At 37.4% G+C, this 72,089-nt stretch overlaps 4 protein-coding genes and 1 pseudogene across 4 annotated transcripts; 1 reads left to right on the top strand and 4 right to left on the bottom strand.

Moving 5' to 3' along the window:
* Positions 1 to 2,178: 2,178 nt before the first annotated feature.
* Positions 2,179 to 3,150, bottom strand: LOC136172202 (olfactory receptor 4K5-like). The gene has a single exon (XM_065941381.1). It carries the CDS (start codon positions 3,148 to 3,150, stop codon positions 2,179 to 2,181), a length of 972 nt encoding a protein of 323 aa, XP_065797453.1.
* Positions 3,151 to 12,706: 9,556 nt separating this feature from the next.
* On the bottom strand, positions 12,707 to 13,657 carry LOC136172577 (olfactory receptor 4K15-like; annotated as a pseudogene).
* An 18,247-nt stretch (positions 13,658 to 31,904) lies between these two features.
* Positions 31,905 to 32,876, bottom strand: LOC136172576 (olfactory receptor 4K15-like). Its single transcript, XM_065942005.1, has one exon. The coding sequence runs from the start codon at positions 32,874 to 32,876 to the stop codon at positions 31,905 to 31,907; it is 972 nt and encodes a 323-aa protein (XP_065798077.1).
* Positions 32,877 to 47,174: 14,298 nt separating this feature from the next.
* On the bottom strand, positions 47,175 to 48,128 carry LOC136172313 (olfactory receptor 4K2). Its single transcript, XM_065941576.1, has one exon. It carries the CDS (start codon positions 48,126 to 48,128, stop codon positions 47,175 to 47,177), a length of 954 nt encoding a protein of 317 aa, XP_065797648.1.
* A 16,149-nt stretch (positions 48,129 to 64,277) lies between these two features.
* Positions 64,278 to 65,225, top strand: LOC136171919 (olfactory receptor 4K3). The gene has a single exon (XM_065940990.1). It carries the CDS (start codon positions 64,278 to 64,280, stop codon positions 65,223 to 65,225), a length of 948 nt encoding a protein of 315 aa, XP_065797062.1.
* Positions 65,226 to 72,089: the final 6,864 nt, after the last annotated feature.

Here is a 72,089-nt window from a genome sequence, read left to right as displayed (position 1 = left end):
TAGGGTTGCAAAGTCAGACACGACTGAAGTGACTTAGCACAACACACTATCACCTTGATAACTATAATATGAACTAGGTGCGTAGCAGGGAGGAACATAGCAGAGTCTGTTTGTTAAGATTCTTCTCAGTGTCCCATTGTCTCTGCACAGCTCAGCAAATATTCGTTTACCAAACATTTGCTTTTGTATTTCCATGTAAATTGCCTTCCTCTCACCATACCTCTATCCCCAACATCCTCTTTTCTCTTTAGCTGCAGGCAGTATTTAGGTGAAGGTTTTAGCCATTTTGGTGAGTTACCCAGTTTTCCAGTTCTCTCACATGTATGTATGTTACTAAATTTTGTTTGATTTTTCTCCTGTTAAACTGTTAACTGATAGAGCTTCTTTGTCAAGAAATGGACAAAGGAGGGACTTCCTGGCATTTTAAAAAACGTTAAAAATGGCTCACATCAAAAATACATATATTGTTGGGAAAAAAAAGGAAATGCGTTAAGGAAAAAATATGTGTGTGCTAAGTCGTTCCAGTAGGGTCCAACTCTTTGCAATTCCATGGACTGTAGCCTGCCAAGCTTCTCTGTCCATGGGATTCTCCAGGCAAGAATACTGGAGTGGGTTGCACTTGGTTTCCTTCAGGAAGGAAAAGTATACTTTTTATTAAAGGAATACCTATAAATTTCTTCTAACCTTTCTTATTACCTTTTTTGATGAAAGGAAACACCAGACATAATTGTGGCCAGTGCTCTTTTTCTTGACACACACTGGCTGGAAATTCTTCTAACTTATCTGAAATTGTATCTACTGCTAAGAAAGTTGTCAACTTCACCATTTAAAGGTAGGACTTTGAATATGCAGCTCATAAAGAGATTACATAAAGAATTAAGAAGAAAATGTGTTTTTCTCTACTACAGGAAAAATTGCTGGCTTTCCAGACATTATTTGAAAAAACTTGGTTGAGATATAGATAGCACTTTATATCTCTTTGAGAGAGACCCTCTCAAGGAGAGGGTAAAGATACTTTGTTCACTTGCATACAATGTAAGTGAGGCCATGTGGGAAAATTCATAATTTGGAGTCCTGTGACAGGAACATTTCTTCTTCTGTGAAATTAGCTCTGGGAATTCAGACTCCATTTCTTAATGTTTAGCACTTTATTTCAAGAAGTCCATTAAGATACAAATTTAAGATTAATTCAATATTATATATGGCATATAGATTTCAAAGTCAAAAATTACTCTACCAAATCAACTCACCCAAACTAAAAACCAGCTGCCTTCACATTACAAAGTATAGCTGAACAGTAAAGTGCAACAATAAATAAATAAGGCAAGCAATAAGGTGCAAAATTAGAGTTTCCATCCTTAGTATAAAAGAAAGACTAATATTTACATAATCTATTTGTCTTGTATGAATTGAGAGATTTGGGAAAGTAAACGTAGAAGGTCTAATCAACAGTAATAATTTCCCTAACTGTCCCCAGAGTCCAGGGTAGAGACCCGTTTGTGGGGTCCTGATTGCTAACCAGGATGTATGTTTAACATTGATCATTATAACAAAGAACTTTGTATTTGGTCCACATACAAGAAGTGCTGCACGGCTCCTTATAGAACAGACTGAAAAGTGAGTGTTGAATTGGTCAGCTTTAAAGACTCCTCTCTTCTACAACTCGTAATTTCAGAGGAAACTGGCATTTCCTTAACTGATCAGAGAAAGCCCGCTAAATATTTGAAAAGTAAACTTCCAATTATATTTAGTTCCATATTTTAAAGCATGTTAATTATTGGAAAATAATATGGGATAGGCATAATTGATATTGGAGGAGAAGTCTCATAACCGAAGAATCTTCTCTTAATTTTATGCACTTATCTTAAATCAGTGAAGCTGCTGTCCTCTGGTTGGGAGAATTCAGTTTCAGATTCTTTAAACACTATTTGCCTATATTGATTTTTAGGCATGTAAATTGGGAAACTTATAATATTTGTTAAAATGTCTAAAGTTATCCCCACCAAAGAATCAGCTACTCTTTCTTTTTTTCCATCCTCTGGGGAAAATTTAATATCCACTGAATATTCTCTAAATCATCTTCTTCATTACTTTCACCACAGTTAAGATATACCATGCAAGCATGTTGAAAATATTTATAAACAGACTATTGATTTGTGGAATTTCAATGAATTTGTTCTAATAAAGGAAATTCTTCACTATTACTGGCATTTCAGAAATTTTCTTGGGCCTCAGATAATGGGTCATAATTTTCCTCAAGGTAGACTTCATATCTCTGTTCCTTAATGTATAAATAATGGGGTTTAAAATGGGAGTGAAAATGGTATAAAAGATGGCAAGAACTTTATCCACAGGGTAGGTGGTAAAGGGCCACACGTAGATGAATATGCAAGGTCCAAAGAATAACATGACTACAGTAATGTGGGCAGCCAGAGTAGAAAATGCTTTGGCCATTGCAGCAGAAGACTTAAACCAGACAGTGATGAAAATAATGATATAAGAGCTGACCAAGAGTGAGAAAGTGCTTAAGGAGAGGATTCCACTGTTGACTACAATTAGTATTTCAATGATGTAAGAGTCCAGGCAGGCAAGTTTGGTCACTCGAGGGAGGTCACAAAGAAAGCTGTCCACTACACTGGGCCCCCAAAGAGGCAGATTCACAGTGAATGACATCTGGCTTAGTGTGTGCGCCAAGCCCACCGCCCAGGAGATCATTGCCAGAACAGTGCGGGTCCTGCGGCTCATGATGACGACATGGTGCAGGGGTTTGCATATGGCTACGTGTCTGTCATAGGCCATGGAGACAAGTAGCATCATCTCCCCGCCAGTGAAAAGGTGAATGAAGAAAATCTGAGCTATGCAGCCACTGAAGGAGATGGTCTTGTGTTCACTCAGGAAATCAGCAATCATCTTAGGAGTAGCAAAGGAAGCCTGACAGATGTCCACAAAGGAAAGGTTTCCCAAGAGAAAGTACATGGGAGAGCGCAGGCTGTTGTCAGAAGTGACTGTGAGGATAATGAGAAGGTTTCCCAGCACGGTGACCACATATAACACAGAGAAGAAAACAAAAAAGAAACTCTGGAGCTCCTGAGATCTAGAGAGTCCCAGCAATACAAACTCAGACACCACCGACGAATTGACCTTATCCATGGATCCAGGCTGCAGACTTGCTCTGAAACAATCCTGAAGAAGGGGAATCGGAGGAATCAGAATTACAAACTATAACACTTTTAATGCAAAGGATTCTGAGATACCAGATATAATGCATATTTGCTGAATGAAAAATGTTGAAGAGACCATGATAATATATCTCAAGAGTCAGAAGGAGCTTATGAGAATGTCCAGATAATTTTACCAGTCTCATTAGAGCCCCTTGAGTTTTGGGATAGTCTTAATAATCTTTCACACAGTAGTAAACAAGCTCATTCATGACCTAACTTATCGTGATCACAATGTAAATAAAACTTTACTGCTATTGCAGGAATAATAACAATTTAAACAGTTCCTCCTAAGGAGATATTGTTGAATATATATTTTCCAGGTCTATAGTTGCAACCTAGACTGTCAATTACTCTTTGTATAATTTCTTAAAATGCATATTATAACTTTATCTTAATTATCTAAAACTCATCTTTGCTTAATAATTTGAAAACAGAACCTAAATTTTCCATTATGTTCGCCTATCAAAATTAGAATAATTTATGATCCCCTTGCTTAGTGTTCTCCATGAGATTATTTTTTTCCATGACATTATTAAGACATCTTCATAATTAAAGTCTAGTTGTTTCAGCATAGAGAAAAAAAATTGAATTATAAATGTCCCATGCTCCTTTAAATATATTTTATTTGGAATCAGAATAATCCTGAGAATTATTTCCAACTTCCGTCTTATTTCACCCCTGTAATAATATAACCCTGCTATATAAATCCAATTTCATTGAACTGAAAAAAAAAATCTTTCAGAAAGCTCTATTTATAACTGTATTTGTTCTCATAATTAACCATTGATCACAGTTATAGTGACGAGCCATAGAGTGAAAAGTGATCTTACCCCCATGTAAGAGCATATATGTGTTCAACTGCCTATTTCATACAAGAAGCTAAAATCTCACTCTGTCCCTGGGATACCGTCCTAGACTCTCAATCCCACCATCCCCAGCTCAATAGAGTAATAACTGATGAGTAAAACATATTTAAGGTATACAGTGTGATATTTTGGTACGTGTATACACTGTGAAATTATTGCCACAATCAAACTAATATTAACATATCCATTATCCCACAGTTATCTTTTCAGTTGTAAAACAATTAAAATCTAGTCTCTCAGCAAATTTTAAATATATAATACATTACTACTAACTATAGTCACCATGCTGTACATTAAGCCTCCTGAATTTATTCATCCTGCATATCTGAAACTCTATACTTTTTGATCAATGCTCATTTAGATCCAGATGCAATCTCAATCCACACAGGGAAGCCCTCAAGTATAAAATAATTTCCTATATTTTTATTGGAAGAATGTTCAGAGAAACATTTCAACTTTTTGGAATCTAACTATTAAGAGAATCCATCTAAAAAATTAAAAATTAAATGCATGTATTAGTGACAACAGTGTTTATAACAGTATGTAATTGACAGTATTCTGAAATATACCATATGTTATTTTATTATCTTTTCCATGTGGAATCACTTTCTTTCTGTTTCCCCATCTCTAAAGTTGTTCTTGCTCAAGTTTATGAACTTATTACATAAAATGATGAACTCTGCCTAGTGAAAATGTTTATTGTATGAATACAATGTGTATAAAGGGGTTCCCAGGTGGTGCTAGTGGTAAAGAACCTGCCTGCCAATACATGAGACATGAGACATGGGTTTGATCCCTGGGTCAGGAAGATCCCCTGGACAACTGAGTAATATTCCATTATATGTGCTTCCCTGGTGGCTACTGGTAAGGAACCCGCCTGCCAATGCAGGAGATGTAGCCTCAATCCCTGGGTTGGGAAGATACCCTGGAGAAGGAAATCACAACCCAGTCCAATATGCTTGCCTGGGAAATCCCATGGACAGAGGAGCCTGGCGGCCTATGATCCATAGGGTCACAGAGTTGGACTTGACTGAGCAAGAGCACACAGCACAAGGTGTATAAATTAAGAGAATGAGGTAATTTCTGGCTCACAACTTTCCTCCTCAATTCAACTCTTTTTCCCTTTCAGGATTTTTCACTGTGTAACTATCACTTTTATTCTTCCAGGTCGTAAACTTTACTTTTTCCTCACTCTTCCACTTGTAACATCTCATTACTCCTTAAAGTGAAAAATAAATAAATTCTAAATTCTTTACCTTGACAACCAAGTATACATGGTTGATCTGGTTTTATCTACCCTGCTCTCTAAAAGACACACTCAATCATTTATGTAGCTGGTAAACACTACCTAGTCATTTTTTCCTATCTTTCACAAATAGATGGTCTATTCCAGAGCAAGTGTCATCTTCTCAAAAAGCCTTCACAGAGCTTAAGCTGAAATTTCTCACCTCCTAATTTTGTTGAGGTGCTTTACTTGCATGTATATTATGTGCTCTTTTAAGGTAAGAGTTTGTGGGTAGCTAACATTTCCCTACCACATGGAGAGATGCTTGAATATTTGTGCATCTTATGTGCAACTCACAGGATATAGTACAGATATTTTGCCTGGGATAGATTTTCCATAAATGCACTTAGTGCTAACTGAAATATATTTCACCTCATATCTATCATATTACTTAGTATTTCTATCTTTTAATCTTCCTGTGCACAGAAGCCTTCCCAGTAAATTGTCTACAAACCATAAACTGCCTACATAAACTTCATCTCCACATGGAACAGAAATATTTCATCTCATTAATAATGCAAGCTCACACTTGAGTCATTAAAGCCAGTGCCTGTAATCAAACCAACGAATTCAAAGGGAATAAAGTAATCCATTTGAATTGCAGCATAAAGAAAATTACTTATTTTTTGTATTGTAAATAAACAACAGTCTGTTTACCAAGCTTTTAAAAAGTGATAAAAAACAATGAGAATCTTAACAGGAAATTTGCACTGTATTTCTATAGGTTTAAATAAATCTTGTCTGATCCACTTTTACAGAGTGTAAAGTAAATCATTGATGCAAAGATACACAACTACAAAACTATAAGCTGAATTTGGTATTAACATTTCCATGATTTTTGTATAATTTTACTTCATAAGCCTGCATCCACAAAGAAATATATAGCCTTGGTTTTCATGTTTATTTTTTCAGGTGCTAGGTAAGCATAGCATAATGGATTTTTTTAAGTACAATTGGAGTTTGTCATAATTTGCCCAAGAATACTTCACCTTCTTACATAATTTCTCACAAATTCTTCCAAACCTGCTAAAACACACAAACATTCTCATCTTGACTCATTTTCTTTTACTTCTAATACATTTTCTTCCCTTCTGTGGATTCTTTTTGAGGCACAATGTAATAATGCAAAATGTACCTGGACACAATCTATTTTTAATATACATTTTTGTTAGATATAACCTACCTGATATAAGACATATCAGAGATGTAAATTGAACTCTTCAGTTCTCTACTGTGGGATTAACTTTTTCCACCTAGTTATACTTATAGATGCCTTTTTCTCCTGTCAAATTGGAATGGTGCATGGTTTTCTCTAAGTGACCAACTGAAGCTTTGGAGATTTAGCAATAGATAGCAAAGGTTCCTCTTCCAATGGGTATTATTAATACTTTCCACTACATATTCCCTTTGGAACAAAGTAAATAGCATCCCACATTGTTGACAATTACAGTGAGGGCCATAGAATCATAGGAGGAAAAGGGAGGGTCTTTCAGCCCTTGGGCAGTATACAGAGGAAAGGACAAAGAATAAGAACTTAAAGGAGGTAGATTCTTGTTCCCAACTCTATTAATAACTAAGAATAAGTTATTAGGTAAATCATTTAACCCTAAGCCTCAGTTTACCCTGCTGTAAAACTACTTTAACATTTCAAGTATACTCAAAGAGAACTGTTAAATGTCTCTGTATAGTGTTCAATTTTGCCATATTTTAATGTTTTGCTATATTTCCTTCATCTTTATTAGTAATAAAGCACTGTGAAAGGTAGCAAAATATGCCACCTTGAAATATGCCACTTTGGCTTAAGAATCATTTTAATTTCAGGACAATTGAGAAGAAACAGATTTAAGCAAAGCTCTCTATCCTCCCTAACTGCCTAAAACCAGGACATAGATTTGTATGGGTGTTCCCTTCTCCTTTCTACCAAGAAGGTCAGAAGTTAATCAGAGACAACTCAAGATCCTTACCAGCTGAGATGACACCAAGGAATCTACATAACAAACCTCACTAACCTTATTTAAACCGGTCTGTTTAGCTCATTCTTTATAAATTGCTTTGACAGGTACCTGTTATATTTTCCATTTGAGCAAAGACTTGAAGGAATTGGAATCATAAATATGTATATTCCTTGTCTGATGGGTTTCCACATATTTTCCACAAGTTTAGCCTCTGTTTATCCTTAGCTTAAAGGGAGACCAGTCTTCTCTTTATTTTGCACCATCGCTGTACTTGGCTTTTTTACCTCTTCAGAGAACCCAAGCTCACTAGTTGCCTACGTGCCTGGAGAGAGATTTGAACTTAGGGGCTAACCAGCCATATTCTTTTAGGTAAAACACAGTTCCAGAATCTCAGTTTCTCCATTTGTATGTGGGATGATGGTGAATCACTGGGCCTCATTCTTTACCTGAAAGCTAGTACCCATTTCTTTAAAATCATGTGATGAGCATGACATCTTTGATGATAAGAGACATAACCCACATTTTTTTTTGGCAGGGAGAAAAAAAAAAAAATGAACACAGGGGAACAATGTCTTCTCAGGTCCAATGGGGGTACAAGTCCAGTTTCTCAGCACCCAAGGATAGTGAGGAGCTTCTAGTCATTGCTGGGTGGGAGAGAGTTCTGGCTCCTCCCGAGGCCTCCCTCAATACTACCTGGCTGGGAGGGATTGGAGGCTGATGCTGCTACCCACTTACACCAAGGGAGGGGGAACTGATAATAGTCTGACAAAGATGAGAGCTCTGGCTCCCTACATGCCCTCCTCTGACACCATCTCAGGACGTGGGGGAATTTGGGTACATTTTTACACTTTGGCCGGGAATAGGAGTCTAAGCTATCCATTGGCCTTTGCTAGTGTGAAGTGGGATGAAAGATTTTTTGGTATGGTATTTGGCTGAAGTAGATAAATTATTGTAGAAGTTTTCTGTCTTACCAGCTGCCCCCTTCTTGGTTCTTCAGCTTGAGAGAACAAGACTTTGTTAGGATTTTTTTTTTTCTTTTCTCATTAGAGTGTCTGAGTTGTCGGCTTTTTAAGTTATATCATGTCATTCCCTGGATCCCTATCCAGTCTCCCTTCTTATCATGTTTCTTTTATAGATTATGTCCACTATTATAATATTATTTAGCAGGAGGAATATGGAAAATTATGTCTACTCTTTTTACCCTAAGCAGAAGTCACCTGCTTTTACTTTATGATGGTAATATTTTCTCCTTTTTATTTGCTATATATATTTAGTCATTTCGAACATATTTCTTATATATCTAAGATTTACTACTGATTTGAGAGGGAAGCAGGAGGTTAATATATTTTGTCTGTTGACTCTTGTTCACTGGGGATAGGTTCCTCATGTTTTGTGAGTTTGACTGTGAACTCAAACTCAACAGGACTTCAATTCAGTTCAGTCGCTCAGTCATGTCCGACTCTTTGCAACCCCATGAACCACAGCACGCCAGGCCTCCATGTCCATCACCAACTCCTGGAATCCACCGAAACCATGTCCATTGAGTCAGTGATGCCATCCAACCATCTCATCTTCTCTCGTCCTTTTCTCCTCCTGCCCTCAACCTTTCCCAGCATCAGGGTCTTTTCCAATGAGTCAGCTCTTCACATCAGGTGGCCAAACTGTTGGAATTTCAGCTTCAACATCAGTCCTTCCAACAAACACCCAGGACTGATCTCCCTAAGGATGGACTGGTTGGATCTCCTTGCAGTCCAAGGGACTCTCAAGAGTCTTCTCCAACACCACAGTTCAAAAGCATCAATTCTTCTGTGCTCAGCAGCAGGACTTCATGTGTCTAAATCCATGTGATCCTTCAGAGGTGTTTTTGATTTTGCTTTTCCAAAGGCCACCCAAACTTCATTGTCCCTTTGAGTTCTCAGTACTAAGTACTGTATTGTGCTCAGTTGTGTCCGACTCTTTGCCACCCCGTGAACAGTAGCCCACCAGGCTCCTCTGTCCACAGGATTCTTCAGGAAGAATACTGGAGGAGGTTGCCACTTCCTCCTCCAGGGGATTTTCCTGACCCAGGGATCGAACTCATGTCTCCTGCATGTCCTGCGTTAGCAGGTAGATTCTTCACCACTGCCCACCATGGAAGCCCCTGAGTTCTCAATATCATATGTGATTTTTTCAGGTAATTGTGTTCAAAATATACACAGTATATAAATTTAAACTCTAAACTTATATGTGAATAATCCCACTATTGTAATTTCCAAGAGGAAACATTTTTATATCCATAAGTTCAGAGTGAAGACAGATATTTTGGTCTTTTCCTTGTGCTGCTTAGTTTTCTCTGCTGGTCCACACTTTCACTGAAGTTCCCAGACCCAAACAGTCCTGCACAAACAAAATTTACCCCTGAGAGCCAAGCACTGCCCATCATTTTCATGACCTACCATCACTTTCCATCAACATTCCCCTCTCAAAACTTCCACTATTTCAGATACCATGATGTCCTTCATTTCTGTTAAATAATACCAAAAGCTCATAAGTATTTTTATTATTTTTTAAGTTTCAATAGTGTTGCCAATATAGATATAATCTTTTTTCTAATCCATAGATATTTTGCAAGGATGGAATGAGATGATATATAAAAATACAATTTATAAACTTTATGTGATCATTGAATATATGCTTTGTTTTATCATTCCCATGGTTGTATTACACAGTCCTATGTTAGGTTATTATATTTTGTCTATGTTTCACAGAAGAATCATGTACCACAGAATGGTAAAGTTATAGAGGAAAAATGAGTCTAAAACTGTTTAAAATATAATTGGCATTAAATCCTATTCCATACAACTATTTCTTCTATATATGGTATATCAAAAGCATAATTTGTCTTCTGGTCATGGACTTTCTTTCAAAGGCCAGAAGTCACAAGTTAAAGTTACTGGAATCATTTCTTCTTCTTGCCAATTATGAGTGTGTTCAACTAAATTAGTTTGTATGACACTCACTCTTGGTTTTCTAACTGGTGAAAGAAGGTTACACTATGAGTAAGAATTGAATATTAAATTTAAGTTTGAAAATGTAGCCTTCTTTTGAAAATTCAAAATAATGTTTTCATACCTTTAAAGAGCCTTAAAATATGTATTCTCAAGTATGTTTTATTGGTCAACATAAATTAAGAGGGCATGACATGGAGATAGGGAGGACAATACATATAGCAAAGTCACACATTTAACACTGTTAGAAAAAAATCCTCTATATATGGAGAGATGTCTATTTTTGTATGTACTCTTTGAATCGCCAACTTTAAGTGTCAATTCTAAACTTCGATTTAATACACTGAAATACGTAAACATTACCTGTGGAGTCACATTTTAGTATTTGTAACATCGTTAAAGTAAATATGCAACCTATTTGGTTTCTGAGTTTAGATGAGTTCTGCAACATAACCTATGTGCGCTTTGATCTCTAAGTTTGGTTAGTTTGCAATTAGAATTTAGATTGCAAGAAATAATCTGCCAAAAAATTTATCTCAATGTAATTAGTTCCTTAGTTCAGATAAAAATAGCTTGAATAGCAAGGAATATAGTTGTTTGTGTTTGTATACATATATGAAGAAAGAAGAGACAGGGAATGAAGTTTAAAATCAGGACTTATTCTGTCAAATAAAAATGGTGAGAACTGTGTCAAGTTTTCCTCATCTGTAAAATTTATGACAATAATGATACCAGATAAAATGATAACTGGAAAATAACTGTAAATTAATTACCATCCTAAAACTTAAAAATATGATTTACATATTATACATAATTTTAGTATTTTGTACATCTCCATATTTATCAAGTAGATTGGAAGAAGCTTGAATTTGATCACTTTTTTTTTAGGAAAAGAAGACTTTTATTGGCGTATAGTTGATTTACAATATTATATTAGCTTCAGGAGTACAGCATACTGATTCAGTATTTTTACAGTTTACATTTCAGTAGAATTTATTACAGGATAATGGCTATCATACTCTGTGCTATGCGATGTATCCCTGCTGCATCTCTATTTTATTCACAGTCATTTGTGTGTTTTTGGCTTCCCTGGTGGCTCAGACAGCCTGCAATGCTGGAGACCTGGGTTGGATCCCTGGGTTGGGAAGATCCCCTGGAGAAGGAAATGGCAACCCACTCCAGTACTCTTGTATGGAAAATTCCATGGATGGAGAAGCCTGGTAGGCTACAGTCCATGGGATCGCAAAAAGTCGGACACAACTGAAAGAATTCACTTTCACTTTCACACAGTCATTTGTATCTAATTCCAGACCCCTAACAGGTCCCTCTCCCATTTCTTCTCCCCACTGGTAATCACTAGTTTGCTTTCTATATCTGTGAGTGTGTTTCTGTTTTACCGTATGCCTTCATTTGTATTATTTTTAAAATAATGCACATAAGAGATATCATAGTGTATTTGTTTTTCTGTGTCTAACTTACATTACTAACTGTAATATTCTTTAGGTCCATCCATATATTTTTAGTTTTTTTTTAATACTGCTTTTTACTGCACCAATTTGCATTTCCATCAATAATCTACAAGGGTTCCCTTAGAAAAAGAAGACTTTTAATATTATTATTGGCGTCCATGGTGGGTTGCCTCAAAATGTGCCTCAATGACATTCTGATTATTAAAGTTACTATATTGATTCTTAAAGTTACTTAAGAAATGACCAATGCAAGAAGGACATTCTGACTGACCCACATTTTTGTCTGCTAAGATTAGGAAATCTCTTATATGAGGGGTTGTACCCTCTGTGTCTGGAGGTAGAAGGACACATTTATCACCAAAGACAGGGAATTGGACCAAGAAGCCTACAGAAGCAAACCTTGTTACTTCCTTACTTTAGTATCGCAAGTGCAAACTCTGCTTAGATTCTTCACTAACTGGGCACCCAAATGCTAAGTTTCTTTGTCCTGTCAATTCCTCACAAATTTGTTGTTTTTTGTTTGTTTTTTGTCTAAAATGTATAAAAGCTGCCTGCTTTGGCCTCTTATTAGGTTTCATTTCTATGAGAGTTTCATGTGGATGAATTAAAATGTTTCTTTTTCTCCTGTTAATCTGCTTTGTGTCAATTTTTTTACTAGTTTATACACAAGACCTCACAAGGGGTAATAGGAAAAAAACAGCCCTTCCCAACACTATGAGAATAATTTTGCCATGAAATTAAAAAAATCATTTCACAAGCAACAGACAGGGTGCCCTATTCTTCTGTTATCTAAGGTCGCTAGTTTACTGTTCCATAAGCAAAAAATATGAAAAGGAAGAAAATGTGTCCTGTGGTATTTGAGACAAAACAGTAATTCACAGAAGAAGGTACACGAACCCGGCTATTATTATGGGCTGTGGTGGTCACAAAGGAGCACTGGGAGACCGTTAGGATCTCACCTGTCGGTGCCTTAGTTTTTGCATTGCTGATATTACTTCCTTATTTCTCAAGGTGTAGATCAAGGGATTTAAAAGAGGAGTAAAAACTGTATAAAATATTGAGAGAAACTTATCCACTGGGAGACTGCTAAAAGGCCAGGCATAAATGAAGATGCAGGGCCCAAAGAAGAGGGTCACTGCGGCGATGTGGGCGCTCAGGGTGGCCCTTGCCTTGGCCATGCCCGCTGAGGAATGCCGCCGCACAGTGAGCAGGATGACCGTGTAGGAGGCCAGCAAGAGCACGAAGGAGCACGTGGCCATTAGACCGCCGTCTGAGAGCATCAGGACCTCAAGAGTGAAGGGGTCTGTGCAGGCAAGTTTGATAACCAGGGGAAGGTCACAGAAAAAACTGTCCACTCTGTTGGGGCCACAGAATGGGAGGTTCACTGTGAAGACCAACTGACTTACCGAGTGCAGAACCCCAATGAGCCAGGAGCCCACCACGAGGCTTATGCACTTGCGCACATTCATGATGGTGGCATAATGCAGGGGGCGACATATGGCCACGTATCTATCATATGCCATGGCCACAAGGAGCATCATCTCACCACCGGCAAAGACGTGCAGGAAGAATATCTGGTCCATACAGCCTTCAAAGGAGACGGTCTTGTGCTCCACGAGGAAGTCAGCAATCATTTTGGGAGTAGCAAAGGTGGACAGACACACATCAGTGAAGGAGAGGTTACTGAGTAGAAAGTACATGGGTGTGTGTAGGGAAGGTTCAGAGAAGACTGTGAGCACTATGAGGAGGTTCCCCAGCACAATAGATAAATAGAAGAGTGTAAAAAATGCAAAATAGAAAAGTTGTAGCTCTCGAGAACCTGAAAGACTGTGCAATACAAATTCAGTCACTCCTGAATTATTTTCTTGGTCCATGGTTTCAAATTTCTGAGATTGGATCAGAAATGTTCCTGTAAAGTGAAATAGATATACATCATAAGATTGGGAGAGAAAATGAGCAAGGCCAAACTTGGTGTCAAATCCCTTTCAACATATTTACATTCCTTATTAGCACATTAAATACATGTTGTATACAATCATTTATTTTTTAATGACTGGATAACTTGGCTTTCATCTCTGCATTGGAGCATGAGAGTTTTATTCTAAAAATAGAAGTTTACCAGTCATCACAATTCCTGAAACAGGAAAGAAACTATAGACTCATACTGACAGCTTTCAAATACTATGTCTTGTAATTTCTAGCAATATGACCTTGGATATATTAATTAAGCTCTCCAGGCTTCACTTTTTGCAACTGTGAACTGGAGAAAATAATAATATATGACTCATAGAATTTTTTTTAAAGATTAAAAGAATTACAAGTGTCCCTTGCTTATTGAAAGTTTGCTTTACAGAAAAAGACATATTAGTGTCTGTTTTGCTAACTTAAATTCAAAGAAGACTTTTGCTTTTGTAAAAAAAGGAGAAAAGCAAAAATAGTGTTTGGCATTTGTTTTACAGTGAGTTGTTATAGAGGCTTCAGGATCCTTGAATAACAAGAAGTGGCACTGCCACGCTTCTTCCCAGGACTACACTTAGGTTCTTAGCATATGGCCACCATACCTGTGAACTGTATCTGTGAGCATCTGTGTTTTATCTCAGATCATTTGTGCATCCATTAGCAAGTTATGTCCTAAGGTAATTATTGATTCACTTTATGCCATTTTTGCTTGCAAACATTTCACTGCTATGCCCTATTTTTGGATTGTAGGGAATATCTATATAATATTAATAGATAAAACACTTAATGTTAGACCAAGTTCATGCGCCTGACACACAGAGAGGTCAAACAAACCAAAATATCAGAGTTTGTAGCAGAGAAAGCTTTATAGAAGGGCCATGAAAGGAGACCGGTGACTCGAGAACAAAAATATAGGCATTTTTAAAAGCCAGATGAGGGAGAAGGGTGACAAGGTTTGTGATTATCCATCCCATGCACAATCCTCTGAATGGCTGATGGCAAGGTAACAGAGCAGTGTCATAGGGGTTAACAGTATCTGTCCGGGGTCAGGAGCCAAGATGGCGGAGGAGTAGGATGGGGAGACCACTTTCTCTCCTAGAAATTCATCAAAAGAATAACTGAACGCAGAGCAAACGTCACAAAACAACTTCTGATCACTAGCTGAGGTCATCAGGTGACCATAAAAGCAGCCCATCGTCTTCGAAAGGAGGTAGGACAAAACATAAAAGATAAAAAGTGAGACAAAAGAGCTAAGGACGGAGATCCGTCCTGGGAAGGGTCTTAATAGAGGACGTTCCCAGACTCCGGGAAACCCTCGCACTGGCGGGCCTGGGGGAAGTGTTTGACTCTCAGAGGGCAACCTGACTGGGAGAGAAACAATAAATAAAACCCACAGATTACGAGCCTAAAAGCAACTCCCAGCAGAAAAGTACCCCAGACGCCTGCATCCGCAACCAGCAAATGGGGGCGGAACGGAGAGGAGCCGGCGGCATTGCTTGGGGCAGGGTCTGGGCCTGAGTGCCCTGAGGACAATCGGAGGGAGCTTTTGTGAGTTCCCAGCTTGAACTGTGGGAGAGCAAAAGAGAGAGAAAATTAACCGGCCCGAACACACTGCCGGCTGTTCGCAGAACAAAGGGACCGAGATTTTGGATGGTCGACATCCGCTGGGAGGGTCCCGGTGAGACACAGGGCGCAGGCACCTGACCGGCGCAGGCAGGGACTGGGGCTGGGGACGCGGAGGGCAGAAGGCGCACGCACCGGACTGGCGCCGGCGTAATCTGAGACTGGGACCGCGGAAGGGAGTGGGCGCTCACACCCGGGGAGAGTGCGCCCGTCAAGCCCCTGGCTGCCTGGACCGCTCTGACGGGGAAGGCACAAAGACCAGGATAAGCTTTCTGTTCCGACTTTTTGCGGAACACCCAAGGGCTGGAACCACGCGCAGCGCGGGCGCACTCCATATAGAGCAGCCGGAGCCTGAACAGCGCCTGCCTCGCCCCGCAGCGCCAGCCCCGCCCTGCAGCGCGACGGAACTAGCTACCAGAATAAGAGTCCACCTCCGCCTGCCTATGTCAGGGCGGAAATGAGGCCCTGAAGAGACCAGCAAACAGAAGCCAAATAAACAAAGGGAACCGCTTCAGAAGGAACTGGTGCAACAGATTAAAATCCCTGTAGGAAACACTGACCACACCACAAGGGGCCTGTAGATATTGAGAAGTGTAAGCTGGAATGAGGAGCTGTCTGAAACTGAGCCGAACCCACACTGACCGCAACAGCTCCAGAGAAATTCCTAGATATATTTTTACTTTTTATCTTTTTTTTTAAGTAAGAAAAAAAAAATTATTTTATTTTATTTTTTCTTTTTTATTTTTTCTCTTTTATTTTCCTTTAAAATTCCCTATTACTCCCCCATTACTCCTTAACTTTCATTTTCATAAATTCTTACGATTTTTTTAGTTAGGGAAAATTTTTTTTTCCTCTTTTTTTCTCTTTTTTTTTTTCTTTTCCCTTCTTCTCTTCTATTTTCTATTTTTCTTTTTCTCTTATTTCTTTTAAAGTCATCTAGTACTCCTCTATTCCTCCTTAATTATTCATTTTCAATACACTATAACCTTACAAAGAAGAAAGGAAATAAAAGAAGAGAAGCCCTATTTTGAAACTGAACCTCATATATATTTCTAAAAATTTTATGGGGGGTGTTTTTGTTTTTGTTTTTGTTTTTAATATAGTATTTTTAAGAGTCTAACCTCTACTCTAGATTTTTAATTTTTGTTCTTCAGTATATGATATAAACTGTGAACATTTAAGAATCCAATATTCAGTTTCCATTTTTATTCAGGAGTGAGAGATTATTCTCTCCCAATCTTGACTCTCTGTTTTCTACCTCAGAACACCTCTATTTCCTCCTTTCCTCCTGTTTCTGTTTTTGTTTTTAATATAGTATTTTTAAGAGTCTAACCTCTACTCTAGATTTTTAATTTCTGTTCTTCAGTATATGATATAAACTGTGAACATTTAAGAATCCAATATTCAGTTTCCATTTTTATTCAGGAGGAGAGATTATTCTCTCCCAATCTTGACTCTCTGTTTTCTACCTCAGAACACCTCTATTTCCTCCTTTCCCCTTCTCTTCCCAATCCAATTCTGTGAATCTTTGTGGGTGTCTGGGCTACAGAGAACACTCTAGGAACAGACGACTGTGTAGATCTGTCTCTCTCCTCTAGAGTCCCCCTTTTTCTCCTCCTGCTCATCTCTATTTCCCTCCTCCCTGTCCTCTTCTTCATGTAACTCTGTGAACCTCTCTGGGAGTCCCTAACGGGGGAGAATCTTTTTGCCATTAACCTAGAAGTTTTATTATCAGTGCTGTATAGTTGGAGAAGTCCTGAGACTACAGGAAGAATAAAACTGAAATCCAGAGGCAGGACATTTAAGCCCAAAACCTGAGAACACCAGAAAACTCCTGACTACATGGAACTTTAAGTAATAAGAGACTGTCCAAAAGCCTCCATACCTACACTGAAACCAACCACCACACAAGAGCCAACAAGTTTTAGAGCAAGACATACCACACAAATTCCCCAGCAACGCAGGAACATAGCCCTGAAAGTCAACATACAGACTGCCCAAAGTCACACCTATCACATAGACCCATCTCAAAACTCATTACTGGGCACTCCATTGCTCTTCAAAGAGAAGAAATCAAGTTCCACGCTCCAGAACACTGACACAAGCTTCCTTAACCAGGAAACCTTGACAAGCCAACCGTCCAACCCCACCCACCGGGTAAAAACTCCACAATAAAAAGGAACCACAGACCTCCAGAATACAGAAAGCCCATTCCAGACACAGCAATCTAAACAAGATGAAAAGGCAGAGAAATACCCAACAGGTAAAGGAACATGACAAGTGCCCACCAAGTCAAACAAAAGAGGAGGAGATAGGGAATCTATCTGAAAAAGAATTTAGAATAATGATAATAAAAATGATCCAAAATCTTGAAAACAAAATGGAGTTACAGGTAAATAGCCTGGAGACAAATATTGAAAAGATGCAAGAAATGTTTAATAAAGACCTAGAAGAAATAAAAGAGAGTCAATTAAAAATGAATAATGCAATGAATGAGATCAAAAACACTCTGGAGGGAACCAAGAGTAGAATAACGGAGACAGAAGATAGGATAAGTGAGGTAGAAGATAAAATGGTGGAAATAAATGAAGCAGAGAGGAAAAAAGAAAAAGGATCAAAAGAAATGAGGACAAACTGAGGGACCTCTGGGACAATGCGAAACGCCCCAACATTCGAATCATAGGAATCCCAGAAGAAGAAGACAAAAAGAAAGGCCATGAGAAAATACTCGAGGAGATAATAGCTGAAAACTTCCCTAAAATGGGGAAGGAAATAGCCATCCAAGTCTAAGAAACCCAGAGAGTCCCAAACAGGATAAACCCAAGGCGAAACACCCCAAGACACATATTAATCAAATTAACAAAGATCAAACACAAAGAACAAATACTAAAAGCAGCAAGGGAGAAACAACAAATAACACACAAAGGGATTCCCATAAGGATAACAGCTGATCTATCAATAGAAACCCTCCAGGCCAGAAGGGAATGGCAGGACATAATGAAAGTAATGAAAGAGAATAATCTACAACCTAGATTACTGTACCCAGCAAGGATCTCATTCAGATATGAAGGAGAATTCAAAAGCTTTACAGACAAGCAAAAGCTGAGAGAATTCAGCACCACCAAACCAGCTCTTCAACAAATGCTAAAGGATATTCTCTAGACAGGAAATGCAGAAAGGTTGTATAAACGTGAACCCAAAACAACAAAGTAAATGGCAACAGGACCACACCTATCAATTATTACCTTAAATGTAAATGAGTTGAATGCCCCAACCAAAAGACAAAGATTGGCTGAATGGATACAAAAACAAGACCCCTATATATGCTGTCTACAAGAGACCCACTTCAAAACCAGAGACATATACAGACTAAAAGTGAAGGGCTGGAAAAAAATATTTCACGCAAATGGAGACCAACACAAAGCAGGAGTCGCAATACTCATATCAGATAAAATAGACTTTCAAATAAAGGATGTGAAAAGAGACAAAGAAGGACACTACATAATGATCAAAGGATCAATCCAAGAAGAAGATATAACAATTATAAATATATATGCACCAACCCTAAGAGCATCGCAATATGTACGGCAAATGCTAATGAGTATGAAAGAGGAAATTAATAGTAACACAATAATAGTGGGAGATTTTAATACCCCACTCACAACTATGGATAGATCAACTAAACAGAAAATCAACAAGAAAACACAAACCTTAAATGATACAATGGACCAGCTAGACTTAATTGATATCTATAGGACATTTCACCCCAAAACAATCAACTTCACCTTTTTCTCAAGTGCACACGGAAACTTCTCCAGAATAGATCACATCCTGGGCCATAAATCTGGTCTTGGAAAATTCAGAAAAATTGAAATCATTCCAGTCATCTTTTCTGACCACTGTGCAGTAAGATTAGATCTCAATTACAGGAAAAAAAAATTGTTAAAAATTCAAACATATGGAGCCTAAATAACACGCTTCTGAATAACCAACAAATCATAGAAGAAATCAAAAAAGAAATCAAAATATGTATAGAAATGAATGAAAATGAAAACACAACAACCCAAAACCTATGGGACACTGTAAAAGCAGTGCTAAGGGGAAGGTTCATAGCATTACAGGCTTACATCAAGAAACAAGAAAAAAGCCAAATAAATAACCTAACTCTACACCTAAAGCAATTAGAGAAGAAAGAAATGAAGAACCCCAGGGTGAGCAGAAGGAAAGAAATCTTAAAAATTAGGGCAGAAATAAATGCAAAAGAAACTAAAGAGACCATAGCAAAAATCAACAAAGCTAAAAGCTGGTTTTTTGAAAAAATAAACAAAAGTGACAAACCATTAGCAAGACTCATTAAGAAACAAAGAGAGAAGAACCAAATTAACAAAATAAGAAATGAAAATGGAGAGATCACAACAGACAACACTGAAATACAAAGGATCATAAGGGACTACTACCAGCAACTCTATGCCAATAAAATGGACAACTTGGATGAAATGGACAAATTCTTAGAAAAGTATAACTTTCCAAAACTGAACCAGGAAGAAATAGAAGATCTTAACAGAACCATCACAAGCAAGGAAATCGAAACTATAATCAAAAATCTTCCAGGAAACAAAAGTCCAGGACCAGATGGCTTCACAGCTGAATTCTACCAAAAATTCAGAGAAGAGCTAACACCTATATTACTCAAACTCTTCTAGAAAAATGCAGAAGACGGTAAACTTCCAAACTCATTCTATGAGGCCAACATCACCCTAATTCCAAAACCAGACAAAGATGCCACAAAAAAAGAAAACTACAGGCCAATATCACTGATGAACATAGATGCAAAAATCCTTAACAAAATTCTAGCAAACAGAATCCAACAACATATTAAAAAAATCATACACCATGACCAAGTGGGCTTTATCCAAGGAATGCAAGGATTCTTTAATATCCACAAATCAATCAATGTAATACACCACATTAACAAATTGAAAGATAAAAACCATATGATTATCTCAATAGATGCAGAGAAAGCCTTTGACAAAATTCAAGACTCATTTATGATTAAAACTCTCCAGAAAGCAGGAATAGAGGGAACATACCTCAACATAATAAAAGCTATATATGACAAACCCACAGCAAGCATCACCCTCAATGGTGAAAAATTGAAAGCATTTCCTCTGAAATCAGGAACAAGACAAGGATGCCCACTCTCACCACTACTATTCAACATAGTGTTGGAAGTTTTGGCCACAGCAATCAGAGCAGAAAAAGACGTAAAAGGAATCCAGATAGGAAAAGAAGAAGTGAAACTCTGGCTGTTTGCAGATGACATGATCCTCTACATAGAAAACCCTAAAGACTCTTCCAGAAAATTACTAGAGCTAATCAATGAATATAGTAAAGTTGCAGGATATAAAATTAAAACACAGAAATCCCTTGCATTCCTGTATACTAACAATGAAAAAACAGAAAGAGAAATTAAGGACACAATACCATTCACCATTGCAACCTAAAGCATAAAATACTTAGGAGTATATCTACCTAAAGAAACAAAAGACCTATACATAGAAAACTATAAAACACTGATGAAAGAAATCAAAGAGGACACAAACAGATGGAGAAACATACCGTGTTCATGGATTGGAAGAATCAATATTGTCAAAATGGCTATTCTACCCAAAGCAATCTATAGATTCAATGCAATCCCTATCAAGCTACCAATGGTATTTTTCACAGAACTAGAACAAATAATTTCACAATTTGTATGGAAATACAAAAAACCTCGAATAGCCAAAGTAATCTTGAGAAAGAAGAATGGAACTAGAGGAATCAACCTGCCTGACTTCAGACTCTACTACAAAGCCACAGTCATCAAGACAGTATGGTACTGGCACAAGACAGAAATATAGATCAATGGAACAGAATAGAAAGCCCAGAGATAAATCCACGAACCTATGGACACCTTATCTTTGACAAAGGAGGCAAGGATATACAATGGAAAAAAGACAACCTCTTTAACAAGTGGTGCTGGGAAAACTGGTCAACCACTTGTAAAAGAATGAAACTAGAACACTTTCTAACACCATACACAAAAATAACCTCAAAATGGATTAAAGATCTAAATGTAAGACCAGAAACTATAAAACTCCTAGAGGAGAACATAGGCAAAACACTCTCCAACATAAATCTCAGCAGGGTCCTCTATGACCCACCTCCCAGAATATTGGAAATAAAAGCAAAACTAAACAAATGGGACCTAATGAAACTTAAAAGCTTCTGCACTACAAAGGAAACTATAAGCAAGGTGAAAAGACAGCCCTCAGATTGGGAGAACATAATAGCAAATGAAGAAACAGACACAGGATTAATCTCAAAAATATACAAGCAACTCCTGAAGCTCAATTCCAGAAAAATAAATGACCCAATCAAAAAATGGGCCAAAGAACTAAACAGACATTTCTCCAAAGAAGACATACAGATGGCTAACAAACACATGAAAAGATGCTCAACATCACTCATTATTAGAGAAATGCAAATCAAAACCACAATGAGGTACCATTACACGCCAGTCAGGATGGCTGCTATCCAAAAGTCTACAAGCAACAAATGCTGGAGAGGGTGTGGAGAAAAGGGAACCCTCTTACACTGCTGGTGGAAATGCAAACTAGTACAGTCACTATGGATAACAGTGTGGAGATTTCTTAAAAAACTGGAAATAGAACTGCCATATGACCCAGCAATACCACTTCTGGGCATACACACCGAGGAAACCAGATCTGAAAGAGACACGTGCACCCCAATGTTCATCGCAGCACTGTTTATAATAGCCAGGACATGGAAGCAGCCTAGATGCCCATCAGCAGATGAGTGGATAAGGAAGCTGTGGTACATATACACCATGGAATATTACTCAGCTGTTAAAAAGAATTCATTTGAATCAGTTCTAATGAGATGGATGAAACTGGAGCCCATTATACAGAGTGAAGTAAGCCAGAAAGATAAAGAACATTACAGCATACTAACACATATATATGGAATTTAGAAAGATGATAATGATAACCCTATATGCAAAGCAGAAAAAGAGACACAGAAGTACAGAACAGACTTTTGAACTCTGTGGGAGAAGGTGAGGGTGGGATGTCTCAAAAGAACAGCATGTATATTATCTATGGTGAAACAGATCACTAGCCCAGGTGAGATGCATGAGACGAGTGCTCAGGCCTGGTGCACTGGGAGGACCCAGATGAGTTGGGTGGAGAGGGAGGTGGGAGGGGGGATCGGGATGGGGAATACGTGTAACTCTATGGCTGATTCGTGTCAATGTATGACAAAACCCACTGAAATGTTGTGAAGTAATTGGCCTCCAACTAATAAAAAAATATTAAAAAAAAAAAAAAAAAAACCAGTATCAGTCCTTAGGCCCCAGGAGGCCTGGGGCTATGTGCTCCTGGTCATCAAGTACTTAACATTTTCCATTGGATAAGACAACTCAGGAAATGTGCATCAAATACTATTATCTAGGTACTTCAGAGAGTAGCTAAGTCAGAGGCTGTGGGGAAAGGCCTATTTGGGAAGGCCTCATAAGGTCCACCTCTGTTAAACTTCTAACAATACTTGGCCCATGAAAGCTATTCAGTAGTTGTTAGGTACAATGCCTTTGTTCCACCTATGATAAAACATTTGCATGTGTTAATTACTGTAGTACTTAAATACCAAAGTGTGATATTTTATATCATCCCACTTAAGAGAGGAGAAGGCAATGGCAACCCACTCAGTACTTTGCCTGGAAAATCCCACGGACAGAGGAGCCTGGTGGGCTGCAGTCCATGGGGTCGCTGAGAGTCGGACTCGACTGAACGACTTCACTTCCACTTTTCACTTTCCTGCATTGGAGAAGGAAATGGCAACCCACTCCAGTGTTCTTGCCTGGAGAATCCCAGGGACGGGGGAGCCTGGTGGGCGGCCGTCTATGGGATCGCACAGGGTCGGACATGACTGAAGCGCCTTAGCAGCAGCAGCAGCACTTAAGAGAGTGGTTATTCCACGCACTTTAGTGGCACCTCTTTACACAGAGACCATTTTTCACCTTAGGCAAAATAATCAAAATAGTAAATAAAGTCTATCTTTGGAGAATTCCACGAACAGAGTACAGTCTCTGTAGTCACAAAGTCAGCCACAACCGAGTGACTATCACTACACTTCACTTATTTCCTTAGCTTCACTTGTCTACCAACTCAGTGGATCTTTCCCCTTTTGACTGTCCAACTTAAGAATTCAAGGTCATCATGCTCCTTTCCACAGATACCTAGTAAAACCTGCAGTCAGATAAAGTAGTACTCTTAATTACTCAAGCTTCTGTTTCTTTATCTGAAACTAAGGAAACTTTTTAGAGCAATCTGAGACCTGTGTACTGAAATCGTCTGTATACACAACTCTTGCTAGTGTTATATACACAGAAAAACTTATAAAGGTCTACCCTAAAGCGTTAACAGTGGTTATCTCTGAGTGAAAGAATGCAATAAATTTATCCCTTATACATTTCTGTGTTTGCTGAAGTTTTTTTGTTGTTGTTGTTGCTCTGCAATAAGTATATATTATCTTTCCAATCAGAAAAAAGGTAAACCATTTTTTAATTAATAAGATTCTATGTTTTAATTTAGAAAAGTCAAGTAAGGAATAAGAATAAAAATTATCTGTAATGAGAATACAGAGATAACTGTATATATAAAAGTTATACCATTATATACACAGTACATATTATTTTAAACCTACCACTTAACTTTATATAATAAATATCTCCTAGATCAATACAATAATTTTATACCACTTTTAAAATATATTTGTTGTATTTTATCATATGGGCATTTTGAATTTTCTATATTATTAATGTATAATAACCTTGCTTTTATTTAGCTATAACTGAAGAGGAAAAGTTAAAATTTTACATAACTTCCTGCTCCTTCTGCCTCTGTAACTCAGCTTACTCCTTGCAAAGTCTGGATCATGTAGGTCTCAGAAAGTGGGGACTCACAATACTAGAAACTGGAGCTTATCTCACTCACCCTTGTCCTGTTCTTTGCGATTGCCCAGCCCCTGCAAACCGGCAAACCCACTTAATCATGCCTGTCCATGTATAAAAGCTCTGTAACCCCTTTGTTTGGGTCTCAGAGCTTGGACTGTTAACTCCTCTGGGCCCGCCAGTATAATAAACCTGAGTTCTCTAACTCTCCAAGTGTGGTGTTTGGTTTCTCGAGTACTGGTTTCTGCAACATAATTTTATGATTATATACATTATTTATTTAGGATACATCATTATAATTATGCACTTCAGAGTTTTTAAATTAACTATACCAAAATTTGTCTCACTAAAATGATACATCAGAATGCCCATTCTTCACCTACCATTCTCTTGACAAGACAGTGTATTATAGTTGTGGTTTTTTAATTTTGCTAATTTGCTACATGAAAGTGCATCTTGGGAATTCCCTGGCAGTCCAGTGGTTAGGACTCTATGCTTTCAGTGCTGTGGGCCTGGGTTCAATCCCTGGTTGGGAAACTAAGATGCTACAAGCCACACAACACAGCTCCCCAAAGAAAAGAAAATGCATCTCACTGACATATGAATGTATTTAATGATTATTAGTGGAGTTAACCACTAATCCCTGAATTGTCCATTTGTACTTTTTTCACTCCACAATTGCTTTTCCATGTCTTTTGCCCATTTTCTAATAAGCTCTTCATCTTTTTAATATGTATTTATGAAGAGAAATATTAATGAATATCTTTTTTACAAATACCTTTTAAATATCACTAAAAGGGTGAGAGAAGGTAAGGAATGAGATTTTTCAGCATACTTCTGAAATAACTCCATGAAATTTCTATTCCATCTAGTTAGTCTAATACCAGACTAAGGAACCTTATAAATAAGCTAATCTCTTTTGCATGTTCCTTGTAATAGGAAATATCTTATCTCTCAATTTAACTCCTTAAAATAAGCAAGCCTCACTGTAAGGACTTTCCAGAGAAAGATAAAAATACCAGAGCTTCCACTGATCAGAAGATAGTCTAACATACATTTTTTTTATTACTTAAGGGAAGACCTACTTTTGCATTCCAGTCCCCTATAATGAAAAGGACATCTTTTTTGGGTGTTAGTTCTAAAAGGTCTTCATAGAATTGTTTAACTTCAGCTTCTTCAGTGTTACTGGTCAGGGCATAGACTTGGATTACCTTGATATTGATTGGTTTGCTTTGGAAACGAACAGAGATCATTCTGTCATTTTTGAGATTGCATCCAAGTACTGTATTGTGAACTCTTTCATTGACTATGATGGCTACTCCATTTCTTCTAAGGGATTCTTGCCCACAGTAGTACATACAATGGTCATCTGAGTTAAATTCACCAATTCCAGTCTATTTTAGTTCGCTGATTCCTAAAATGCCCATGTTCACTCTTGCCATCTCCTTTCTGACCACTTCCAATTTGCCTTGATTCATGGACCTAACATTTCAGGTTCCTATGCAATATTGCTCTTTATAGCATTGGACCTTGCTTCTATCACCAGTCACATCCACAACTGGGTATTGTTTTTGCTTTGACTCGGTCTTTTCATTCTTTCTGGAGTTATTTCTCCACTGATCTCCCATAGCATATTGGGCACCTACCGACCTGGGGAGTTCATCTTTCAGTGTCTTATCTTTTTGCCTTTTCATACTGTTCATGGGGTTTTCAAGGCAAGACTACTGAAGTGGTTTGCCATTCCCTTCTCCAGTGGACCATATTTTGTCAGAACTCTCCACCATGACCCATCCATCTTGGTGGCCCTACATGGCATGGCTTAGTTTCATTGAGCTATTTCACATCTTAAAATATGATGCTGTGAAAATGCTGCATTCAATATTCCAGCAAATTTGGAAAACTCAGCAGTGGCCATAGGACTGGAAAAGGTCAGTTTTCATTCCAATCCCAAAGAAAAGCAATGCCAAAGAATGCTCAAACTACCACACAATTGCACTCATCTCTCACACAATAGTAAAGTAATGCTCAAAATTCTGTAAGCCAGGCTTCAACAATGCATGAACCATGAACTGCCAGATGTTCAAGCTGGTTTTAGAAAAGGCAGAGGAACCAGAGATCAAATTTCCAACATCTACTGGATCATTGAAAAAGCAAGAGAGTTCCAGAAAAACATCTATTTCTGTTTTATTGACTACACCAAAGCCTTTGACTGTATGGATCACAATAAACTGGAAAATTCTGAACGAGATGGGAATACCAGAAAACCTGACTTGCCTCTTGAGAAATCTGTATGTAGGTCAGGAAGCAACAGTTAGAACTGGACACAGACCAACAGACTGGTTCCAAATAGGAAAAGGAGTACGTCAAGGCTGTATATTGTCACCCTGCTTATTTAACTTATATGCAGAATACATCATGAGAAACGCTGGGCTGGAAGAAGCACAAGCTGGAATCAAGATTACTGGGAGAAATATCAATAACCTCAGATATGCAGATGACACTACCTTTATGGCAGAAAGTGAAGAAGAACAAAAGAGCCTCTTTATGTGGGTGAAAGAGGAGAGTGAAAAAGTTGGCTTAAAACTCAACATTCAGAAGACAAAGATCATGGCATCCAATTCCATCACTTCATGGCAAGTAGATGGAGAAACAGTGAAACAGTGACAGACTTTATTTTGGGGGGCTCCAAACCCAGTGCAGATGGTGATTGCAGCCATGAAATTAAAAAACACTTATCCCTTGGAAGAAAAATTATGACCAACCTAGACAGTATATTAAAAATCAGAGACATTACTTTGCCAACAAAGGTCTGTCTAGTCAAGGCTATGGTTTTTTGAGTAGTCATGTATGGATGTGAGAGTTGGACTATAAAGAAATCTGAGCACCGAAGAATTGATGCTTTTGAACTGTGGTGTTGGAGAAGACTCTTGCGAGTCCCTTGGACTGCAAGTGACTGCACCCCTTAGGATGCAACCAGTCTATCCTAAAGGAAATCAGTCTTTAATATTCATTGGAAGGACTGATGTTGAAGCTGAAGCTCCACTGCTTTGGCCACCTGATGCAAAGAGCTGACTCATTTGAAAGGACCCTGATGCTGGGAAAGATTGAAGACAGAGGAGAAGGGGATGACAGAGGATGAGATGGTTGGATGGCATCACCAACTCAATGGATATGAGTTTGAGTAAACTCTGGGAGTTGGTGATGGACAGGGAAGCCTAGCATGCTGCAGTCCATGGGGTCGCAAATAGTTGGACACGACTGAGCGACTGAACTAAACTGAACCAACTGAGGATTCTGTAATTGATTTGTTGGGAAATGAAATGCTACTGACAATTTCAGTATAAGAGAATATAGTTTAGGAGTATACATCTGATGGTTGTGGAAATGACTAGAGGGAATAAAGGCTAGACGAGAGTAGTTGCAATTGGAAGCTATACCTCAGGAGTTCCTTATATGCCTGCTGAAGTCAAGATGGTTATGTACAAAGAAGGACAAAGGAATTAAACATTTTGGGAATAGTATATTCAGACTTATTCAGTTGATTGCAAGCAAAGACCAAGAAAGAGGGAGGGAAATCAGAATGAGAAGACAAATCAGAATGTAAAAGTCCTGGAAGAGCCAGAAAGACTACAGCCCAGGGAATTTCAAACTTTGATTCATGGAACCCTGGATGTGTTGTGCAGGTGCCCCCATGTGCTCTTAAAGGGGACTGAAGCCTCCAAATCTTATCTCCTCCAATCCACTATAATCATGTTAGCTTTACATTCATCTGCTTACAGAGTAAGATCCCACAATTTCATAATGAATAAAAAGGTGTTCCAGTGCTTATTTTTTTATGGTTGAGAAAAAATTAATTTAGCTAGGTTTCCTTCTTATGTACATAATGAAATGGGATTCAAGAAAGTAAAACTGTGGGGACGATTTGAATCTAAAATCTGTTCTTCCTGACTGAAAGCTCAAACTTTCCTACAGATTTGCTCAGTCAGCAGAAGTATCAGAAAAAGGGTGCTGCTTCCTGTGGTAGAAATATTTGATAGACTTAGGTATTCATTTCTTGTTGCTTACATAGCATTGTATGAGGGTGGGGAGGGAAGGGGAAGCATTTTTGCTTAGAAGCTTTCTATGGTTTGGAGAAATAAATGAGGATTAAATATCAGTTGTGGAATGAGTAGCTTTTTACTCCCACTATGTTTATGCAGAGTAGTTTTTGTTTGTTTGTTTTTTGAGTTGTTTCTTTTTTCTTTTCTTTAAATAAAATTAAGACCTATTTGTTCAATAACATTTTTTTTTTCAATAACATTTTTTTATGCCTACCAAATACCAGGCAATTTTCCAAGCTTAATGGATGTAGCAGTGAATGAAACAAAGCCGTTGTCCTCAGTTAAGCTTTTACTGGGTAGTTGGGAGAAACAAACAAATTTATTGCAAAGAAATAAGTACATGATATAATGTGTTATATGGTAGTAAGTGCTATGGAGCAAAATATAAAACAGTGAAGCATGATAAATATTGTTGAAAACATTGTGCTTGTAGATAGAGTTGTAACAGAAGACTTCACGGAACAGACTACTTTAAGAAGAAACCTGAAGGAAGTGAAGAGATAAGCATACAGATTTCAAAAGGAAGAAAATTTCTTCCACAAAGAGGGGATATCAAATGCAAAGAGCCTGGTATGGGTGCTTAGAATTTTCTAAAAACAGTAACAAGACAATGCTGATTGAAGCAGGGTTAACAAGCATGAGAAATGTTGGAGTTAAGATCAGAAAAGTAACAAGGGATAGAGGTATTGGGACTTACAGGTCGTCATAACAACTTTAGTTTCAATGTGCAGGAAATGGATGAACGCTTTGGAGTGTCTTGGGCAAAGAAGTGACAAATTTTATCATGATTACTTTGGCTGCTATATTAGAATATACTGAAGGCTAAGACTGGAAGCATGGAAACTTACTAGGTAAGTTTTCACTCGAGTGACATCATAATGTGCTTCTGGATCGTAGTGTTTAATAATCTCCAAAATAACTGCCTTTTCCATTTGCTGCCCTTTAAACCAATGTTCAGACACCACATTAGGGCTCAGCAATTACCTTTTTCATAACATATATGATGGAGGTTTTGTTCTAATTTTATTGTTATTGTTGTTCAGTCACCTGGTCATGTCCAACTCTTTGTGACCCCATGGACTGCAGCATGCCAAGCTTCCCTGTCCTTCACTATTTCCCAGAGTTTGCTCAAACTCATGTCCATTGACTCAGTGATGTCATCCAACCATCTCATCCTTTGTTGTCCTTGTCTTATTGCCAAGTGTCTAAAGTTCATATCTGTCTTATATAAATCTTTATGGGTCTGCAAAAGGTGATATCATACAGTGCTTGTCTTTCTCTGTCTGATTTATTTCACTTAGCATAACACCCTCAAAGTTCATCCATGTTGGTGCAAATGACTGAGCAGTATTCCATAGTAAATAGATATACTGAGTCTTCTTTATCTGTTCATCTGTTGATGGACACTTAGGTTGTTTCCATATCTTAGCAATAGTAAATAATGAGGCTACAAACACTGGGGTTCATGTATCATTTTGAATTAGTGTTTGGGGAAAGAGGTTTTCTTTGAATATATATTCCGAAGTGAAATTGTTGGGTCATATGGTGTTCTATTGTTTAGTTTCTTGAGAAACCTCCTTACTGTTTCACACAGTAACTGTACCAACGTACATTCACATCGACAGTGTACAAGGTTCCCTTTTCCCCAGATCCTCACCACTTGTTATTTATATGGCCATCTGCATTTTCTCTTTGGAAAATAGTCTATTCAGTTCTGTCCGTTTTTAAATCAGGCCATTGCTTTATTTGATGCTAAATTGTATGATGCTTCTTTTATATTTTGGCTGTTAACTCCTTATCAGCCATATTTGCAAATATTTTATCCCATTCAGTAGGTTGTGTTTTTGTTTTGTTGATGAGTTTCTTTGCTGTGAAAAAGCTTTAAAGTTTAATTAGGTCCCATTTGTTTATTTTTTCCTTTGCTTTAGCAGATAGATCCAAAAAAATATTGCTATGATTTATGTCAAAGTGTGTTCTGCTTATGTTTTCTTCTAGGAGTTTTATGGATCTAGTCTTAAAAAAAATATATGGATCTAGTCTTATATTTATGTCTTTAATATCTTTCAAGTTTATATGTAGTTGTCCAGTTTTCCCAGCACCATCCATTGAAGAGACTGTCTTAATTTTTTTAGCAAGAAGATGAAGTGTGTTTACAGTAATACCTCTCTCATGGTGAATATTCTACTAGCTATTATAATGGTGTTTTCTACCTAATATTCTGATACACAAAATGTATGTACTGATTAAATATCCCTTACAAATAACTGGGAAAAGACTACTTAAAGGGAGAATATATTATCATTAGAATTACTAATTAATACATGAAGAGGGAAATCTTATTTGCAGGAGAATAGATTAATTACTATAAAATGAGAAGAAACAAAAATGCTCCCAAAATTAAAACACTATTTGAAAAATTCTTCATCTGCTAACAAAATACAGAAAAGTAAATGGCTGTGCTTTGAGTAGATGAGAATGTCTTTCTCTATGGTATATTCTTGCTTCCTTTGTTGTAGATTAATTGACCATAAATCACTGCAGACAGTGAATGCAGCTATGAAACTAAAAAATCCTTGCTCCTTGGAAGGAAAGCTCTGACAAACCTAGACAATACATTAAAAAGCAAAGAAATCACTTTGCCAACAGAAGTCTACATAGGAAAAGATGTGTTTTTACCAGTACTCATGTGCAGTTGTGAGCACAGAAGAATTGCTGAGCTCAGAAGAGTGGCTACTTTTGAATTGTGTTGGAGAAGACTCTAGAGAGTCCCCTGGACTGCAAGGAGATTGAACCAGTCAATCCTAAAGGAAATCAACCCTGAATATTCATTGGAAGGACTGATGCTGAAACTGAAGCTCCAGTACTTTGGCCAGCCGGTGAGAAGAGCGAACTCATTGAAAAAGACTCTTACGCTGGGAAAAGGAGAAGAGGGCAGCAGAGAATGAGACGATTAGATAACATCACTGACTCAAAGGACATGAATTTGAGCAAACTCCAGGAGAAAGTGAAGGAAGTCTGGCATGCCGCAGCGCATGGGGTCACAGAGAGTCGCACATGACTTAGCGACTAAATGATAACAAATTGACCATAATTGCATGTGTTTATTTCTAGGCTCTCTGTTCTGTTCTATTGATCTACGTGTCTGTGTTTGTGTAGGTAACATATTCATGCAATTTGAATTATACAACAGTTTGTGAAATATCTTGTCACTGACATTAGGTAGCAAATATAAGCAAATTAACTATAAACTATATCAAAAATAATTGTGGTTAGAGACTGCATAATTGTATGTAAGCTTCTTTACAATAGATATTTAAGAAAGAACGTGCATTACCTTTATCACTTTAAGCCAATAAAGTATTTTTTAAAATGATGGTGGTCACCAAGAAAAGAGACAATCCATGTTTCCTCAAGTGTATTGCTGTCTACTCAACTCAACACATCTAGTCTTAGGACAGAGAGTTGAGAAGGCAGCCCAGAACATACATAGCGGGCCTTCAGTTTACGCATTGCCGATTTCACCTCTTTGTTTCTCAATGTGTAGATAATGGGGTTCAATATAGGTGTGAAAACTGTAGAGAACACAGAAAAGACTTTATCCACCGGGAAGTTGCTGAAAGGCCAGGCATAGATGAAGATACAGGGCCCAAAGAAGAGGGTAACCACAATGATGTGGGCAGTAAGAGTACTGCGGGCCTTGGTCATGTCCATTGAGGAACGACGTTGCACAGTGACCAGGATGACTGTGTAGGAGACGAGCAAGAGCAAGAATGAAGCCACCCCCATGAGACCACTATCCAAAAGCATCAACACTTCAGGGACATACATATCTGTACAGGCAAGTTTGATGACCAAAGTAAGGTCACAGTAATAACTGTTCACAACATTTGGACCACAGAAGGGCAGGTTTACAGTGAAAGCTAATTGACTCAAGGAGTGCATGACCCCAATCACCCAAGAGCCTACTACCAGACCTGTACATTTGCACAAGTTCATGATGGTTGTATAATGGAGAGGTTTGCATATGGCTACATATCTGTCATATGCCATAGCTACAAGGAGCACCATCTCACCACCAGCAAAGACATGGAGTAAGAATATCTGGGCCATGCAGCCCTCGAAGGAGATGGTCTTGGGTTCATGAAGGAAATCATGAATCATTTTGGGGGTTGCATAAGTGGCCAGAAAGACATCAAGAATGGAAAGATTACTGAGCATTATGTACATGGGTGTATACAGGGCAGGTTCAGAGATCACTGTGAGTACAATGAGGAGGTTGCCCAGCACAATGATGATATACAAGAAATTAAACAACATGAAGAAGAAATACTGGAGCTCCCAGGAACTGGAAAGCCCCAGCAACACAAACTCAGCCACCCTAGAATTATTTCCTTGGTTCATGGAGTACCTACAAAGAGAAACGTTCATTTTTATCAAGAGCAAGAAAAGTAGACCCTGATCTTAAAGGGTTCTTCTCAATGTTAATTTAAAATACTCTAGAGTTGTTTCTAATAGAAAACGTTTTATCTATAATTTTTTTTTATTTATTTATTTTTTATTTTTTTATTTTATTTTATTTTATTTTATCTATAATTTTAACAAAGAGATTCTTCTCTCAATTATCCTTCCTGATGAAGAATAGTTAAGAGGTGCAGATGCAGTAAATCAACACTGCATTTTATACATTTGTGGGTCAAATATGATGCTAAGAAAAAAGATAAATCTACATTGCAAATACAACAATTAATAGGAAGAGCTAAGGTATCCAGGATCTTGTATTGCCTTCTTGCCTGGTTGATTTTCATTATCCATTTGGGGTTATCCACAAGCAGCTTCAATTCTTAGAGATGTCTCAGAGACCACACTTACAAAGAAAAGACTTGTGATTTTTACTATGAGGGTCTCTCTCCTCTTGCCTCTGTCCTTTCTCTATTACTTAATTTCCACTACCACATCATTAAAACCATTTAATCTATGTTGTCTCTGAAGTTATTATAGCTGTTTTAGTTTGAAGTTCAGTCCTTTGAAGCTAACATTGTATCATATGAAAAGAAGTAAACTAAGATGACCAGAATATAGTACAGAACATCAATAGGTAAGGTTACAGCCATTAAATGCAAAGATCTGATTTAGTTAACATAGATCATTTGAAGGCCAAGTGTATTATTTCACTTATCAATTCAGAAACCTTCCAAAAGATGAATTATATTCAGTATATGGAATTTCTAGGTTTTGTCTAGAGTTTCTCGGACCTAGTGAAATAAGATATCTCCTTTAAAAAATGTCCAGCAACACAATGATTTCTAATTAGACAAAAGTTGAGATAAGCAATAAGTGAAAACATGAATAACAAGATAATACACAACTGAGCAAATAAACACTTTGTCAATAGATTTCAAAATAATCCTTTCTGCCTGCAGAATGCAGAGAGAGTTTTTAAGAAGATAGATAAGACTTTGAAAATTCCTTTAAAAAATATCTTTAGAAGTGCAAGAACCTTTTTTTTTTTTTTTTTAAGAAAAAGGTTCTCACTTTTCATTTTCTATGTTATAATTAGAAGTGATAAGGGTCAGTCTCTGTGAAAAATAGTGTAAAAAGCATAATGTCAGTGGACAAAACTGTTTAGTTTGGAAGTGTTTTCAGATACATTTTGTGTGCATTAAAGTGCTTATAATAATCTGGCAAAGAGGAGATTATTGTCCACATTTTTAATATGTGGAAATAGAGTATTAGAAAAGTTAACTAATATGCTCAATATTATATTACTAGTCAGCAACACATCCAGAACCTCATCCCAGGGCTTTAAAACCCTTTCCACAATCCTTGATAATAGAGTCTCTAATAGAATCTAAAAAGTATGGTTTGAGTTTGTGACAAATGGAGTTATCTAGATTGGAAGATGAGAGGAGCTGAGTTTAGACAGTTGATGTAAAATTGCTTTAATATTTCTTAATGTACCATAAATGAACTTGATAATAAGGGCCCTTCCTAGTTAAAAAGATAGGAGGTCATATATATTTGGTTAATGCATTTTGCTTAAAGAGACAAGTTTAAATTTAAAATGTATTAGCCTGGAAAATTTTATTCTCTGAGTTATTGCTATCTGATGCTTTGCAGAGATTCTCCCAAAATTTTGAATGTAAGAAAATAATCAAGAGAATGAACAATAAATGCTGTGATGAAATAACCTAAACATTCCAAAGGCCATTTAGGTCACTATCACCTGGAGTGGAACGGGCATCCTCTATTGCATTCTCTTGTGGGGAAGGGAATTTGTATCCAAAAGGAGTAAGTATGGGTCTAAGTAAGCATTCTTGATCATACCTTTTAATTTTGTCAGTCTCCTATGAAATGACAACTTTCTATTAGTGAAAGTGAATGAGAAATTAGTGAGTGTGGAAGGAGGAGAAGAAAAATGCTGGAAATCCTCAGGGAGTAACACTGTACCCTACTGAGTGGCATTTTTGTCTGTGTGTTGGACTGGGCTGGGATAAACTGCTCTAAATACAAAATGTTATGGAGAAGGAAATGGTAACCCACTCCAGTATTCTTGCCTGGAGAATCCCATGGACAGAGAAACCTGGCAGGCTACTGTCTATGGGGTTACACAGAGTCGGACACAACTAAAGCAACTTAGCATGCACATGGATATGTCCCTAGAAAACCTCCTTTGTTCAGAAGACCTTTAAATAAAATTTAAAATCTAGCTTAAATATTACAGATACAGATCCTTAAACCATTTCTATCGTAACCAAAGTAAAATTTTATTTGCCATACTAACATGGATGTAAATATTATGTGGTTGAGGCAAAAGAATTTCAACTAAATTGTAAATCCAAGCATCACAAATCATTGCTCCAAGTTTCTTTCTCTAGTTAAAGGCCCCAACCCTTTTTAAAGAAAGAAATCCTAAGCAAGTGGATCAAGCAAGTGCTTGACACTAAATGACGAAAACATACCAAGTTTACTTATCTGCAGATCTCAAGAAAGTTGAAACAAATTTTGGTTTCTTTCAAATCACATGCTCCTATAAGAAAGCTGCATCAGATGTAAAACTATAAAAAAAAAAAAGTATTGACTTAGACAAACCACCTCTTCTTTACAACATTTTATTTCACCTTTTTCTCAATTTATTGTTTCTCCATTTGGTTCAGGACTAGGGAATGAACTGGGACTGTGGGAGGCCTAATGTGTCCCATGGTGATTCTTTGTCATTAGATGTTTGCTGGTTTGTTGAATAGAGAAAATGGTTTCAGTTCAGAGAGCCAAATCATTTTCCGTTTTCCCTCAGTTCCCAGAGCTCTGACCCTGCATCTTACCTCCACTGATTACAGGCACTGTGTTTCAAATTGATTTAGGGAAATCTGACACAAGAACTTATGAAATATTTTATGAAGAATTGAATCTTTAGTGATATTTTCCACTTTAATGAGAATATGGAAAAACTCAGCAGAGAACATCTGATCCCCCCAATAAGAATATATAATAAAGTCATCTTTTAATCTCAACTATTAAAAACCATTAACAGAGCATCCAATGTGAACATATGTGCATACTTAACATAAATCCTGTTTATAACATATTAAATGAGAATATCATAACCTGGATTTGATGTTCTAATTTTTAAATGTAGGAGTTTTACCCATAGATTTATTTACAAGTGAAACTGACCTGTGGTGTTTTGAAGTTGTGCTATCTACATCCAGTTTTGGTGCTGAGACAATGATAGACTCATAACACGAGTCAAAATACTCAGAAAAGAATTTTTATTCTCTAGCATTATCTGTTCTTTGAAGTTTTGGAAGACTTTGTGCTTAAAATTGAAAGTGTCCTGTGATTTCTATAGCGTAGCATCTTTAACCTCTTGTTCACTGTGTTCCATAGCTATTGACGTCTTCAGTTTTCTTCTTCTCCTTAAGAAAATGTGGTAACTTATGCTTTTTTAGGAAATTAACAAGCTCGTCTGGGTAAATCTGTCATCTTTTGCTTTCATATAACATTCTTTAATTGTTTAATCTCCTCAACATGTGAATTGATGGCCAATTTTCTAACCTCCAATGATTAAATGTATAGCATAGGTCTTTTTTATTTTATTCAGTCCTGGTCTTTTCTTTCCATTTTTGACCTGTCCAGGAACTATTGGGTTGGCCAAAAAGTTACTTTGGAGTTTTCCATAAGATGCTATGGAAAAACCCAAATGAACTGTTTTGACCAACTCAATATATTTTTCTTTCACTGATAAATGCACTAAGTTATTTGTCTTTATTTGAAGAACTTCTGCTTTCAAAGTAGAAGTATACTGAAATATTATCTCTCACATACTGGCAAAAATTCAAAATTTCATATCATACTGTTTTGACCAGGCTAGAGACACTCTCATATACAGCATGTGGGATGCAAATTGGAGAAACTTATTGTGGAAGTGCAGTTAGCAGTATCTATAAAATCATATACACCACTGACCCTTGCATTTGGCAATTTTACTGTGAAGCATAAGAAAAAAACCACAATGAGACATACGTTGATAAGAATTGAAGTTGGGTAGTGAATACATGGAGAGGAATATGTAGACATTTTTTTGTGTCTTGTATATTTCCTCAATGTTCAATTATTAAGAAGTTAAAAAGGGACGTCTGCTTTTAACTATATTTATATTACACCTTCTTTGTGTTATATAGATTCTTTTGTTGTCCTGTATTAAAAGCTTCTTGAGTTAAATTCTAAGTCAATTTGAACTCATTTCATAAACAATGTATTACTGCATCTCTTCATCAAATGGTCATTGAATACTAATTACTTTTCAGTTACTAAACTAGAAGTTAGGAATACATTGGAGTACATGAGAATACAGTCCTGACTTCACAGGATATATATATTCTAAGGCAGAAAGCAGGTATCTTAACAAGGAACTAAAGTAAAATCATAATTGTTTTATCACGGAAGAAGTAGAGAGTGGTATGATGAAATTATAGAAGGTTATGATCTTTATAAGAAATTTATGGAATCTTTTAACTGATATATAAAGCATGAGCCAGATTTAGGCAAGTTAGTGGATAGATTGGGAACATTTTTAATAGGAAAAAAAGCCAGTGTCTATATGTAAAGAGGCAACATTTGGTGAAGATGTAAAATTAAAGAATTAAACAAAATGTAATATGGCTTAAATATAGAGTGTATGGGAGTTACTTATATAAGAAATATTACATAGTGTTAAATTTTCTCCTAGGAAAATTAAAAAGCCATTGGGAAGAAAGCACTGCATTATTAAAGGGAGTAGCATGATCAGACAGACATCGGACATACAGAAATCAAATCGCCAACTTTTAGCTGCACCATATCAATCATTGAATTAGATGCAAAGGAATTGGACACTCCAAAGTGAAGAGATGATCAGAGTAGAAAAATAGAAGACCCATTTTTATGCTGTCAATTGTATGCTGTCAACACACTTTAGATGCCACACCTTCTCAGTCATCAGTCTTGCTGACATACATTCAACTTCAGCCTCAGGAGCAACAGCCTCTCTTCTGTACTTAGTATTTTTCAATGTCTAATTATTGTGTAAAGTCTGATGTTTATAATGAATTCCTTGTTTCATGCCACTCTTAGTAGCTCAGCTATCCTCATAAAACCCAAACTGATACATATGCTGTGTTCAAAAGCAAAATTTTCCAGAAGCCCTCCTCTTCTAGTGTCCCCATTGGTTTTAAGCTAGATTCACAGAAAAAGCCATAGAAAATTTCATTATTTTCTGCTCTTTATAACTTTTATCCATTACTACTTTATAATATTTGTCCTTTTACTCTTTCATTCTTTAGTTTTTTCTCCCTAATTTCCTTTTTTTTAAATAATTTTATTTATTGGCTGTCCTGGGTCTTCAGTGCTGCTTGGGCTTTTCTCTGGTTGCTGCCAGCAGGGGCTACTCTCTATATTTTACCATGGTGAAAGAAAGTGAAAGTGAAGTCACTCAGTCGTGTCCGACTCTTTGCGACCCCATGGGCTGTAGCCTACCAGGCTCCTCTGTCCATGGGATTCTCCAGGCAAGAATACTGGAGTGGGTTGCCATTTCCTTCTCCAGGGTATCTTTCTGACCCAGGAATCGAACCTGGGTCTTCCTCATTGTAGGCAGACACTTTACCATCTGAGCCACCAGGGAAGTGTTAACCTGGTATTTATGACTAAAAATGTTCCCTGCAAGTTTGGTAGCTGATAAAGAATCTGCCTGCAATGAAGGAGACCCCAGTTCAATTCTTGGGTCAGGAAGTTCCCCTAGAGAAGAGATGGGCTACCCACTTCAGTATTCTTGGGCTTCCCTGGTGGCTGATGGTACATAATCCACCTGCAATGTGAGAGACCCGAGTTCAATCCCTGGGTTGGGAAGATCCCCGGAGAAGGGAATGACAACTCACTCCAGTATTCTTGCCTGGAGAACTCCATGGACTGAGGAGCCTGGTGGGCTACAGTCCATGGGGTGGCAAAGAGTCAGACAAGTGAGTGACTAAGCACAGTACCCTATTTGTATCACTAAGTTCTAAATGTTTTTTTCATTGCCATTATGGTTTTTTAAACTCATGACTTACTTACAAAATTCTTTTTCTTATTTCCAAAGGCACAGGGTTCTATTTTTCTTTCTTTTTTTTTTTTTTTTTTTCTGAGGAGCAAGGGGGTTGGAGAAGGGAAGACTATTTATCATTTCATATTTTATTGAATTGTAATTAGATAATGCATCGTATAATAATAGAACTTCTGGTATTTATTGAGACTCTAAGGCCCACATGTTAATTACATTTTTATAAATGGTACATGAGTTCCTGGAAAGAGCACACATTCTTTAGTTTTCAGGTGTTAGTGTTCCGTAGATGAATCTTTGTAGATTTTTTCCCACAACAATTGTTGGAGGACCAGTTGATTTGTAAGTTATTGAGAAAGTATTTTTAAACAGCAGCTTGGATTAAGAGAATCTGCATAGTCTTTGGAAATTAAGAAAAAGCTGAAAAGTAGGCATTTTTATTAATGCTTATATTACCATTCTTGTTTTGCTGTTGTTGGAAAGCGATTTATAAAGAAGATGGAGGCATTGCTATGTGAATTAGAAGTGCTGACTAGTACATTCAGTTGCAGAAGGTAACCTTGTTCCTCTTAGAGCAAACATTTTTAGAGTGCAGTCAAGTTAGAACATTAATGTGAATCAATGTTTCAAAGTTTATTTCATTATGAAACATTTTTACAGCAAATGAGCAAAAAAATGAACCGTCAGTCCAAGAGGTCAAAACTGTACTGTGGACAGATTACCTTATATAATTAGCCAGAAATAGCTATCCCCTAGACCAATGGTCCCCAATCTTTTTGGCACCAGGAACTGATCTCATGGAAGACAATTTTTCCACAAACAGGGATTGTAGTCTCTTTGCACAAAAACTATTTTAATCGCTACAATACAGACTTATTTTTCACCATTTGTGAAAGTCTGCATGAAATGAGAGATAGGGACACCAGATCCAAAAGGACTCCAGGATCCAAATAGGACCTCTATTGATGAGAATAAGTTCTCAAGGGCTTCTGGGGTGAAGTTCTGTTTTTGATCTGAGAAGTAGTTATAGTGGTGAGTGCCTTATATTTCATTAGCATATGCATTTGCTGAATTTTTTTACCTTGGTTTTACTGTATATTAAAAAGGTTATGGTGATGAAAAATGAATATCAGTATGACAGACATTATTGATTGACTCAGCCTCCAATTCATCCTCCTCCAGGATGTTTTCTGTTGCATAAAAAATTTGAAATCTATAAACTGCTGTTTTTAGTGAAGGTTTTCTGTGCAATTTAGGTTCTACCAATTAGATGCACAAACATGAGCTTTAGAAGGCAGGCTTGAGGCAGATGGCAGTACCTATGTAATCACTGCTGGTGAGCAAGATGATGAGATACAAGAGAGAAATGATTGTGGCAGCCTGACTTGTATTCTAGTGACTTTGTACTAGCTTCATGGGTGTTGAGGATAGCGAGGCAGTGGCAGTAGCATCAACGATTGAAGCTTTTGACCTTCAAATCTCACTACTTGGGTCTATTCTAGAACTCAACAACACTAGTAGCAACCCACAAGTCCTACTTCTCTAGCTGTTCCAGTGGTTTGGTAAACATCTGATGCAGTGATATGCTGGGCTGGATGAAGCACAAACTGGAATCAAGATTGCTGGGGGAAATATCAATAACCTCAGATATGTAGGTGATACCACTTTTATGGCAGAAAGTGAAGAGGAACTGAAGAGCCTCTTGATGAAAGTGAAAGAAGAAGGTGAAAAAGTTGGCTTAAAACTCAACATTCAAAAACTAAGATCATGGCACCTAGTCCCATCACTTCATGGCAAATAGATGCAGAACAATGGAAAAAGTGAGAGACTTTATTTTGGGGGGCTCCAAAATCACTGCAGATGGTGATTGCAGCCATGAAATTAAAAGACATTTGCTTCTTGGAAAAAAAGCTATGACCAAAATAGACAGCAAATTAAAAGGCAGAGATGTTACTTTGCTGACAAAAGTCCACCTAATCAAAGCTACGATTTTTCCAGTAGTCATGTATGGATGTGAGAGTTGGACTATTAAGAAAGCTGAGCACTGAAGAATTGATGCTTTTGAACTGTGGTGTTGGAGAAGACTCTTGAAAGTCCCTTGGACTGCAAGGAGAGAGATCCAGCCAGTCCATCCTAAAGGAAATCAGGCCTGAATATTCGTTGGAAGGACTGATGCAGCTGAAACTCCAATACTTTGGCCACCTGATGCGAAGAACTGACTCATTGGAAAAGACCCTGATGCTGGGAAAGATTGAAGGCAGGAGGAGAAGGGGATGACAGAGGATTAGATGATTGGATAGCCTCACTGACTCGATGTACATGAGTTTGAGCAATCTCTGGGAGTTTGTGATGAACAGGGATGCCTGGCGTGCTGCAGTCCATGGGGTCACAAAGAGTCGGACACAACTGGGTGACTGAACTGAACTGAATGCCGTGATCCACAACCTTTTGGGCAGCAGGGACTGATTTCATGGAAGACAGTTTTTCCACAGATCTGGTTGGGGAGTCGGGGGTAGTTCAGGTGGTAATGCAAGCTATAGGAAGCAATGGGGAGCAGTGGCTTCTGTTTTCTTCACTGAAGGCTAAGCAATATAATTATACCAGACAAGATGAAAAAGTTAATAGATAGATATTTAGTTGGATTAAAACAAATTTGTAAGTGTGCTTTCAAGCCCTAGTATTTTCAGTCTAAGATACACTTTCTCCTTTCAGTTTCCTTTAGTGGGTGGTGGTTGATGAAAAGGGGAAAATTATACTTTTATCGATGGCTTCAGAGTCTTAGCACAATTCTAAGGCAAAAAAAAAAAAAAAACAGGTCAGGCAAATCAGTGATAGGCTAGAGATTAGTAGCCATAAAAAGGCTACTAGAGATAGGAAAAAACTGGAACCTCTAGGCCTAAATATTTTCTTTAATAACAAAGTAAATTTTAAAGAAATAGTAAATGTAAATCTCCCTACACTAGCAATGTAACTTACCAGAGTAAAATATAAAACACAAACATGATACTTTAGTACCTGCTATTAATAGATGTTGGGATTTGTGTATGTGCGTATGTATATATGTTTGTATTTAACAAAAAATCAGAAACAAGCAGATAAAATGTCAACTAAATTATACCAGCAACCATACAGATTGCATCAACCCATGATCCATGTCACAGTTGCAAACTTATTTGGATGTTGGTTCTTCTGACTCCGTCATAAGTTGTGCATATTTGCCTCATGGTATAGCTAACAGCATTGAACATAATTCACAATAAGAAGTACACTGATCTTTATAAATTAATCATCATTACTGGAGCACATAAAAAAGACTGTCAAATTGCTCGGTGGATTTTATTGGCATCTGAGAGTAAATTGCCAGAGTAAAATATAAAAAAGCAAGAAGTTCACATGAATTAGATTTACATGACTGCTTTTTCCTCCTTGTTTCCCATCTGGATACATGCATCCAAAAATAACCAAGTAAAACAGTAATAAGGAAAGCATGGGAAGAGAATAGGATTACTTAAACTTTCTCATCAATTTTGCTTTAAGTGTTTTGCTTAAAAGCTCATTTGAAAAACAAGGTTATTTTGCTTTTCATTGTTTTTGGTCATTGTTTAAGTTTGGAAACACATCTACAAAGAGTATAAACATGTTGAAATGGTAGCATCTACCAAGAACTTCTTCCACTTGGCACCAGAGTCCAGTAATCACATTATCCCATGCCTTTATCAGTGTAGAAAAATTCCTCACATAAACACAAGTTCATATACAAGTTATATTTATCTAAGTTAGTATTCGCTAATCTGTGCATTTATCTATGTCTTCACCTTAATAATACAGAGGATCAAACATCACCTTTCTTATTCTGGCCATAATTGTGGTGAAAATACAGTTTAAAATTAATTATATAATAATTATGCATTGTAAAGAAGCAATCACATAGTAGTTAAACAACAATTTAGAAGTTCTCTTGATTCAGAAAAATTATTAGCAGTGAGAAAAACATGTTTCTACAGGTTTGAATTAATATAAGAACCAGTGTAGTTTTCTAGTGGAAGTTACTTTTAATTTTCCTAGTTAATTAATACACATTAATTTTATGCACATATATACAAACATAAGGAGCTTCCCTGGTAGCTCAGTGGTAAAGAATTCACTTGCCAATACAGGAGATGTGGGTTCAATCCCTGGGTCGGGAAGATTTACTGGAGAAGTAAATGGCAACCCACTCCAGTATTTTTGCCTGGGAAATCCCAGGGACAGAGGAGCCAGACAGGCCACAGCCCATGGGGTCACAAAGAGTCAGATACAACTTAGCAACTGAAAAACAACAATAACAATACAGACACAAATATTTTAAATTTATAAAATAAAAATTTACTTATCAAATTAAACATGTCAATTGTTAGCTCAGTAGAGTATCAAGTTCCTGAAAAATACCCAGAGGTGTTTAGAATTATACTTTAAGAACATGTATTGAATACATATTATGTGCTTTATATGAATAACTTCCTTTATCCCTTAAAAAACTCTGTGATGTAGGTACCATTACCATGTCCTTTTACAGATGCAGAAACTGAGGCAAAGGTACATTAGGTATCTTGCCCAAGTTTACAGCACCAACAAGCAGTATAACAGGCTTTTAACCCTGGTAGAAACATGCCCAAGTCCAACATTTTTGTAGAAGTCTAACTTCTACACTCAGGGTAGATTCAGGTTCTGCAGAGCTGAAAGTTTATGTACTATAAGGTGACTTCTATAAGAAAAAAAGAGTCAAAATTATGAACAAGTTGTTGCTGGGATCCATTCCAGGGCTTTTGAAGAAATTCATGCAGAGGAGGGGTCTAAACCTTAGCCCTCAATGTAAATCCACCATCATCACACTGTATAATATTTTGAAATGTTCCTCAAATATTTTTGGAAGTATATAAAGTGTATATCATTTATGGATTTTATTGTCATTATGTATATCCAATTCCTTCATGTATTACAATTTACATTTTGTCATTTCATCTAGACCTGATTTTACAGTTTTTTTTTTTCACCTGCATTTGATAATATTGCTTACTTGTACTAAACAGCTTCTTACAACTTTTAAGAATTCATAGGTTTGGTATGGCCAAACTTCCTGAACACCTAAGGGAATATGAAGTTGTTTGTCAACATACTCTTGTAAATTCTCCATCTCCTGATGCTCCCTCAAATGTGTTATTGGAAATTCAGATCATTTAAAGCTACGCTCAGCCTGGTGTGTTTATACTAGCTGGTATCTCTTCATCTAGCATGCTTTATGAAACATTATTTCTGCCTTTAGATGCGTTAGTGGCAAATGGCACCATCTTTCCTGTTTTAGGAGCCTGTGGCCATTAGATTGTATTTACCCTTGGTTAAAGGGTGTCAGCAGCATGTTGAGGAGACATGGCGATAAAATAATCGACCTGTGGCTCCTAATTAAGATTTTAGTGTTTATGTAATGTGTAGAAGTATCTTGTGTGATGACTCCTCATGCTGAGCCATCAGAGAAAGTGGTAATTCTCATTATATATGGAAGCTGTCCAGAGGCTATCTATGGTCCTTTTCATTCTCAGCTAGACAAAGTTACTATCAATCCAACCACTCAATCTCATTATTGACTTGCCTTACAGAGTTATCTGTTGATGAGTTATACTGTTGAGAGTTTGGCAAATACCCTTGGGTTTTAGAATTATTCACATAAGCACTGAAGATTGATGACATCCCTTTAAAAAGACTCCACAGTTTTATCTTGCAAAAAGCAGTTCATTTAAAAACATAATTCCTGTTCAAATAAAGATATTATTTGAAAGCATTACTTGGAGCATTTCTAAAACAACAGATATAAAAATTCTATATAAATGAGTTCCTTAATCTTGAACATATTTGCACATGTAACTGAAACAGAGAAAATTTATGCATACAACCAGAATTTGTCCATCTCTATCCTTATTTATTTTTTTGGGCTCCAAAATCATTGCAGATGGTGACTGCAGCCATGAAATTAAAAGATGCTTACTCCTTGAGAGTTATGACCAAAATAGATAGCATATTAAAAAGCAGAGACATTACTTTGCCAACAAAGGTCTGTCTGGTCAAGGCTATGGTTTTTCCAGAGGTCATGTATGGGTGTGAGAGTTGGACTGTGAAGAAAGCTGAGCGCCGAAAAATTGATGCTTTTGAACTATGGTATTGGAGAAGACTCTTGAGAGTTCCTTGGGCTGCAAGGAGATCCAACCAGTCCATCCTAAAGGAGATCAGTCCTGGGTGTTCACTGGAAGGACTGATGCTGAAGCTGAAACTCCAATACTTTGGCCACCTCATGTGAAGAGTTGACTCGTTGGAAAAGGCCCTGATGCTGGGAGGGATTGAGGGCAGGAGGAGAAGGGGACGACAGAGGATGAGATGGCTGGATGGCCTCACTGACTCGATGGGCAAGAGTTTGGGTAAACTCCTGGAGTTGGTGATGGACAGGGAGGCCTGGCGTGCTGCGATTCATGGGGTCGCAGAGTCGGACATGACTGAGCGAATGAACTGAACTGAACTGATCTCTATTTCAAATAGAATTATGCGATTATTCTGCAACAATAGACACATTTTATTCTTGTGTTAATATTGCAGATGATTTATTCAATAGTTTCAAAAATGCCTAGTTTAAACACAATATCACACTTTCAAACTGTAAGCATCCCTTTGTTTAATACTTTAATTAATAAAATAAAAAACACACACTAAGGAAGAAAAACATATTTCTCATCATTTGGCTTAAAATGAAAAGTTAAAAATTTCATTTTCTTAAATTCTCTCTTGTTAATGGCATTTAATGCATATAAAATTCTTGGTTTTCTCTGTTTGTTCAATAATGCCAGAAAAGAATAACAACTTGATATTTATCAAACACTGTGGTGGCAACTGATCTTTCCTCTTGCAAATACAAATTTTATAATATATTGGACACCATATTTTATAAGTATAATTTAGTAAGTTCCAAATAGCAGTTAATTCTTTAAGATTTGCCATCAACTAAGTCAATGATTTGCAAAGTAAAGCGTTCAGGAGATGGCAAGCCCTTCAATGCCTGCCTTTCCAGTATCTACCAGCAGGTGGTAGTGATACCTTGTGTACCTTCAACCTAATTTTGAACCTAGCACTTACTTAAAAGTATTAGAAAAAAAACTTTCCTGACAGAAACAGTTATTACATTGACATTGTATACCTAATCACAAATTTCTTATTTTTGCATCCAAATATTAAGAGTAAGAAGTAATTTAACAGAAGTGTAAAACAATATATTACTTCAAAGAAAAGCATAAACTTTCCATTAATTCACTATCATATACTTTATCTTTCATTTCATTCTAGTTTTAACTTTCCAGGCATTAAACTGACATTAGGGTCAGGTATGAAGCAAAGTGTGGTGTTTTGAAACTCATTTCATAATATCTTCTACTCATAGAATTTTCTAGCCTCTTTTTTATGTCTGTGTTATCAGAAGGAGTTATCATGAATGTATTTCTTATTAGCTAAAAGTGAGTGTCTACTTACAGCACTCACTTTGGATTTCATAAAAATGTATAACGAAACATACTCAGACTTTCCTTAATAGAACTCACAAATTTGTTTAAATGTTAAGTAGTAATGTCAGGAATGTGCATAGATAATCATTGCTTATTGATCAGAGGTTACTCCTATACCAGTATTGAATTTATAAGGCTTACAGAAATTCACTAATTTGTCATACATCAGAGTTCTCTGAGTAGCTCAGTTGTTAGTTGTATGTAAATGTCATTATCTTCTAGTTAACCTTTGATCAATACTTCTTCTCCTTTTCTATTCCTCTTTTTCAATGAATAGAATGCTAATATTGAATTTCCTAACTGAAACAATCACTCTTCACATTTTTATAGATATTCTTTGCTTCTGGAAAAATTTGCTTCTGTCAGCTTGCTTTTCTGAAATTTAAAATGTATTTAAAGTACATGTATGAGGATAGTTTTAACATGAACTTGTGATTTCACAAATTTTGGCAATTTCAAGTTGATGATAACTTGAGAAATAAAAGCCTAACATGTGCTGTGTGCACAAAAAATGTGGCAATTAATACCCAGGAATAAAACTAGATGTTAAAACTAAAAACAATGCAATGGAGTTGCCTTGTTAGAATTTAGAAGCTTATTCTTCAGTTTCCTCATGGCTGTTTTCACTTCCTGGTTTCTCAAAGTATAGATGACTGGGTTCAGAATGGGAGTAAAGATGGTATAAAATACAGATAGAATCTTTTCTATCAGAAAACTGCTTAGTGGCCACATATAGATGAAGATACAGGGGCCAAAGAACATGAAGACAACAACGAAATGAGCTGTGCAGGTAGAAAGAAGCTTAGATGTTCCTTTTGAAGCATGATTTCTGACAGTTACCAAGACAATAACATAGGAACTGAATAGAAGAATAAAGCAGGACAAGGCAATGATGCCACTGGTTGAGATCATAAAGAGGCCCAGGGCATAAGTATTTACACATGCTAGTTGGAACACCACAGGAAGGTCACAGAAAAAGCTATCTACCTCATTGGGACCACAGAATGGCAATGTGAGAGCAAATATGACCTGGCTCATGGAATGCATGACTCCTACAACCCAGGAGACCACCACAAGGGCAACACACATCTGGGGACTTATGATTGAAGCATAGTGGAGAGGCTTGCATATTGCAATATACCTATCAAAAGACATAGCCATTAGTAAAATAATCTCAGTGCCAGTAAAAAGGTGTAGAAAAAATATCTGGGTGATGCAACCACCAAAGGAGATGGTTTTGTGTCCACTGAGGTAGTCTGTGATCATCTTAGGGGTTGCAAAGGAAGCAAGAGACATATCAATAATGGAAAGGTTGGTGAGCAGGAAGTACATGGGGAAGTGCAGATGAGAGTCAGCTATCACTGTGATGACTATGAGGCTATTACCCACCATTGTTGCCACATAAAACAGTGAAAACACCACAAAGAAAAATGTCTGTAGTTTCCAGGATTTAGAGAGTCCTAGCAAAACAAAATCAGAAACTGTAGACTCGTTCACCACATCCATCGTCCTAACTGATAGTTGGAAATCTGCATCAAAGAAAAAGAAAAAAATTCAAGAGAAAATATGATTCTATTGAAGTGAAGGCTCTATTTCCCAGATTCATTTTCATAGACTTTGTTTCCTCTAGGAAAACTTATCTTTAGCCACTTTCACTGGCTATATTGATTTGAAAGGTAGGATATTAGGGATTGTGGTGAAACACCACTTAAGGCATAGATGTTGAAAATAGCACTTTCCTTCCTAGTGCTAGTGGAAATCCAAATGAGATTAGCCTGTGTAATTTTAAAGATAAGAACTCACATTAAGGAAGCACTTACTCTGGCCTGACTGTGTGTTAAATGCACACACACACATACACACACACAGGTTTAGTCATTTAGAAACTTATCCATACTGAAAGTATGGATTTCCATAAGGTTATTCATCGTGAAAGAACATTAAAAATTATATCGCATGTAAGTGACATGGGCTCTTAAGCAACATTATGGACAGACTTAAGTTGACAGTTGCAAAACTCATAAATATATAGAGAATTATTAACATATTTAAGGATAAAATTCATCTGATTGAGACCTACCAAAAACACAGAGAAAATTAGTTTTGTTGATATTTACCCAAACTAAGAAGTTTTATAAAGTCAGCAAAAAACAAGACTGAGAGCTGACTGTCACTCGAATCATGAACTACTTATTGCCAAACTCAGACTTAAACTGAAGAAAGTAGGGAAAACCACTAGACCATTCAGGTATGACCTAAATCAAATCCCTTATGATTATACAGTGGAAGTGAGAAATAGATTCAAGGGATTAGATCTGATAGAGTGCCTGAAGAATTATGGGTGGAGATTCATGACATTGTACAGAAGGTAGTGATCAAGACCATCCCCAAGAAAAAGAAATGCAAAAGGCAAAATGGTTGTCTGAGGAAGCTTTACAAATAGCTGTGAAAAGAAGAGAAGCAAAAGGCAAAGGAGAAAAGGAAAGATATACCCATTTGAATGCAGAGTTCCAAAGAATAGCAAGGAGAGATAAGAAAGCCTTCCTCAGTGATCAGTGCAAAGAAACAGAGGAAAACAATAGAATGGGAAAGACTAGAGATCTCGTCAAGAAAACTAGAGATATTGAGGGAACATTCCATGCAAAGATGGGCACAATAAAGAACAGAAATAGTATGGACCTAACAGAAGCAGAAGTTATTAAGAAGATGTGGCAAGAATACACAAATGAACTATACAAAAAAAGATCTTCATGACCCAGATAATCATGATAGTATTATGACTCGCCTAGAGCCAGACAGCCTGGAATGCAAAGTGAAGTGAGCCTTAGGAAGCATTCTATGAACAAAGCTAGTAGAGGTGATGGAATTCCAATTGAGCTATTTCAAAACCTAGAAGATGATGCTTTGAAAATGCTGCACTCAATATGCCAGCAAATTGGAAAACTCAGCAGTGGCCACAGGACTGGAAAAGGTCAGTTTTTATTCCAGTCCCAAAGAAAGGCAATGCCAAAGAATGCTCAAACTACCGCACAATTGCACTCATCTCACACAATAGTAAAGTAATGCTCAAAATTCTCCAAACCAGGATTCAATAGTATGTGAACCACAAACTTCCAGATGTTCAAGCTGAATTTACAAAAGGCAGAGGAATCAGAGGTCAAATTGCCAACATTCGCTAGATCATGAAAAAGCAACAGAGTTCCAGAAAAACATCTCCTTATGCTTTATTGACTACGCCAAAGCCTTTGACTGTGTGGATCACAATAAACTGTGGAAAATTCTGAAAAAGATGGGCATACCAGACCACCTGACCTGCCTCTTGAGAAACCTGTATGCAGATCAGGAAGCAACAGTTAGAACTGGACATGGAACAACAGACTGGTTCCAAATAGGGAAAGAAGTACACAGAGGCTGTATATTGTCATCCTGCTTATTTAACTTATATGCAGAGTACATCATGAGAAATGCTGGACTGGATGAAGCACAAGCTGGAATCAAGATTGTTAGAAGAAACATCAATAACTTCAGATATGGAGATGACACAACCCTTATGGCAGAAAGAGAGGAAGAACTAAAGAGCCTCTTGATGAAAGTGAAATGTTGGCTTAAAGCTCAACATTCAGAAAACTAAGATCATGACATCTAGTCCAATCACTTCATGGGAAATAGATGGGGAAACAGTGGAAACAGTGACAGACTTTATTTTGGGGAGCTCCAAAATCACTGCAGATGGTGACTGCAGTCATAAAATTAAAAGATGCTTACTCCTTGGAAGAAAAGTTATGACCAACCTAGACAGTATATTAAAAAGCAGAGACATTACTTTGCCAACAAAAGTCCATCTAGTCAAGGCTATGGTTTTTCCAGTAGTCATGTATGGATGTGAGGGTTGGACTATAAAGATAGCTGAGCACCAAAGAACTGATGCTTTTGAACTGTGGTATTGGAGAAGACCCTTGAGAGTCCCTTGGACTGCAAGGAGATCCAACACCAGTCCATCCTAAAGGAAATCAGGCCTGAATATTCATTGGAAGGACTGATGCAGCTGAAACTCTAATACTTTGGCCACCTGAGGCGAAGAACTGACTCATTTGAAAAGACTCTGATGCTGAGAAAGATTGAAGGCAGGAGGAGAAAGGGACAACAGAGGATGAGATGGTTGGATGGCATCACCATCTCGGTGGACATGAGTTTGAGCAAACTCCAGGGTGGTGATGAACAGGGAAGTCTGACATGCTGCAACCTATGGGGTCACAAAGAGTGACTGAACTGAACTGAACTGAACAAGACTGAGTATCAAGTATATTGCAATATAGCCACTACCCCAAAGAAAGGCATTTAACTGCTCCTCTATTTCTTTTTTTCCTTAAATAGGAGTATGTTCCTCCTACAAATACTTGTGATTACATGATTACATGACTTAAAATTTTACCTTGTCTTCTACAGGATATGTCATATCACTTCTATGGGAATAAGCCTTAAGGCTTAGTCCCACTTCTGTTTGAATTCTTCCTTCATATATGCCAACATATGCAAACTGTTTTAATGATCTAATCCTCCAGAAGTAGAAGGTGGAAGTAGGAAAGACACACACACAAAAAGAAAAGAGCACTTTTGCTTACCAGATCTCTAGCAGAATCAGGGCTTTATAGTATACACAGTGTTGAGTAGGCTCTGACAGAGAATGTAGAGGAGTTAGTTTTAAATATAAATAAATGACCTAGGTGAATCATTAGCTGTGTAGCAGCTGTAGATAAAATGGATGTTGTAGGGACTTGGGAATTGACCAAGAAATCATATTTCAATGGGATCTTTTGAACAACAAAAGTGGTATGATTTAGTTCACAACAGGAAGATATATTAATTTTCTCATGGGAATGTACAATGATTGTTTTCACCTTGACCTGAGAGATTCAGGGGTTGGAAGTTGGAAAAGCCAACATTTAGAAGATAGAAGGAGATGCTAACAAATTTTAATGAGCACTCTTGATTATCTAACCTTGTTCTAGAGGCCATGTGAGAATAAAATCCAGGAACATTTATTTCTGCTTTAAGTAATGCATAATTTTTTGGAGTTACTGAACATTCATAAATAAAACAATTTGTGAAAGAGTGCAGTCAAATATATCAAGTTTTCAACCAATTCTTAGTGATAAAGAGTGCACTGGATTTTAGATAAGGGAAAAATTGTGGTGTGCTTAATCAATCAAGAATATGTTCTTACAGAAGAAATATCATGAACTTGACTTATAATGAAAACTAAAATTTTGTTTGGTAAGGGAAAAAAGTATGTGGGAAATGAAATAGTGGAACTTATTTGCAGGAACAAGATATTCAGTTAGCAGTTTAGAAGAATAAGAATGCCACTCTCAAATATGATTTGATGTAAAAGATGATAAAGGCTCATTGTAAGACTATAGGCAGAGTTATGGTGACTTGAAATCAGTATTTTGTAAGGATTTACACAGATGATTTGAGAAGAGAGAATTTGAAGGCAGGAAATTATTAAATTAAATAATTCTACTTAGTTTATCTCTTCAGAGACCCTCCATTGCTGTAAGAAGAGCATAATTCCCATTTTGTTTTGTTTTTTACCAAAGCCTTGGAAACATGACTTATTTATTCAACATAATTTGGGCAGAAGTTATGTGCCACATGTGCCACATTTGAGCAGAAGCTTTAAGATTCAATGCATAACTCCCCCATTGCTCTTTATCCATCTTCCTGGGTCCAAGGATGAAGAGATGATGGGAACCAGACTGTGCTCAGAGATAAACAGACACAATTCTGTGAACAAGTTCGTTATCTCCTAATTGTTGTATACATTTAACATCATGCTAATCATTATCCCAGCAGGCCTAAATTGATTTTAAAATTAATATGAAATTTCAAATAACCTAAGATCACTGAAGCAATGTGAACAGAACAAATTTGTTAGGGTCACAAAATCTGTTTTCAACACTTATTATAAAGCTATAGTAATCATTAGAGTATTGTGTTTGCCTAAAAAATAGATTCATGGAACAGAATGGAAAGTCCAGAAAAACTTCACATATATGATAACTGATTTTCAAACAAGGTACCAAAATAATTTGATAGGAAAGAAGAGCCCTTTTAACAAAAGACTGTCTAACAATTGTTCTTTGTTCCAGTGGTTCAGTGGTAGAGGACCTGACTGCAATGCAAGAGACACAGGAGATCAGGTTGGATCCTTGGGTCGGGAAGATCCCCTGGAGCAGGACATGGCAACCCACTCCAGCATTCTTGCCTAGAGAATCTCATGGACAGAGGAGCCTGGTGGGCTTCAGTCTATAAGGTTGCAAAGAGTCGGACATGACTGAAGAAACTAAGCATGAATGCACATCTATATGGAAAGTAAATAAATAACTTCAATCCTTGTCTGTAACCTTATGCAAAAAGTATTTTGAAATATCTCCAGTAAATTAATAATAAAAAATTTCAATAGGGAAAAAAGTGGCCAAAAAAAAAAAAAAAAAAACCTTAATAAGTAATTCCTAGAATAAATTACACCTAACAACAAATAAACATATGAGAAATATTTAACCTCATTAATGGCCAGGGAACTGCATATTAAAATAAAAATCAATGCCATTTTTGCTCATCAAATTGATCAAAATTTTGAAGAATATTTAGGGATATTTTGTATCATGGATGGGGCTTCCCAGGTGGTGCTAGTGTTAAAGAACCTACCTGCCAATACAGAAGACATAAGAGATGAGGGTTTGATATCTGGGTGGGGAAGATCCCCTGAAGGAGGGCATGGCAACCCACTTCAGTATTCTTGCCTGGAGAATCCCCATGGACAGAGGATTCTGGCAGGCTATCGTCCATAGTATAACAAAGAGTCAGATATGGCTGAAGCAACTTAGCACACATGCATATCATTGATGAATGTATAAACTGCAGTGCTAAAATCAAACAAACCCAATATCTTGGCAATAACTTCTAAAATTAAAGTATACATTTCTTCAATGTCATTTGACTCATAAATCTTTCTTTTGAGAATCAATTCATGGAAATAAAAGCAGTGATCCTTTAAACTATGAAAATAATATTTATTTTAGCAGAGTAAGCAGTGGGAAAAATAAGGGAAAAAAATCTGATTACCTATTAGGAAAGGAATTATATAAGTTACAGAATACTCTTACATTAAAAAATACAGCTGTCATGAAAAGAAATACTTGAATTTGAATACACTAAAGTGTCTACAATAAAACATCAAATGAAAAGCAAACTTGTGTCATGTGTATTATATGATCTTAATTTTGCAAAAATCAAATAATAACAGAGTAGACTAACGCTGGCTACATCAGGGATTGAGAATAAAGAAGGAGTTTATGCATTTCCTTCTTTATATGTTTTTGGATATTTTTCACTTCTTACTAATTTTGTTTGCAGTTAAATACACATAATATAAAATTTATCTTTAGTGATATTTAGTATATTCTGAGTATTTTGCAACTATCACCACCATCTAGTTCCAGAACATTTTTTTGTCAATGACTGCCACTATCCCCTTTCATGTTCCAGAACATTTTATCCAAAAGGAAAGCCTGTATTTATCGAGCAAACACTCCCAAATCTCCTTTCCCCAAGCCTTTACAATCAATAATCTGTTTTCTGTATGCATTTGTCTACTCCTGACATTTCATACAAATGAAATAATATAATATGCAGCCTTTTGTGTCAAAAACTTGTACATAAATATTTGTAGTACTACATAAATGTAGCATTATTCACAACAGCCAAAATGTGGAAACATCTATAAACTGATTAATGAATAAACTAAATGTTGGATAGCCATCTAATGGAATATTATTTGGCCATGAAATGGAATGAGGTATAAAATAGTGATCCATGCTACAACTTGAATGAACCTTGAAAACATTGCAAGAAGCCACATGTCTTACTCTTGAAACTACAGTTGATCCTTGAACAACATGGGGGTTATGAGTAAGAAGTCAAAAATTTGTGTGTAACTTGATAGTAAGCCCTCTGTGTCCACCATTCCACATCCACGGATTAAACCAGCCTTGAATCATGTAGTGTTCTCATATTTACTACTGAAAAAAATCGACATATAAATGGACTTATACAGTTCAAACCTGTTGTTCAAGGGTCAAATATGTAAGTATGTGAGTGTGTGTGTATAACGTAATGTATATTGGAGATGAACAGACTGAAAAAACAACTCTTCTAGCATATTTAAGAGAGGTGGGACACAGGCACATCTCTGCCTCCAATATTGGAGAGAAATGCAGGAAATGTAGGAGCAAAGACCTTAGCTAGAAATGCCCAGGGAACCAGTATAGGGTGGGAAAATTTGAACTGTAATTGACTAATTGTGGAGGCTCAGTATGGACAACTTTGAGTGTTAAAAACTAGAGAACCTGGTCATATGAACAAAATTTTATATTATTTATCTCCAAGAGTTAGACTAGATTCTTACAGTATATCAGAGAAAAAATCCTCTCCAACTTCCAACAGAGAGGGAGAGGGAAAAGAACCATTTTGAAATATGTCAGAGCACACATACACACATTAACAATGTCTGCCCTAGGAGAAACCATTTAACAGAACCTAACCTGATAGGATATTATTAGAGTCCAGCTGACCTAGAAGATGGGGAATATCCCATCTCCAGTCAGCTTTGGCCTTCCATATGGGAGAAAGGAAAATCCCAACTCTAGCTCACTCTAGACATTCTATCCCACCCAAGCAAGTAGGAAAGAAAAAAGAAGTGAAACACATGAAGTTCACCCAGAAGTACAGGCTTACTGAAACTCTGAGACCTAATCATGGGTCTATAGAAAGCTTCCCCTCACCCCTGCATTTCACTACCACATTATTTAAGGCCAGTTTATGGTAGCTCCTTTTACCCAGGTTTGACCAACAACAACAACAACAAAAAATTACAAGGCATACCAAAATCAAAACAAAACAAAACAAAAAAAAAAAGAAAGAAAGAAAAACCCACAGTTTGAAGAAGCAGAGTAAGCATTAGAACCATCAGAATGTATGGAATCAGAATTCCATACATTGGGAATATTGGAATTACCAGACTGGGAATTTAGAACAAATGTATGGCAGTTCTATTTCCAGTTTTTTTAAGAACTCTCCACACTGTTCTCCATAGTGGCTGTACTAGTTTGCATTCCCACCAACAGTGTAAGAGGGTTGCCATATGACCCAGTAATCCCACTTCTGGGCATACACACTGAGGAAACCAGATCTGAAAGAGACACATGCACCCCAGTGTTCATCGCAGCACTGTTTATAATAGCCAGGACATGGAAGCAACCTAGATGCCCATCCGCAGACAAATGGATAAGGAAGCTGTGGTACATAGACACCATGGAATATTACTCAGCCATTAAAAAGAATTCATTTGAATCAATTCTAATGGGATGGATGAAACTGGAGCCCATTATACAGAGCGAAGTAAGCCAGAAAGATAAAGACCATTACAGTATACTAACACATATATATGGAATTTAGAAAGATGGTAATGATAATCCTATATGCAAAACAGAAAAAGAGACACAGATGTATAGAACAGACTTTTGGACTCTGTGGGAGAAGGAGAGGGTGGGATGTTGCGAGAGATCAGCATCGAAACATGTATATTATCAAGGGTGAAACAGATCACCAGCCCAGGTTGGATGCATGAGACAAGCGCTAGGGCCTGGTGCACTGGGAAAACCCAGAGGGATCGGGTAGAGAGGGAGGTGGGAGGGGGGATCGGGATGGGGAATACATGTAAATCCATGGCTGATTCATGTCAATGTATGACAAAAACCACTACAATATTGTAAAGTAATTAGCTTCCAAGTAATAAAAATAAATGGAAAAAAAAAAACAAATGTTATGGATGTGCTAATGGATAAAGTAGACAACATGCAAGAACAGATGGACAATGTAAGCAAAGAGATGGAAATCCTAACAAAGCACCGAAATGATAATGCAATAGATCCAAAACACTGAAACAGAAATGAAGAATGCCTCTGCTGGGCTCATTGGTACCCTGGATGTGGCTGAAGAAAGAATATGTTAACTTGAAGATACCTCAAATATTAACAGAAACCTTCAAAATTGAAAAGCAAAGAGAACAAAGTCTGAAAAGAGAAAAGAGAGAGAATATTCAAAGTCTGTGGGACTGCTACAAAAAGTATAACGTATGTGTGGTGAGAATTTCAGGAGGAGAAAGAGAGAAAGGAACAGAAGAAACATCTGGAATGATAATGAACCTAACCATCGTCAAAGAGCATTCCCTGACCCAGGGAAAATACCCCAGAAGTATTTTAGAATAGCCATGGGCCAAGTCACATGATGTGCCTTTTCTTTCTCTTCTTTTCTAATTGGTGTATCTGTAATAATTAACTGATCAGAGTCTCATCACTGTACGTTGGGTGTGTGGAGAGTAGAACAGATGATGTCTTTTGATTCATATGAAGAAGATCTGCGCCCAAGGAACCACCCACACATGCATACACATATATATGTGGAGCTGGTGCAGAAGAAAAGACCCTGGACTTCTAGTCAAATAATTGAGAATTTGGGAATCTTGAAATTTAGTGCACATATTTTCCATGCAGGAAGACTGTAAATAATTGTATCCAGAGAGTGAACAGAGATAGATTGGAAATCACAACCAGAATATATTACATCTTCTTCAAAGAGAAACTGAACATTTTCCCAACCCCATGGATCTTGGAAATTGCTTTGAGCAATAAAATTTGGTTACAGGGTTGTGTGAGGTCCAGAGACCTGTGTGAGTTAGCAGGGTTCCAGTTTTCATTCCACTGTACTGGGATATAGTTCCTGTGTAAAGAAGTTCAAACTATAGTAGTTTTCCAACCTGTCAGATTTTTATATGATATAAATTATCTTGCATACGATAGTTGATAAACAGTATCTCAATGTAATTTAACAGCTTATTTTTTTGGCTGTACCATGAAGCTTATGTCATCTTAGTTCCCCAACCAGGGATCAAACTCTGGGCCCACTACAGTGAAAGCACCAAGTCCTAACCACTGACCCACTAGGGAATTCCCTAATACATTTTCTTATTAAAGTTTGAACATTTTTTATATAGCTTGTTCCTATTTGCATCATGCAAAATGCCAAGCTGGAACCAAGATTTCCAGAAGAAATATAATACCTCAGATATTCAGATGACACCACCCTTACAGCAGAAAGTGAAGAGGAACTAAAGAGCCTCTTGGTGAAAGAGGAGAGTAAAAGGCTGACTTAAAACCCAACATTCAAAAAAACTAAGATCATGGCATCCAGTCCCATCACTTAATGGCAAATAGTTGGGGAAACAATGGAAACAGTGACAGACTTTATTTTCTTTGGCTCCAAAATCAGTGCAGACAGTGACTGCAGCCATGAAATTAAAAGACGCTTGCTCCTTGGAAGAAAAGCTATGACAAACCTATGCAATGTTTTAAAAACCAGAGACATCTGACAAATGTCCATATAGTCAAAATTATGGTTTTTCCAGTAGTAATGTACAGATGTGAGTGTTGGACCATAAAGAAGGCTGAGAGCTGAAGAACTGATGCTTTCAAACTGTGGTGTTGGAGAAGACTCTTGAGAGTCCCTTAGACAGCAAGGAGATCAAAACAGTCAACCCTAAAGAAAATCAGGCCTGAATATTCATTGGAAGGACTGATGCTGAAGCTACATTACTTTACCCACCTGATGCAAAGAGCCAACTCATTAGAAAAACCCTGATGCTGAGAAAGATTGAAGGTAGGAGGAGAAGGGGGCAACAGAGGATGAGATGGTTGGATGGCATCACTGGCTCAATGGACATAACTCTGAGCAAACTCTGGGAGATAGTGAAGCACAGGGAAGCCTGGTGCACTGCAGTCCAAGGGTCACAAAGAGTCGGAAACAACTTAGCGACTGAACAACAACAACGTATTTGCACATCTTTTTCCATTTCTCTGCATAGTTGCTGGTCTTTTACTCACTTATTAGCTCTTTGTGTATTAATTTATCATTGCTTCATCCTTAAAAGGTTAGATTTTTTTCTCTAAGTATTCATTTGTGTCAGCTATGCTTTTAGCATTTCTGCCATGAAAACGTATGTAATCAAAATATTCAATTTTCCCTTATTATTAATGAATTTTGAGTTGTAGTTGGGAATGATTTCCTCCCCTAGATATAAAAAGAAAATCAGATTTTACTGGTAAATATGTGTAGGTAAGTAAGGTATGAGGTAAATATGTGTAGGTAGGTAAGGTATGTGGAATTAATGCAGTTCTTTTCCAGGTGGCTATCCAGCTATCTCAAAATCACTTGTTAAAAAGCACTAATTGTCCCCTACTCCCTGGGTTGGGAAGATCCCCTGGAGAAGGAAATGGCAGCCCACTCCAGTATTCTTGCCTGGAAAATCCTATGGATCAAGGACCCTGGTAGCTACTGTCCATGGGGTCACAAAGAGTCAGACACGACTGAGCGACTTCATTTCACTTCATTTTAGAAATTCATTTTTTATATACTTTATTTCCATGTGCAATTAAGCCTATTCTTTGATTTTTAATTTTATTTTTTAACTGTTTTTATATTAATTCATCTATATCAAATTGTTTTATTTATGGCATCTTTATAGCATGGTTTCTCTGCACTCTAGAACTCATCTTCTCCCATTGCTCTACTTTTTAAAATGTATCCCTGGCTCTTCTTGCATGTTTGCATTTTATTTTTCCAAAAGAATTTTGTAGTCAGTTTATCTAGATCAAAGAGGCCTGATGTGATTTATCATTTAAATTACATTAACTCTATAAATTCATTTAAGGTGAACGGACATCTTTATGATGTATATTCTAATTCAAGATCATAGTGTATGTTTCCATTTGTTCAAGTCTATATTTGAGTCTTGTAGGAGGGCTTTGGAGAAGGCAATGGCACCCCACTCCAGTACTCTTGCCTCGAAAATCCCATGGATGGCAGAGACTGGTAGGCTGCAGTCCATGGAGTCGCTAAGAGTCGGACACAGCTGAGCAACTTCACTTTCACTTTTCACTTTCATGCATTGGAGAAGGAAACGGCAACCCACTCCAGTGTTCTTGCCTGGAGAATCCCAGGGACAGGGGAGCCTGGTTGGCTTCCGTTTATGGGGTCGCAGAGTCGGACACGACTGAAGCGACTTAGCAGCAGCAGCAGCAGGAGGGCTTTAAACTTTTCCTCACATAGGTTCTGACACTTCCTTTAAGAGTATGAATTTTTCTGGTCTCAAACAGGGAAACACATTCTCATTTATTTTTTAATGAACTGAGAGATAACATTTGTAGCTCCAAAGCCAAATAATATATCCTATTTCTCTTATCTTTGCTGTGGCCCAAGATAAGGATTCTCACTTGCATCTATCCCATCATATTCACTCCGTATACATAGAGCACTTAAGAATAATAATGACACTTTTGATCCATCTTTAACTCTGGACAAAATGTGTTGAATGTTCTAATAATTCCCATTGGAACTTGAACATGTGTTAGGTCCCCCAGGGAGTAGCTGGTTCTTTTCATGCCATGAAATTTATTGAATCCATTCATAACAATACAGATGTTATAAATACAAAGAACTCAAAGATTGTTGAGCCTCTTTTATCCAGAAATTAGGCAGAGGATTGATCTGAGGTCGCTCTGGAGTGGTTGCCATTGCTTTCAGGGACTAGTTGAGTACCAGGAGGTTTAATATGTCTGTGGAAAGGATCCTAAAACCATCTAGATCAACCCACTTCATCATTACCATATGAAGAATCAGAGGTACCCATTAATGCAGTGAATTATCTAATCTTACATATCTAGGACAAGATTTGAATCCATATTTTCTCAATCCCAGTTCACTACTCTTTCTGCTACACCAATATAAGTGTAAGCTGTGCTGGAGGCATCCTTTTCAGGATCAGGTATGTGGGTGTAGAATCAAACCTAGTTTCTGAAATGGGTAAAGTCAGAACAGTGTGGAGTTAGAGAAAGGGTACCTAACATCAAAACAGAAAGTCAAGAATATGAGTACTTGCATGTGTAGATCGGCTTAGTCTTGGAACAATTTATTTAGAATACATACTTACAGCAGAGTTTTGAGAAAGAAAAGAGAAGAGAAAAACTTAGTTTGATGACAAGATGAAAGGGCTTTGATGTGAATTCTAGGTATACGTCATTTCAATTGACTTTCAGTGTATTTTGTAAAGTCTTAGATCTCAGTAGGATTCCCTAAGCAGTCTAGTTTTAATGTTTACAACATGTTGTTTTATATAACTTATTCTAGGTTCTCCATTATCTTTCTCTGTCTCTACATGAATCTGTTTCCTATTTTTTCTAAGTGAACTCTAGAAATAAGAAATTTCCTGCTGCAAACTGCTTTGGGAAAAATCTGTAAAATCCAGCAGTTAAAAAATATCTGACTTCAGGCAGCAGAGTGTTTAACAGAGATTTTATATTTAACGTATACTTGGAAATATTTGAAGGCTTCAGGCTTTAACCATTTCATGTTCATGAGCCTTTGAGGTGTATGGCATTCTGTCGGGGTCCTTTAATGGACCGGAACCTGGTGGTACGGAGTCGGCGATAAGAAAGTGAAAGAGAGAAAGAGAGAGGGAGAAAGAGAGAGAGAGACAAAAAAGACCCGGGGACCTAAGCTCTGATGGAGCAAAGGTGCTTTAATGATAGGCTACAGTACAAGAAACTTCTTTCGGGAATGATAGAGATCAGAAAACCAAATGTACAGCAACCGTTACCAAGGGAACAAGGGGTAATGTTAGTCACAAGGTCAGGGCACAATCCATATCTCAAGAAAGGGGAGCAAGACTAAGCAGTTTTGTCCTAAGGAGAATGTTTACTAAAGGAGACTCATGCTTGCCTCACACAAGGACCTCAGTCCCTGGGAGCAGCGTGCTGTTCCGCTTGAAGAGGGACAAAGGACTCATGAGAGACAGCACGTAGGCATCCTCCCGTCAAACACTCCCTGTCAATTCCCCCTTATTTATTTATAATATTTGTAAGAAGAGTTCTGACCATCAGAATTTGTTTAGTTTTGACAATCTTTGCATGAAGGCAACGGTAGACAACAAATATAATTGTTAAAACAATCACCAAGATTATGGTTCCAGATCCAATGCTATGAGTAAGACTTTGAAACCATCCACGTGGGTCTAGCCCAGATAATTGATCAGTTAATTGTTTAGCTAAAGTTCCATATCAATGGAAGAGGGCAGACTATTAGAAAAAGTTTCAAATATTTTGTAATAATTGTACATTCAGAGAGACATTATCATGTATGTTCTGTAAATGAAACTTGATTTGTTCCCAGTTGTAAGCACTATTATTAAAATGAACAGGAGTAACACAAAATTGAGTAGAATTCCAGTCACATTTTAGCATCACCTGTTTTTGTACATCTGTTAATTGATCTCCAACCCATTCGATGGCTGTTTTCAGTTCCTGTATTTCTTCTTGAATTTCCTCATCAATCTGAGTCTGAGTGGCCCATAAACTATGGGCATCTTTAGTCCAATTTTGAATAAAATTATGTGTCTGAATAGAGGTTTGTAAAGCAACACCAGTGACAGCAGCAGTGGTGCAAATGGCTATTAATCCCCAAATACTAAAAATCAGCCATCCAATGAATCATTTAGATTGCCGGAGCAACTTAGTAAGCACCCGGGAAGCAAGTCCAGCCATGGGACCTTCTTCCCAGGGCCGTTGGAGATTTATTGGTAACCATAGACTACGTCGAGATCGAAGAATTAAAAGAGAATCATACCTTAAGGAAATAGAGGAGTTAAGACAAGTATATAATCTGCAATTTATGCAAGTTATAGAACGTATAGTCTTATTGAATTGTAAGTTTCCTATAGCTATAACAAAAGGAAATGGAACACAGGCTTGTATAAAATATGATTGATTATAGTGAAAGAAATAATTGCTATAGCTTTGATTGGTCCCTGCGGAATGTCTGGTCCAAGTCCCAAGTTCTTCGGTGTTTGCAGCAAGTTTTCAGATGTCCCATTGTTTAGGCCCAATCTGTTTATCAAAGATGATTCGAGGATGAGATGGGGGCCATTCCATCATCAAGCTAGCCAAGAAGTCCTCTGTCTGTTGCTGAATATTGGAAGGGCTAGAATGTACCTTGAAATGGCAGAATTACAGCTTTAATAAGAGCCCACAGGGGCTAGAGATCAACTGGAATATTTTTTCTTTGTATGGCTGCTCATTTAACATTTTCTTTGACCTGGAGCCAAATTTCTAAATCAAAACTGCATTTATCAGAAAACTAAGGATTATGTTCAACTACTGTTTGAAGGCAAGCCTCTATTCATTGCCATGAAGCCAGAAGTCCTTGAAATTTAAACAAATGGTGAAGTAAAGTAGAAAAATAATGGGGCTGGCCAGCCGTTTAACCCATGCCTTAGTACTTACCGACCTCAATAGGCCCCTGAGTCACTCCGCCCGATATGCCGCGTATACCAGTGTCCCTGTTCCCTGGCGCCATTTGTCGGGGTCCTTTAATGGACCGGAACCTGGTGGTACGGAGTCGGCGATAAGAAAGTGAAAGAGAGAAAGAGAGAGGGAGAAAGAGAGAGAGAGACAAAAAAGACCCGGGGACCTAAGCTCTGATGGAGCAAAGGTGCTTTAATGATTTTCTATGAGTATATATAGGCTACAGTACAAGAAACTTCTTTCGGGAATGATAGAGATCAGAAAACCAAATGTACAGCAACCGTTACCAAGGGAACAAGGGGTAATGTTAGTCACAAGGTCAGGGCACAATCCATATCTCAAGAAAGGGGAGCAAGACTAAGGAGTTTTGTCCTAAGGAGAATGTTTACTAAAGGAGACTCATGCTTGCCTCACACAAGGACCTCAGTCCCTGGGAGCACGTGCTGTTCCGCTTGAAGAGGGACAAAGGACTCATGAGAGACAGCACGTAGGCATCCTCCCGTCACACATTCCCTGTCAGCATTCGTGGCATAGAACAGGATCATACATGCCTGCATAACTGAAATGGAGAACTAAGAATAAGAGGCTATTTCATTTTTATTCTGAACCATGGCTAATAGAAAATTGAAAGACTGTTTCTCTGTATCCCTTTTTTTCAGATTGTATTTCCTTACCCCGCTCATTGCAAGAAACCAGTGCCTACTCTCCTTTGCTTCATTGTGTTCCCACTAATAATCAATCATAATTTTCAAACATTGTTCACACCAGTCTTTCTCTGGCATCATGATGTTTTGAAAAAGGTTGCCATTCCTTTCCCATTCAAAACTTGGCAGCTACCTGTATGGTTTTTTAAGTGTTTCATAAACTAAGGAATAATATTCAAGTAACTGAATTTTTATTTCTTTTATAAAGATTGGTATCATACTTTAAGCAAATTGCAAAACCATAAGAATTAACCTGAACTGACATTTTAATTAGTTACTTAAAATATCTGAAAAGGTCATGGGGGAATATTTGAGTAATGTGAACAGAAGAATGATACAACAGAAAACTATTATCTGGTGGTGGGCAACCCCTATATTATTTCATGCAGAAAAATTTCACTTTGTGTTTAATCACTGTATTTTTCCTCATTCTCCTCCATTTGGAAATGCCAGAGTCCTTCCTGAAATCAAACTAAATGGCCTGGAATAATCAGTCCGTCATAACTGAATTCATACTACGAGGTCTTTCCAGTTCTCGGGAACTCCAGATCGTCTATTTCCTGTTCTTCTCTGTAGTCTACGCAGCCACTGTGCTGGGGAACCTCCTCATTGTGCTCACCATTGTGTCAGAGCCACGCCTGCACTCTCCCATGTACTTTCTGCTGGGCAACCTCTCCTTCATTGACATGTCTCTGGCCTCATTTGCCACTCCCAAAATGATTGCAGATTTCTTCAGGGAGCCCAAAGTCATCTCTTTTGACGGCTGCATCACCCAGATATTCTTCCTGCATCTCTTAGGGGGTGCTGAAATTGTGCTGCTGATAGCCATGTCTTTTGATAGGTATGTGGCTATCTGTAAGCCTTTACGCTATTTAACCATCATGAACCGGAGAATGTGCCTTGGGCTTGTGACACTCTCCTGGATTGTCGGCATCTTCCATACTATGAGTCAGCTAGCATTTACTGTGAATCTGCCCTTCTGTGGGCCCAATGAAGTGGACAGTTTCTTCTGTGATCTTCCCTTAGTGATTAAACTTGCCTGCATAGACACATACATTCTCGGAGTGTTCATGATCTCAACCAGCGGCATGATTGCCCTAGTGTGCTTCATTCTCTTGGTGATTTCCTACTCTGTCATCCTGATCACTGTTAGGCAACGTTCTTCTGGTGGGTCCTCCAAAGCTCTCTCCACCTGCAGTGCCCACTTCACTGTTGTGACCCTTTTCTTTGGCCCATGCATTTTCATTTACGTGTGGCCTTTCACAAATTTCCCAATAGACAAAGTTCTCTCAGTATTTTATACCATTTTCACTCCCCTCTTAAACCCAGTCATCTATACCCTTAGAAATAGGGATGTCAAGGATTCCATGAGAAAACTTAGCAGCCGTGTCTTTAAGTCTAGCCAGACTGATCATACCCCTTGATTTGCTTTTGCTCGTACAAAAATGAGCATTTATCCCCCTCTCTTTGTTGGTCAACAGTGTCATGCTAGCGCAAGAAATCATATTGTTCATGGCAGAACTATTTTCATCATCAGTCTCAGCAGTTACTGAGTTTTGGTCATATTAAGAGTTCCTCACACAGCATAATATTTACAATGGAACATTATCAAACCAATATCCGAAATTTTACCGCCCAAGGACTCACTTTTTAGAATATCCAACTCTTGTCAGATGTAAGTATTTATTTGAGTATTAAGACATTCACATACTTTAGGAAAGAGTGGATTTCCTTCCAGACTCTTATGATTAAGAAAAGGAGCAAATGTGAATGTACCAACACTTGTACACTGAAGTAACAGTGGAATTTTTTATTGTTGATGAATAACATATTTTAGTTCAAAGGTCAGAAAAAATACTGCAGTTTCTTGATAAGTGAAGATGTTTGCTATTTAATATTGTAATCTATCTTCAGTAAGAAAAAGAATGTTCTTTACTTCAGTCCCTTTGTCCTCTAGTGTGGATTAAACAATTTTAAAACAGTACAGTAAACACTAAGAAAATTCTTATAGTGATATTCATATAGAAAGATTCTGGAATCTTATGTACCAAATCCCATCCACATTCCTGATCTACAGAAGATGAAACTAAGATCCAAGGACATGGTAACTTTTCAAGGTCATGTTTTTTAAGGCAGAATTTAAATCACTCAGGTTTCCCTGGTGGTTCAGTAGGTGAACAATCTGCCTGCACTGCAAAAGACCTGGGTTCGATCACTGGGTCAGGAAGATCCCCTGGAGAAGGAAATGGCAACTCATTCCAGTATTCTTGCCGGGGAAAACCATGGGGTCGTGAAAAGTCGGACACGACTGAGCCACTGACACTTCCATTTTCTTCCTTTAGATCATTCACCGACAAACTGTTTGTTTTCTAACCAGTAAGCTATTTTGGTGCCATGATATTTACTGTATCATTTTGCAATCAGATGCCATATTATAAACATTAAAGTCCTAAAAGATTTGAGCCATTTTCCTTATGCTTAAACACAGTATTTGATTTAAGAAATCTATGAAAAAATGCTCCTTCAACTTAGTTGATATAGCTAATAACTAGAGACTTCAGAACATAGAAATAACCTAGTAATATCTATTCATTTTACTGATGATGAAACTGAGAATCAGGAAATAATTTTCCCAAGTTTGTATACCTTTAAGATGATAGAGTCCTACCAAGAAAGTGCTTCTTCTCTTTATGTCTCTCTTCTCCTCTATCAACTGGGCAACAGCTAAATTACCTTTAAGAGCAATTTGGCTATTGTCATTCTGAGAGTTATACATAGGAAAAATGTTAATGCTTAAAAGCTAATACTTGCAACCATTTATAGTTTGTTTTCCAATTATCCAGTTGGCTGGCATTGTCAAAATTAGCCTAATATTGTATGTAATATTATATAGCTTGGGTTTAGATAAGGACAGATATATATATTGATTGATAGATAAATAGACTGTAAAGAGTTGCATATAAAGGTAAATAAATTATTAGGTGAATGGATGGGCAAATAGATGGCTATGTGTGTATGGGTGGGTAGATGTATGGCAAGATACAGATGGATACTTACAATAATGAAGAAATTAATATACAGCTTAATATATTAACACAAGTTTCTGTGTCTGTATGTTGAATGTATACAACTATAAATTGCAATTGTGTTACTTTTAAAATGTATTTGAAAAGTTATTGGACCTGATAAAATTCAAAAGATATATTCTTACATATGTTTCTTATGATGAAGTAGAAACAATTTATGAATAGGACAATGTCACTGGGGAGATGGACTAATGAATTATGTTAGTGAAAAAATATTTTTAAAGCCCTGTAAATATTCTCTATGAACATTATAAATCTGTCTTCCCACCTTCTCAACTGTTAGTTATACAAAGTCTGCAAGTTGGATGAATATTCATATTTCATTCTAATCAATAGCATATGGTTGGCTAACCAGAGTAAGAAATGCTCCATTTTTTTTTTCTAGGCCCAGGCTATGAATTTTGTTTTCCAGTTTAGCATCCTAACATGCATACTGCTAGAATTATAGCCAATTATAAATGTCATAGGGTCCATTACATGAAACTTTGAATGTGCTCTAGAATAAGGTCCCAAGCATTAGGAATGCTACATAGAAAATTAGCCCCAAAGACAGAATCCAGATAGTTGGCATACACAGCAACCTAAGGAAGTAAGAGGAAAGAATGATCCCAGTCCCCATTCTAAGCTCTCCACTGATGGGGCCTTCTCCCTCCATGTCTCATATTTTCTGTCACTAAATAGCTTTCTGAGGTGCCTTCAATCTTTCAGCCTCATGATCATAGAGAAGAAGCCTAACACTTAGTCCCAATAGTTCACTGTAAAAGATCAACCTAGCAAATGATATCCAGAAATATTGAACCTAATGTATGATTCTATCTTCACCTCCAAGAGTCTTTAGCCTGATTAAAACTGTCTATGATGTTGTTCTATAGAGTCATGAAATGTCATTTTTTGTTTCTTTTATTTAATTAATTGGATTTCCTATTGTCTTTTTACTTCTATTGGGCTTAAACTATTTCACAAGTTCATTTTCAGTTAGAGTCTAATAAATAAAATCAGGAGTAAATATATTTTGAAATGTCAAAATACTTAATACTGTTCAAAAAAATTAAATGTATATGTAAAACAAAATTGAGATTTGTGTTAGATTGGATGAGGGTCAAGCAATGAGCCATCAGCACCAAATTAGTTTCTTGGTCTCAAAATCCCTTTAGATGTGTTTTTCTCCTAGCAGAAAAGCCACTGTGCCTATTAAAAAACCACACTTTATAGTATTACTGTCAGAATTTAAGCAAATAAAATAGCATGTGAAAACAACCCAACAGAATAGAGTCTGGCACATTGGAGAAAAAGAAGAGTTAGTGTTCAAGAGGGAGAGGAATGAAAAATGGAACTGAAGACATAATCAAGATCTAGATGATTCATATCCTACTATACACTGTAATTGTTGTATATTCCCCAACCACATTGGTTTTTCTTCTGTAATCCATTTAATGAAGACTGTTATATTATAAGCTTTTGGGAATAAATGTTTGAGAATAAATTCATATATTTGATCTTCATAAACAGTGGAAAAACAATGTCAAAATCAACATCACCATTGGGGAGACAAGTGCTAAGTGGTATACGCTTCACCAGGGATGTCCAGGTTTCTTCTGTAATCCTTCTTGCTCCTCTCCAGGTATTGTCTGACCTTAATGTAAAGGCTTCACCAACTTCTGTGTAATCCCCTCAATGAACATGCACTAACATGCCATTCAGAGAGGCAGGTCTTTTCACGGTATGGGAGCTAAAGAGATTCTGGGAAATACTTTCAAGGTGCAGGATGATGAGGAAAGAAGAGAATAAGAAGGAAAAGGGAGCCTTCTTTCCAGAAATTGCTGGGCCAACTTACTAGTCATTGGCAAGTCAACTCACCACACAACATAAGGTTCAGATAAGAAGATTCAAATAAGAAGATTCAAAGATATAGGAGAGATTGGAAAGAGACAAGGAAAACCAGGATATCTTTTCTTTTGCATCCACAACAAAGTATTCAAGCACAGACTGCATATTTTACACATTCTTTTATGTACCAAAATAAGTGAAAATAAGTAAACTTCCATCAAATCACTTGATAAAACTGTAAAAAGTTCTCAAAACAGAAACTGTATAAAAATTGGCCTATTGCTTCTAGCCTTCTCTCAGTTACCCAGTGTTTCCCCATTGTCTCTGCAATATATATCTAGCATCCCAGAGTTGATAAAAAATTTTAATCAATCTATCTAAGAAAGATATGGAACATTTTACCTTAGCCAAATTGAGAATTATAACCTTAATGTGTGTGTGTGTGTGTGTGAGTCACTCAGTCGTGTCTGACTCTTTGCAACCCCATGGACCGTAGCTCCAGAGAAGGCGATGGCACCCCACTCTAGTACTCTTGCCTGGAAAATCTCATGGACGGAGGAGTCTGGTAGGCTGCAGTCCATCTGGTTGATGAGAGTCGGACATGACTGAGCGACTTCACTTTCACTTTTCACTTTCACGCATTGGAGAAGGAAATGGCAACCCACTCCAGCGTTCTTGCCTGGAGAATCCCAGGGACGGCGGAGCCTGGTGGGCTGCCATCTATGGGGTCGCACAGAGTCGGGCATGACTGAAGTGACTTAGCTGCGGAAGCAGGACTGTAGCTTGCCAGGCTCCTCTGTCCATGGAATTCTCCAGGCAAGAATACTGGAGTGCGTTGCCATTCCCTTCTCCAGGATATCTTCCCAACCCTAGAATCAAACCCAGGTCTCCCATATAAACCCTTAGAGCATCTCAGAAATCTTTGAAAACTGTTCCACTTGACCTCTATTCCATTAGAAGTCGAGGAGCAGTTACATAAGCTTTTAGAGACAGTGGGCTGTACATTAAATATACACTGCTGGCAATTTACACAATCCAGATCTAAGTGTCATCATGTGTGTGTGTGCTCAGTCGTGTCCGGTTCTTTGTGACCCCATGGACTGTAGTTCACCAGGCTCCTCTGTCCACGGGGTTTCCCAGGCAAGAATACTGGAGTGGGTTGCCATTTCCTTCTCCAGGGGATCTTCCCGATGCAGGGACTGAACCCGCATCTCCTACGTCTGCTGCATTGGTAGATGGATTCTTTACCACTGAGCCAACGGGGAAGCCCGTGTGATCATGGTCCCTTACAAGATCAAGAAGGAATATTATCTTTTATGGAGTTGTCCTATTGATTCTAGGGGAATATTGCTGTTTATGGTTAAGCAGGCATTTCTGCTGTTGGGGGAGGTTTGGTCAATATGCGATGCAGATACACAATGCACAGGAGAGGAGAGTAAGGAGACCAAAGAGCAAAGAAATTTTTTTATGTTTTTTCACAGTTTTCTTGCCTTGCCATAGAAAGTGAATTTTATTTCACACCAAGGATGGTTGGATGGCATCACGGACTCAATGGACATGAGTTTGAGTAAACTCCGGGAGTTGGTGATGGACTGGGAGGCCTGGCGTGCTGCAGTCCATGGAGTTGCAAAGAGTCAGTCAGAACTGAGTGACTGAGCTGAACTGAAGCTCTGGCTACTTTCTATCAACACAATCTCTTTCCACAACCACTAACATTACATCTTGTTCTCTAGAAATAGTAAACCACATTTAGCTTCTCAGTTCCCTCGCAATTTTTTAAATTAAATTTAAAAAAAAAAAGATTTGGCCATTCTATGTGGCATGTGGGATCCTAGCTCCCTTACCATGGACTGAACACACACCTCCTGCATTGAAAATGTAGAGTCTTAACTACTAGACCACCAGGGAAGTCTCCCCGCTAGGCATATTTATGCTTCTTTGCCTTTGCCTATGCTATTCCTTCCTTCTGACATACTTTCTTGCAACTTGACCTTAAAATCACAGATTCAACACTAACTCTGCAAACCATTCTCTGACTCTGCAGGCACATTTGGACATGTTTTTTCCTAAGTCCCCATATTACTGTATACAAACTTACATCATGGCAATTATGACATTCCATTGCAATCACCTGTGTTTGTAGTAGGTATACTCTCTTCGAGGTTAGGAATTATGTCTTACTGTTTCTGTTTCCAAAGGCAAAGCACATAGACTCTAATTTTAAAAAAAAGTTAAAAGACATTTCTTGGGTTATCTTTACTGAGAGAAAAGATTAGGGTGTTACCCATTTGACAAAGGCAGAAAATCTACTTATGATAATGCCATGTCTTCTCCAGAGACTAATGCTGAACTACTTCCACAAGAGGCCAATCCTGTTCTCCTACAATCAAAGGTACACTTGGAAGAACTAACACAGCTCTTCAATGTAAAATGAAATGCAAATGGCTAAAAGAAGACTTCCACTGAAACGCAGTCAAAAGAATGAGAATCAGGACACAGAGAAAGGCATTTTTAAAAGAAGAAATATAAAAGATTTTCTGATACTTCCAATTTGGTTTAAATCCTCATGAAAGAATAGTTTGCCGGAATATCAGTGTTCCTCGGTGATTCAATAACTGCTATGCTGAGAGTAAGCCATCAAATTTCGTGGCAAAGTTGGATTATGTTAAAGTGTGAGTTAGAGTCGGAAAAACAGTTATAGGTATGGAGTCAAAAAGGTATATTACACATTTAAAAGTCTTCATTAAAGATCCCAAACTGCTGAGGATAATACACATGAATTGAATGACTTGGTACAAGATAAAACAGAGAGATGAACTCACCTAATCTGGAAATTCTGCTACAGCTTAGAATTCTGGTCCAATGCTAGGTGGCTTAAGTTTGGGGTTTTTTTGTTTTGTTTTATCTCGTTTTTAAGACAATACATCAAGCTGTGTTATCTTGTGAAATTTTTCAGTATCTAATTGAAACTCCAAACTTTCATCACCTGATGTGAAGAACTGACTCATTGGAAAAGACCCTGATGCTGGGCAAGAGAAGGGGTAATAGAAGATGAGATAATTGGATGCCATCTTTGACTCAATGGATATGAGTTTGAACAAACTCCAGGAGAGAGTGAAGAACATGGAAGCCTGAGTGCTGCACTCCGTGGGGTCACAGAGCCAGACACGATGCAGCAACTGCACAACAGCAACAGCAAATTGTATTAATTATTCTGACTTCTTTATAAACCTTTGAGGGAAGGCAAAACATGGTGGGAATGCAAACATTTGCAACTTGCTAACTCTGCTTAAAGAAAAATGAGAAAACTAAGTTAGAGAGGTTAATTAAATTAACCCAAACTGAAAGCCTAGTAAGTGGTGTAGAGCTGAATTT

Source organism: Muntiacus reevesi, chromosome 7, assembly GCF_963930625.1.
Source record: "Muntiacus reevesi chromosome 7, mMunRee1.1, whole genome shotgun sequence".
Taxonomy (NCBI): Eukaryota; Metazoa; Chordata; class Mammalia; order Artiodactyla; family Cervidae; genus Muntiacus; species Muntiacus reevesi.
This window is presented reverse-complemented; position numbering and strand designations above follow the sequence as displayed.

Bases quoted from the DNA above. Each gene is read 5' to 3' on its own strand.
- LOC136171919 (XM_065940990.1), top strand. From the start codon at position 64,278: ATGGCCTGGAATAATCAGTCCGTCATAACTGAATTCATACTACGAGGT.
- LOC136172576 (XM_065942005.1), bottom strand. From the start codon at position 32,876: ATGAACCAAGGAAATAATTCTAGGGTGGCTGAGTTTGTGTTGCTGGGG.
- LOC136172313 (XM_065941576.1), bottom strand. From the start codon at position 48,128: ATGGATGTGGTGAACGAGTCTACAGTTTCTGATTTTGTTTTGCTAGGA.
- LOC136172202 (XM_065941381.1), bottom strand. From the start codon at position 3,150: ATGGATAAGGTCAATTCGTCGGTGGTGTCTGAGTTTGTATTGCTGGGA.